A 72,089-nucleotide genomic window follows, 5' to 3' on the forward strand; every position below is an offset into this window, starting at 1 on the left:
ACTCACACCCAAGTCCTCTGACTCCAAGTCCTATGCCCTTTTACACTGCACCATGCAGGTAATGGAGGACAAAACCCAGGGGAAAGGTCCAAATGCAAGAAACTCCAAGGGATTCCATTACCAACTGTTTTCTTAGTCACATATTCTATATTACAAAGTATCGATGATATATCTAATTTTAGAGAGCAAGAGCATCAGGATCAATCCATATGTTGAATTAACCTTTTAGGATTTTTAATAGGAATATTTAAAGGTATTTAAAAGTAAATGCATACTTTATTGCATGGATATCTGACCATTCAATACCTTTATTAACCGAGCTATAGGGTCACATCGAAGCTTCTAGAGCTATATTTCAAACTTATTGTTAGCAATTATATTGCATGTATGACTGTATGTATTTGTTTGAGAGGTGTGTGTGTATATCTCTATATAACCTTTTATATAGTGATGATAAAAAGACAGGCTCTGCACAGCCCTTAGTCTACAGCTGTGTAGATCACAAATCAGACTTGATTTTATGTCACATTTCATAGTTTCAACTAGTTTTGAAAGTGAAACTACATCCTAATATTTGAACATTGCTTTCTTAGGCACCAGAGCAAACTGGCTCTATTTCCTTTGCACTTTTTACTTGTCAACATTTATTGACAGTTCTTAGCTTTTAAGTCTCTTCACCTCAGTAAATTAGGGATCAGATTGAAGCCTTCTTCTGCAGAGGAGCTGATGGATAAGCTCAAGTTCCAAGCATAGTAGATGCGTGTGCTAGACAAGCACAGAAGAGTTTAACCAGGACCAAGGGATTTCCTACCAGAATCCGCTTCCCTTAATCCCAGGAGAGATGGCCAAACTCATTTGGCGTTAAATGATGGACACAAAAGCTGCATTCAAGGAGGGTCTAATGGATGCTCTTTGGACTTCTGACCTATGCAGTATTCAACACTACAGCATGAAATGTAATGCACAGCCATGTTATCCACTTTGTCCTTCCATCCACCCTTTGGGCAATAAGGTTGATCATTGGTGGAGCAGAATTTCTTTAGGAAACAAAATTAGGGGATTTTCTAGGTGGAAAAAAGGCAGCTTCCAAAAGGGGATGCTACATCTTTGCTAATAGCTGGCTCAGTTACACACTTCAAATGCACACAAAGAGTGTGCACTTGACCTTAGGTAATTCTTAAATGCATTACTAAAGAAGGCAGGACTTTGTGTTGAGGGCACCATTTGCGCAACTTGTATCTTGCTCAGGGTGGGAACCTTTGTAGCTAAATGCCTCTAGAAGAGGTGTTTATTGTTTTTGGTTTTTTAACAGCTGCACTAAATGAACCCCTTTTTGAATCCATTGTATATTGCAACATTTTGAACCATGACCAGCTCAGTATTTCTTGAGCTGGAACTTGCTAATTTCTATGGTCGTTTTTTCATGAAAGTTGAGAAGGCCTGGTCTTGGCCTTTTGTTTCTTCATGAGAAGGTGTGACACTGCCTATAAATGTTTCTTACTGTGAAACACTCCGAATGTGAGACTGTAGTCAGGGTTGTTTCTGGTGGTTTGATAATGGCTTGCATGCTGCTTTCTGGCTTTGTGTCTCTGTCCTAGTTGATCAAAACTTCATCTCAGTGTTTCTCTTCAGTTAACCACAGTTCACATTCATCTCCTACCCTCTGATCTTTCTATCCCCCAGCATACTGAGATGTAAAATTATTTTCTGTCAGGTAGGTCCATAGAGAGTGACGTGCTTGCTATTTCACACAAACACCATTTTATACCTTCAGCTTCTTGGACCTTCTAAATCTGTCCCATGTCTAAATCAGGGTATTTGACAATCTTAGATGACTCTACTGCCTTTGTGCCAGTTAGTTCATCTTCCTACCAAAACCATCAATGACACCACTGTATCCACTAGCTGCACAACGTACAGGGAAGCACAAGATTAATCTTGTCAGCTGCAATTCATCTGGAACATGTTCATGTTTAGTACTCAAAAAAATTGTAAGCTCCTCCCAATACAGGAAATATTTTTAGGGCAGCGTATGTATTTCTTATTTCCAAAAACAATTGTCATTCTTCTCATAAAATGTGTATGAATCAAAGCGGCTAGGAGCAATGCCTCAAATAACCAGAAATGACCTTCTGTTGATACAAATTGTATCTCTTTTTTTCCTGATTGTATAGAAGCAAATGTACAAAACTCATCTTAAACTAGGTTTGGTATTGACTTTTCACTATGATGTTTGTGGCACTGTGTGTCACAAGGGAGTAGCCCAGGGGTCATGAGAGAGCTTTTATTTCCAAAGGGCAGCAGTTTATAGACAAAGACAATTTTTCAAGGCCTCTTTATTACTATGTCCAACAGCTACTGTGCATAGTTTCAAGCATTATATTGCATAAGTTTCTCTTTAGCCTGTTAAGTTTAATATATCCTTGCAAAAGAGACTTTGTGTAAAAAAGTGTCAGTGTTAGTGGTTCATCTGCAAGAATCTACAAATCAAGCTGGGAACTCCCCTGGTGGTCCAGGGGGTAAGACTCCACGCTCCCAATGCAGGGAGCCTGGGTTCAATCCCTGGTCAGGGAACTAGATCCCACATGCATGCCACAACTAAGAGTTCACATGCCACAACTAAGAAGTCCGCATGCCACAAATGAGTCTGCATGCCACAACTAAGAAGTCCATGTACCGCAACTAAAGATCCCGCATGCCACAATGAAGATCCTGTGTGCTGCAACTAAGACCCGGTGTAGCCAAAATAAATAAATAAATATTTTAAAAAATATATATAAATGGAGCTGTACAATTATGAATGCATTGAGGTCTGCACACTTCTTGACTTCCATTTTGTCTGCAATTATAAAACAGTAAATACAAAGAAAGCCTGGAACCCCTTTGGCTCCCTTGATAATAAAATCAAGCTTCCTTCCTAGGGCTAAGTGTGTGTCCTTCAGGATACTTACCTCCAAGCACTAAGCAGGGGCTACTGCACAGTTTTTTGTGTGGTTTTCAAGAAGTATATTTTGCAAGAGGTGCTTTGTAATTTTAATTCTTTCACTGAGTTTCTGAACTCATAGCAAGTCTGTGCTTGTTCAGGCCTTATATCTTGTAGATTTTGTGAATTTTTTTTCTTTTTGTGATTTTGTTGTTGTTATTTTTATTTTTATCTGAAGAAGTGTGACTCTGGAGTGGCATGGTCAATCCAGGGCACCATTTCTGTAAAACAACTCAAAGGAAAGTGAGCTTTTTCAAAGGTAACATATAGCCATTGCACTCTCTCTTAAGGTGCAAGAAATGGGAGGATGACAGATGCTTTATGGAAATGGTATATAAAACTTTTCTTCTATGTAATGAAATATACATCTATATATCTATATCTATATCTATATCATCTATATATCCTCTCTCTCTCTCTTTCTGCTAGTTTCCAGGAGAATACTTCTAAATCCATTTTTTCTATTTTAGAATAAATTATCTTTATACAGTAATTCAAACACTGATATCCATTAACCTTTGGCACTGGGTTTTTTTCTAATATAGAAGAGTTCATTTTGAGAGGCGCTCAGTTACTGTTCTATCTATGCTTTAAGTATGGGACTTTGTATAAACACCCTTTTTGAGGGCCAACAATTTCAATACACTTTAACTCTGTGAACTAGGTCTGGAACTGCACAGGGAAAGTAATGTCAAGCTGTCCAAAGAGCCCTGCTCAGGTGTCCTCCCAACCCTTCTCTGCCTTCCCCTAGTTTGCTTCTCCTCAGGTCTGACACTGAGGTGTGCATAATCTTCAACTGAAAAGGCACTACACTTAGTTCTCATTGGAAACCAAACTAGTATATTTTGGGAACCTGCTTATCTAAATAGCTGATGCCAAAAGACTCAGCATATTCCATATCTATCATAGTGTAGCTAGCTATATACATAGGCAGATTGACTAATTTTAGTCCTGGTTTGTGTATCACTGAGCTATAGTAGTTTGCTTTATCCATTTGTGGGGTTAAATGATACTGTATAATGGCTATAAACTTTTATAAAATCTCTTTGGGTTTTTTGTTTGACCCAAACATTATGTAAGTCTCAACGACAAAATACACAAAGCTAACCTGAGGTGAGTGAAAATATATCGTGTCCCCAGTTTTGTCTGCCCCTCTAATGCATGTGCAATGCTTTGCAATATGTTCTCACTAGCATGAATGTGCTACGACTACTTCATGAGGTTTTAATTTGTTTCACCTATCATCATGATGGAAAATGCTGTCATTGACAACAATGAACTGTAACCACACTTAATTACTGCATAAATGTTTTGTTTACTAACCACTAAGGGCTCTGTTTCTTTAAGAATATCACCAACAAAGCCATACCACACATATAAATACACACACTCAGCTCCTAAAAAATTAGACTTCTGTCCTTGGGATTTGCATCTTGAGATAAACTATAATGGGAGGGATCTCCCCAAATGAGTTCATCTGAATTTCATCACAGTAAACATATGCCCTCTAATTTTTGTATACTAACACATCTATAAGTGCTAATCAATCGGTGTTTCCCGCAGGGGTGGGCTGGACCAGGCCTTCACTGGTGGGTCAGAAACTGGTGGAGGGCTCAGGGCTCAGGCTTATTTCTGTAAAAGCCTACTGTTTCCCCCCTGAATAGCCTCAGGTCCACAGAGACATCATCTGCCGAGCCATAGCCAGAATATCAGAGCTAGAAGCAGCCTGGCACCCTACAGTTCACAGAGAAGTCACATGGGGAGTGCTCAGTTGCATGGACTCAATCAAGTTATAGGTATGAGAACTGAGGCTCCAAGAACTGAAGAGATTCAACCAAGGCTTAACAGGGAGTTGATGGCAAAGCCAGGACTGGAACCCCAGGCCTCATTGCTCTCAGGCCAGTGAGCCCTTTATCACAGTGGTGTCTGCTCTTCCCTTAGGTCTCTCTGAAGCCTCATCCTTACCCCTGCACTCCTCCTCCCCTCCCCGACACAACAGGCCAGTCTCATTCTAAAGGCAGAGGTGGACACAGTGGCTGCAGGGGACCCCAGGCTAGGAGACTTCAGAAGGGGCTAGTATTCGTGAATCTTTTTTTCGTTTATCATCCTTCTTGGGACTAAGTGTGCTCATCTCTCCCCGTCCTTTTCCTCTTCTGTCTGTTTACTCCTGCTGTCTCCTCTCACATTTCTCAGACATACATACAACAAATTCTTACTGAGTACCAAATAGGAGCTTGGCCTATACTGGACTAGGGAGAGACTGAAGAGGAGGAAACAGTTCCTGTCTTCTGGAACTTGCACTGCAGTGAGGGAATGAAACATGCTTAGAAAATAAATGAATTCCCTTTCTTAGAGGGCAGTGACAGTGTGAGGTTAGGGGAAGTGATAAGAATAATTAGAATTCTAAGAAGGGACAATTCAATGTCCAATGCTTCTCCCTAATCACAGGCAGAAAATCAATTAGTCTGACAATATCCCTCCCTAGCTTAACCTCTCTGGCCTCAGGACCTCCCATGTTCTTCGCTTAACCCATATTCCAATTATTCTGGACCCCTCACTGGTGCCCCAACATGCCATGGTCTTTCTTATAACCCTCCAGACTTTTACCTTCCTTCTACTGTTTTGACTAGTAAAGTCACCTCCTTATTAAGCTGTCCCACCTCCTTGTCCAGACATTGTTAGTCCTTTCCCCCGGGGGCCTTGCAGGCATCTTGAACAATACGTCTATTTTAGCACTTGCCACTCTGTTACAATCATGTTGGCATGCAGATCCCAAACAAAACATGAAACTCCTTAGGGGCAGGAACCATATTCTTCATTACTAATGAAATTAACTCCTATCAGAAGGGGTGTGTTGACTTAAAAAAAATACACAACCTGAGAGTTGCAAGTTAAGTTTTATCTGGGGCAAAATGAGGACTGAAGCCTGGGGAGACAGCCTTTCAGATAGCTCTGAGAAACTGCTCCGAGGAGGCAAGGGGAGGAGCCGGGATATAGGGGAGTTTGCAACAAAGGGCAGGTAGTCAGGAACATCAAAAGATTACTGTTAATTAAAGAAAACCAGATAGCTCAAATTAAGGAATTTAGCGCTTTTCTGTGTATGGGAAGATGCAAGAGTCTGGGCTTACTGAAATCATTCCTTTGATATGCACCTCAACCATCTGGGGCCAGTATCCTGTATTTTCACATCCTGAGTTTCCTCAGGGCTCACCGCAGGGAGTGGCTGCAGTCTGATGGCTGCTAGATGTCAGGTATTCTTTTCAGCCCTGAGTTTCCTCAGGGCTCACCAGCTCACGTTGGAGGGCTGCAATCGTTGATGACTGTGACATCCTTTGTTTATTGATAAGGCAGGAAATATTCCATTTATAAATATTCCATTCCACTTATATTCCATTTATCAGGTGACTCTCATTATTGTTGTTGACTAGCAATATAATCAGTGCTCCCTTCCCTTGACCCTGAACCCTGCTCCTCGGTTAAATGTGTGCAGTTCAAAGACTTTCTAATCAGTCTCTGGCCTCTAGTCAGAAGGAAAAGGTGCAAGGGCACTGGGCTAAGGTTGCTTCCTGGCCTGTCCTCCCCTATGCCCCCTCCCTCACTTCCTACCCCCAGCCCCCGCCATCTAAAGCAGCCCTTCCCAGGGACCTGGCTTCACAAATCCCAGGTTTCAGGAGGACTCCAGCCAACAATAACGCTTGGTTCTTACTCTCCCTGGACCTGGACTAAAAATGGCTCTGATAGCCTACTTCTCATCTTTAGGTCAGTTTTTGAGGGCCAGGGGAGAGGTCTTTGTCCTAGGTTATATGGAGACCCAAGTCCTGAGTTCAAGGCCTGTGAACCCTGGCATGAATCCACACCACTCACACATACAAAGCATGAAAAGCTTTAGAAAGCAATTGCACATCTATTATCTTATTTGATCCTTACAAGCCCATGAGGCAAATATCCTCCTTCTACAGATCAAGAAACTGTGACATGATTTACCCAAGGCTGTTCTCATTAAGTGGTGGAGCTTGCCTGGAATCTAGGTCTTTGGGTAGCTTTTTCCTCTATACCAGAGCATCTCAAACTTTAGTGTGCATCAGAATCATGTGAAGGGCTTGTTAAACCAGATTGCTGGCCGCCCTCAACATTTCTGATCCAGGCCAGGAGTGGGGTTCAATAATTTGCATGTCTAACAAGTACCCAGGTGATGCTGATATTACAAGAAACTCGTTCTACACCAAGCTGTTAACTTGTTCTGTGTCCTTAGGCAAATCCCTTCCCTTTTACTCTGCCTTAGTGTCTCAATGTATAAAATGAGGGGGCTAGACTAGAACTATGATTTCTAAACTATTTTTTTGGCAGCAAAGTCCACTTTGAAAAAAAAATCTTATATACAATACCAATACATACACAATAGATAAAAATCCAGGCTGCTTTAGAGAAGTGCTGGACAGAACCAAGAGCTTGCAGCACCTATCTCCCCACAGGGCAGATGCTGAGGCTATGTCCCAGAATACACATTTGCAAATCCCTTTAGATGTGGCCTAGATCCTCCTTGAGGGCTCCGTTAGATCTGACATTCCTGGATGCTAAGACTTAGCATTTGGCAGGAGAGGGAAGAGTTGGAGGGAACCTGACTTTGCATTAACCTGTGCAGGAGACTGCTTGGCCCATGACTGGTGCTTGGGTCCACACAGGATAGGAAATTGTAACCTTTTCAGCTGTTGGGCTCATGGACCACTTTGATAATCTGATTAAACCTGTGAACTAGTTCTAGAAAAATGATTACATACACATACCCACAAAGATATTCAGGATATCTTTTAAGAGGTGTTGGGGACTCCTTAGAGTCTTAACTAGTTTAAACCCTTGACTGGGCTCTGGCAGGACACTTACACTCAATTCCTCCTTGGCATTTTATAGCATATGCCCTCTCCTTCCTTTCACCATTCCTTGGCTCAGCCGCTTCTAGAGCCAGCTTCTTGGCTGGAATGTGGCCTGGTTCTGTCCCTTGTTTCACCTTATCTGGGCCCAAACGGGCCCCACAGATGCCCACTCTCTCACCCAGTTATCACTTCCCCAAGTTGGGGTGGGAGATACTGTAGCCAATCTTAACCTCAGTCAACCACCACCCTGGAAATATCATCCTGAGAAAAACAAACAACTTGTGTACACTGGGGCTTTCTTAAGACACTTAACAAAGGCATCAGGTTACCATAATTGGTGGACTTTGTCCTTTTTCACCCAGCAGAGGGCCCTGACCGGTGAGACATATTTTATTCATCCCTGTCTCTTGGCAGCTCAGGGCTGACAGGGTAAGTAAGGCACTCTGAGTGTCTGAAGGAGTTGGGTGACCACAGAAGAACTCTGGTTCAGTCCCTTAGACATTTCTCTGTTCCAGTGCATACCACAGGGAAGTCCACTTCATCTTTTCTAGGCAAAAAGGTGACAAAGAAAGGTTTCTCTTTGACTTTCAACTGCTGTTTGGTGCCCAGTGAGGGCAGGCAGGTAAATGAGTCAGAAGCCTGCTGAATAGCAACAGGAAGACCTGGGTCTTCCAGCTGTCAGGGAGGTTCTGAGCAGATTCCCCTGATGCTGGCTGGGCTTTATGGCCAACAATGCCTCTTCTGGGGCCTGATGCTTCCTAGTGAGCTGGCCTCACACTACATTCCAATGAGGGGAGTGAAAATGGTTTGAGTCAGAAAAAAAGGCAAAAAAGGGGCAGTGGACCCAGATCCTGCTCTGTTATGATCCCACCTTTTCCGGAGCCCCCAGAATAAAGGAAGAAGCACACAATCCCTCATCTCACAAACACCAAAACAGTTGCCTGTTTATTGTTTTTCAAAACAAAAAACAAAATGAAACAAAGCAAAACAAAATAAAACATATTCAAAATCCTACTGTGATTTTGAATCCTACTGTGACTTTGAAAGCTGAGCTGATATGGCTGATGCAGGCTGTCTCCCAGCTTGTTTTATGGAGCATTAGGTGCACTGGCAGAGTGGGGGAGAGTGGGCTATTGCCCCAGTAGCACTGGATGAACACCTGCACCAGGGCTGGCATCAGAAGAGCTGTAGGCCACTTTTGAGCCCATGCAGCTGGCCCTGGCTCCAGAGAAGGCCGTCCAAGTTGCCACTGTCATTGCTGCCGTTGCTGCAGTTGCCACTGCCAATGCTGCAGCTCAGGCCCAGGGTGCTGCAAAGAGAGGGGAGAGGGGAGGTCAGTCAGGGAAGGAGGCAGCTTTAGGCTCTAGAGGGGCTAAGGGTGCTTGATGTGTGTGTCTATGGGAAGGGCCCACCCTCTTGCCTGGCTTTACAAAGAGACTGGAACACATCTGAGAAACCACTTCAAGATGGGCCCCAGGGGTGGCTCTGCCCTGCCCTCAGTTGAGGGAGGAGGGAGAAAAGGAGTGGAATTTTTCAAATGAAACTTTATATAGAACCCCAGTACATAAACCAGATTAAAGCAGAGCTAATTGGGTTGAGGTAGGAAAGGAAGACCCGTACCACCCTACCCCCAGGAAGGCATTAAAAGTGGCTGCCTTAATAGGCTTTCTTCTAAGGCCCTAGATCTTGGGGGCCCAGAGGACCCTGGGCTGGATCCCTCCCACCCCAACAGCAGGTTAAGGGGCCCAAGGCCAGGCTTAGGCTGCAGGGCTAGGCCCAGCTCCCATCTCAGGATTGCAGAACTGACCTAGGGAGAAGACTGCCCTCCTCTTCCCTGGCCCTGCTCGGAACACTCTTGCTTCCCCTGCTTCCTGCAGGTCAAAAGTTCTTCCAGGTAGATGAGGGTGACAGCTGAGAGCAAAGCCATCATCTTTCCTCTCAGGGAGATCCACGGTTACACTAATGCAGCTGAAAAAACCCTTAGAGATGATCTAGCCCCATCCCCTCCCATCACTCACCATCTCACAGACAAGGGAACTGAGGCTCAGAGATGAAAAAGGACTTGCTCAAGGCCACACAGCCAAGTCGGGGTGGAGCTGAGACAAGGAGCAGGGGCAGGCACGCTGGCTCCAGCTGAGGAAGTCTCCCTACTACAGGGGGTGTGGGACTGGGCCTCCTTCTGGATAAAACAGCTCTACCTGCCCACAATTCACCCTTGATACCTTGATGTTCATCAAGACAGCCCTACCCAAGGGAGAGGAGGTCTCTCTCTCAGACATGTGGGCCCCACTCGCAACTACAGACAACCTGGCTTCCCCCACTGCCTCCTCTTCTCTCCAAGAGGCCTGCTGCCCCGGCTTACAGCAGAGAGTCCATGACACTGCCTTGGCCCTGGCCTGTTGCTGGGGTCCCTGGGTTCCATAGCCCTCTCTCTGAATGTCTAGAGGAAGAAGGGCTCATCTCCCATGAAGTGGGCAGGCAGCACAGGGACAGACTGTTTCAGGGGCCCACAGAGGTCTCTCTCTGGTACTCACAGGATTGTCCCAGTCACAATGGCCCCACATTCTGGAATGTACAGGCCCTCTGGACGGGCTCCTCTGTGTTACCAGCAGAGCCCCTCAGCAAGGGCTGCTTGGTTCCTGCCTTCCTGATGACCCAAGGGCTCCTACGCCTGTGATCCAGAGGTGAGTTTCGAGGGACAGCATGGACCCCTGCATAGGCCTTGCTACCAAGATGCCTGGACAGTGCAGGGAGGCCTACTGATTACTCTGTGCACCTTTGGACAAATCTCTTCCCCTTTCTGGGCCTCAGTTTTCTCCTCAGGAACATGAAGAAGTTAATTAGAGCACCCGTTCTTGACTTTTTAGGAGTGGTGGATCCTTTAGAGAATCTGTTGAAAGCTATGGACCTCTCCCTTCCCAATAAACACACACACACACACACACACACACACACACACACACACACACACATAAACACACACACACATGCATGCATGCACAAACCAGATGCAATCTGAGAGGGATGCCAAGCCAGTTCTGTGTGGCTGCCTCACTGGTCCCCCACACTAGGGGCTGGGACTCCTGGCAAGGGCCCAGCCAGGGACTGGAGCTTATATTTCACTCATTTTGGCCCTGACTGGGGACAGTTACCTCCCCCAACCACCCCACTCTATGTTCTTCCCTTCCTCCCTCCCTCCTGTGGGAGGCAGAGAAAGGGGTGAGAAATCCTGCTGCCATGGGCACTCACCCAGTCTTGCATGTTGGGGGTTCCAGCCGCTGGTCTAGCACAGGCTGGTCCAAAAGATACATGGTGTCATAATTCTCCAGCATAAGCTCTGATGGGTCTTCAGTCTGACCTGGCATTCGGCCTAAGGGGAAAGTGTCCCATCGTACATCTTCTGTGGAGCAAAGTGAGGAGGCAAGAGAGGGCTGATGAGCTAGTTCTCATATGGGTGCACAAGCCCACCTACTCTGTCCATCCACCCACCTTACTTAGCCTGCTCAGCACAGGCTGTGTATCTTCATCCTCACTCCTCTCTGCATCATTTCTCATCATTTCTCCTCTCCACCTTAGCATTCCCTGTCCCTTCCATACTCCCCCATACACTCTTCATGGTCCTCCTATGTGTTCACATGCAGCACCCCCACCACAGCCACCCCCAACCCCCGCATACCATGCACACAACTATCACAACTGTAGACATTTTTGTTCCTCTCCACTCTTCTTCTCCTACTTCCCCAAACATGTCCCTACACAGATACAGATGACACCTTCTTCAGACCTGGCTGTATCACTGCCTCAATCGCTCACCCCCACCCCTATTTTCACACACGCATATATATATATCCTGGAGAGTCTGGATGCCCCTGAATTCCCACCACACCTCCTCCCCAAACTGAAAGATACCTCTGCATATCTGAATGACCTAGATATCCTACACATCTATGCACAACCACCCCTCCCCCTCCCAACATGTTTGAGTGCCACATCATTTCTTAGTAGCCTTGCCTTGAGAGATATACATACAGGCCCACATACCACCTCAGGGGGAACACTCTCTCAGCAGTTATCATGCTCTCCCTGCCCCCTGCAAGGTCTTGTTGCCCCAGATGTGCACACAAAGAACATCCCTTCTCTAGGAAAGGACTGTCTCATTGCATATCCCACCCCCTATAGGTGCCTCAATATACATACATAAGCACACTGACCAAACCCTCCACTCAACAAATGTTTCCAGTTTTACTCCCTGCCTCTCATACTTCTCCTGCACAGGCACACAAACCAGAAATTTTAACATCCCTGCATCTCCACATATGTGTATACACATACAGAGGAAGTAACAACAAGGGGGAGAGGGAAAGATTTCAATGCCCTAGGCCTTTCCACATTCACAACCCCTCCCCGCCCCTGCCATACTCCACTTCGGAATGGACCATGTCAGGCACTCCCCACCCACTCTGTCCTATCACTTAAGTACCCTCCACACAGTATTATATTAAATCCCTTCCCCATCCTTACACTAGTGCATCCAGTGTTTTCAAGCGAAGCCTTCACTGGTGAGCTCCTCCAAGTAGATCCAGTTTCTGGCCTCCTGCATCTCCCTGGTACCCAAAGAATTCTCCCTGTCATTATGCCCCTGGCATTCTGGAAAGTATCAACCCTGGACTAGAGTTTTATGTTACCCAAAGAACTCCCGCAGGAAGGGCTGTACCTCTGCTTGCCCATCTCCCCATCCCTGGCTCTCTTACACGAAGGAAGTTGTGACTCTTAACACCCTGCATTGCCCTATGTATACAAAGACACCTTTGTACACAGGGACCATTCCCCCATGTCTGTCACTGACCTGACCATCCTCCCTACTCCCAACCCTGTCTACATCACTGCCCTTGGCTCTCTAGCCTGATACCTTTGTACATGTCCCCTCAGTGATAGCACAGACCACACAGGCCATCTCAACATGGCTGTTTCACTGCCTGTTTTCAGGCCTTTCCATATCCCCCCACCTCTTATTGTTTCCACTTCTCTCCCTCATACAGATGCCTCCTGGTCCTCATAGGTCTTAGCAACCCTGCCTCCTCTTCCAAAAACATATATGACCATGTGTGCATGTATGCACAGATGCACATACAGCCCACTTCACACTTTCTCTTTTCACAACCCCTACTCTCTCTCTCTCTCTCACACACACACACACACACACACACACACACACACACACACACACAAAATTCTGCCTGAGTCACTGCCCCTCCCTTTGAATATTTACAAACACAGCCCTCCTTGCTCTAAGAGATTTCTCTGTTGCTGTGCCTTGGTTTGTCCAGCACATGCAAGCAATACCCATTCACACACACACACACACACACACACACACACACACACACACACAAATATGTTCCCCCATCTGTAGCACTCAGGGCCTTTATGTCCCAGCCCTTCCACACACACGTCCATAAGGGCAAAGACTTCACTTTCCCCCTAAGCTCTTTCACTGCTTCCCCTTTCTCTCCCTATTGTTCCCCACCAAGCCTACCCCACAGCATACCCAGTCCCAGCCCCAGGCTCCATCACATGGGCTGTGCCCCATGTCTACCCCTGCCTCCAGCGTGTACACATACACACATGCCCATGTGCACACATCAGACTGTTCATTCCTGCGGAGTCCCCCTGCCTTAAGGTTCCTGCTCCCCAACCCAAATGAGGGCATTCAAAAAACCACCCTCAGGAGCTGACTCATGTTCCTCCACCTACCATTCAACCCCCTGCTCCCTCCTGGCTTTGTCTCACTAACTTGCATACTCACCAAAAAACTGCACTGCTCCTTATTCTCCCCCTTCTGATCTCATTTCCACTTCCACTGACTGAATACCCTTGGGTTCCTTCTTTCTCATACACACAGCAAAATCCTGTCCTATCACCAACCAGCCTCCACGTGTCCATACACATTCACATATACACAGAAAGCACTATTCTTTGGCTCCTTGCCCTGATCACTGCACATGAAAAACACACGCAGAATCATACACATATCAACCACCTAACTCTAGCTTTCTGTGTTTTGCTGCCCAGTGCCCACACCCACACCAACCTCTCTGAATATGCTCTCTGCATGAGGCAGCTGGCAGCATGACAGTGCTAAGGTCCCTGGCGCTCACATGCTCCATCTTAAGGGGGAGGGAAACCAGCTGTCATCCACACACCAGGCTGTCTCCCAGGCTTGCCTCATGCTGGCTACCTCCTGCTACTTTCCATCCTTTCTCTAGGGTGAAGGGAAGCCTCAAGAGCCAGCCAGAGAGGGAAGATAGATGTGGGGAGAAAGTGGATATCAGGCTTCTTACCTGAGCTAACTTGCCATGTAGAGCCCTCTAAAGCTCCTCTTTTCTGGGCCAGGAGCCTGGCATTCTCAGCAGTGGGGGACTCTTCCTCCATAGAGAAAGGCCCCACTTCCATCCTGTCTTCCTCCTCCTCATCTTCGCCGTCGTCGTCATCATCGTCGTCGTCATCATCGTCGTCGTCGTCGTCGTCATCATCATCACCTTCCTCCTCCTCCTCCCACTTCTGGTCATCATTTTCCTCTTCCTCCTCCTCTCCCTCCTCCTCTTCCATCTGGTCTTCCAAGGCCTCTTGCTTCTTCTTCTCATCTTCCTTGGCATCATTAAGGCTGCCCTGTTCCTCCTGTTGCTGGGCTTCTCCTTCAGGTCCAGAGCTCGAGCCAGCTGGTTTGAGGCTCCAGTACAGGCTGTCCAGTGTGTATGGAGACTTCCCAATGGGGGAAGCCTCTGAGCCCTCCTGCACCAGGTTGTTTTCTCCACTCTGGGTATAAATGGAACAGATGCGCAGCAGCTTCTCCTGCTCCTCGTCTGGCAGGACCTGCCCCATGGCTTTGAAGATGCTGAGCAGAGGGATGGAGTAAGAAAGATTCAAAATCTCAAGTCATTTTATATCCCAAAACTCCAGTTTCAATTTGGTCTCTGAGCTTCCAGACCTGCCTCTGAAAGGCAGTGCAGTAGAGCAGACAAAACACAGATACAGTAGGGCCATGGACCCTGAACGAGCTCCGTAATTCATCTCTGTGGCTCACTTCCACTCTCAGTAAAATGAGGACAATAATGGCACCTAACTTAGAGGGTTGTTGAAAGGAGTAAATAAGATAGCTCACACAGAATGCCTGGCACAGTGCCTGGCACATAGTAAGCAATCAATAAATGAGAGCTATTAATCTGTACTGAAATGCTATGTAAATACACAAACTAGCCAACAGGCCTGCAGGGCTGGACATGAGAATAGATCCCTCTCTTTAGCCGAGCAATGTATCCTGAGCTCTAAAGATATGCCTGGAAGTGTGCTGTGCTCCTTCTGCATGGAACACAAAGTGTGATCCCTTTTGGGAGACAACTACAGCCCAGCCTGGAATGGAGGAAAAGAAAAAAAAAAAGCAGCAGCTGACAAGACAAAGCAGAATGTGGGCGGGAGGCCAGATGAGCAATGCAGACCTGGGCACTACAGGAGCTGGGGGGAGGCAGAGAGCACAAGGAGGGCAGGAGAGATCAAGGGAAGGCTTTGTGCAGAGACAAGAGCGAGCACACCGGGCTGTGTGCATGCGGTGAGAGTAGCCTGGCTCGAGCGGAAGGGCTGTGCTGAGCAGCTGTGGGAGCAAGAGAAGCCTGCAAAGGTTAAGTGTGTGTGTGTTGGGTGGAGGGGGTCATCTGACGTGTGCTCAAGCACAGGTGAAGGCTGCATTTCTGAAGATCACCATGGTGACCATGTGGAGGATGGCCTGGGTGGGGCAGCCTGGAGTCAGGGAGAGTCGGTGAGGGCTGACCTAGGGCACTGGCAGCAGCGATGGGAGGGAGAGAAGCTATGAAGGACAGACAGAGAGCAGGGCTTGGTGATCAGATGGTAGGGGGGAAGGCAGAGGGGAGTTAAAGATGACAACATCGTGCATACAAAGGACGGCGCTAACAGCAAAACCACCAACAAACACAGAGCGGTTGGGAAGGAGAGCTCCTGGGGAGGAAGAGGGTGAGTACCCCTTGCAGAGCCTCACATAGAACTGGGCACCCAGCAGGCACCTGGTCACCGCTGGAGGCATGGTAGGATGGACAGATGGATAGTTTCCTTCTAAGTGTATTGAGTTTGAATTGTGGGTTGTTCACAGAAGGAAGGGCCATGTGCTCAGCGGGCTGTTTTCTCTCTGGGCCCCATAGGCAGACCAGACACATAGGTGTGGTTGCTGGTCACTGGCTGCTGGGGGTAGGGCTGGGAGCTAGTGACTCCACTGGGAGACCCTCTCTGCAGGGCTAATTTCACATTCCAAGATGGCACTGGCTCAAACTGACTTGATATTGGCTGGCTGGGGGAAGCTCTCAAAAAGCTTCCAGCCTTACTACTAAGAGGAAAAGCCAGAGAGAAACTCTCTTCCCTCTCACTGTGGTCCATTTGTAGGATTAATAATAAATATTCCCAGGCACTTTATATTGGCAAGATGCCATATTACCACTGTTTATTATTATTACACACCCACTCTCTCAAGCTGTCTTGTCTGACCACTGAGGTGCAGGGGTGATATGAATCTTAAAATCCATCTCCTTCCTCGGGTTTGCCTGGTCACAGCTAGGGACTGAGAAGGTCACAGGTCAGGCTGGTGGAAAGAAGGTGGACTTTGGACTCATAAGCCCTGGGCCCAAATCCCTGTCCCACCACCAACAAATTGCATGACTTTTGGATAAGTCACTTCACACTATTCAGAACCTTGGTGTCTTTCTTATCTGTCAAATAAAAGTATATAATATCTCCACCTCCAAAGACTGCTGTGTCAAGTTAAATGAAAATGCTTCTACAAACACAGCACCATGTCCGACACTTAATTGCCAGTGGTATCTTTTATTTTTCCTGTGGGGAAAAGAAAAGTCATGTTCTGTATGTGCAATCTAATGGAACACTGTAGAAAAAGCACAGGAGTAAGGACAGTATATCTGGAATCTGGTTTCTGGCCCCAGCTCTGACTTGCAGACTTGTTACTGACTTGCAGCCTAATACCTGGGGAAATCCCATTTCCCAATCTGTGTAACAGGATGATTAGGACTAGATTCACCGATTATCTGCGAAAGGCAGGATCTGTGCACAAGAAATCGTACCCAAGTGAGCCGCTGTTACTGCTGGCATGTGTCGCATCCCGCTGGTATGCTTGGGTTGGGAGAAGATCTCTGTGGTCCAGACTTCTCCAAGACCAGCAGCTTCCACTCTGTAGGCACTTAGGATTGGAAAGTACCTTGAAGGCCACTTATCCAACCTTTCCATGCTGCTCTTTTCATTCCCTCCCCCCATTACATACATATGCCATATTCCTTCAGAATTTTGAAATTTCCTTTATTCTTTCTCTTGCTGGAATTGCTCAAATGCCTCTAGGATTTTTTGGTTCTCCTCCCAGTTTCCCACCCATCCATATCACTTCCAGTCTAGAGCATACACATCTGGAGATTTGGCTGTTTGGTTCAGTCTCATCTCCTGGAGGTCTTGAACTGGCTGTCTTTTGTCAACAAGGCTACTTTTTTCTCTTATAAGTTACTTATAAGATACAACTGTGCCCCAAATGTCATTAGGGTTCAAGAAAGACTTTCTGACTCCATGGGAAAGATCAGGGGACTAAGACGGTCTTAGCATCCAGACTCCCACTTCATTTATTCCTCAAGCCTGGACTCAGCTCCCACCAAAGACAGCACTGCTGGCAATGAGACAGCAGAGTACAGTTCAGTTCAGCATTTACTGAGGTTTATTTGGGGCCTGGACTTGCATGGCGTGCTGGGGCACAGATGGCTAATGCAGAACCCTTGTCCTTGAAAAGCTTAGTCTGATAGAGGGAAGGAGACACTAGGGGAAATAGACACGAATCTCAGATTTGAGAAGTACTTGAGAGAATCAACATGACACAGTAGATAGTGCTGCCACCAAGTGAGATAGGGAGCAGAGGAAGAAGTTCACTTTGGGGCTGGGGTGGGGAGTAAGATGACCCATGCTCTTTTGGTCACAGTAAGGTGACTGGAGGCCATCTAAGGGGAGATATCTGGCATGCGGTCAAATACAGGAGGTTTAATCTTAGGGGAAAGGCCTGAGCTAGATAAAGAGATTTGAGCTTTGGCACTTTACTGGAACTAGTAAAAAAGCACAGGCATTTGAAGGAGGGAGTGGTAAACAGCATCAATGCGGCAGACAGGCAATGGACAAGGGCCCACTGGATTTGGTAATTAGGTCAAAGCAGCTCTGGGGATGAATGCCAAATTGCAGCAGCTTGAGGAGTAAGAAGGTAGTGAGGAAATTGAGACTGCTGAGTATAGACTACTCTTTTGAGATGTTTTGATAGGAAAGGAAGGAGTGATAAGCTAGTGATAACCCAACAGAGGGATGCAGGGTCAAAGGAGATTTTGCTTGTGTTGTTGTTGTTGTTGTTTGGTTTAAAGATAAGAAAAACTCAGGCACTGTTCACAGGTTGAAGAGTAAGAGCCAGTAGAGCAAAGGAGAGGCTGGGGTGAGGCCCCAGTGATGCTAGCAGAGAGCACAAGTGGAGGGAAGGCTTTGAGGTTGGGCAAGGCCACCTCATACTGAGACTGGCGACAACGTTGAGTGTAGCCGAAGATCAGTTCATGAGGGCTGGACCTCAGGTCAAGGGGGCCCTGCTGGAGGCCTCCATGTGCTTGAGGAAGCTAGGGTGAAATGGGAGGGGGGGATGGGGCTTGAGATGAGTGGTAAGGTTTTCAGAACAGTCAGGAAACAGGAGAGAAAGTGGGCAGAAAACAAGTAAAAGTTCAGACAAGCAGAACTGAGGCCTGGCTTGAGATTAAAAATCATACCTCTGCAGTGGCAGCAATCTGCAGGGCTATGTGGTTTTCTCCAGCAGAGCTCAGCTACCTGGGCTGAGGAGTGGGAGAAGCAGAGTGGGGAGGATCACTCCTAGCTTGGGGGTTTGCAAGTCAGACACACCAAGGGATGGGCAGAGCTGAGGATGCTGATGATGAGTGGTTGAAGTGATCAACCACAGATAGGATTGAGGGGAAGCAAAATTGAGGCGGGTAAGAAATGGAGGGATGGAGGTCTGGAGGCAGGCAAAGAGCAGATGTTGTGGGATACGAGGGTGAGAACTGGTAGGACAACAGGTGGTGGTCACCGAGTGGGATGCTGGGATGTAAGCTTTCAGAGGTGGAATAGCTCTGAGTGATGGAAGTGGGTTGCTGAGTGTAGTGGAGAATGAAGGTCACTGGAGGTGAGGAGCTGCAGTGTCAGATGGGTCACTCAAATGAAACAGATATCATTCCAGAAAGCAGGAAGAGAATTGGGTGCTAAAGCCTTCCATGAGTATGAGGGAAGTGGCTCAGGGTCAGGAAATGACAGAAAAAAAGTGAGACAACCACAGGTATTTACAGGAACCAGCACAATATTCAGTTTGACCACAGCGCCCAGAGTAGACTGGGTAAAGGGGAATCACAGGAGGTATGGTTGTCATGATAGGTTGGGGCAGAATCAGAAAGATCTTTGAATGTCAGGCTAAGAAGCCTAGACCTCATTAGGAAGGCAGTAAGGAGCCACTGAAGGTAGTTAAGCACCTATGAGAGGTATATTTTGGGAAGATAATAGAGACAGCACTGGGCGTAAAGTCAGAAGAATGGGTTCAATAATAAACAGCAGCTACCATTTATTGTGCACTTACTCTGTACAGGCCACTGTGCTAACCACTCTAGGGGGGTTGCCTTGTCCATTTTCATACTGGACTCAGTTCAGCCATGTCTTAAGCTCTGTGATCTTAGGCAAGAATACCCTACCCTCTCTGGGACTCAATTCTCTCATCTGTTAGTAGGACGGCGACAGGACTAGATGTCCTTGCAAGGGCTCGTCCAACTGTGCCATTCTAGGGCTGTGTGGCCCTGAGGCCTGCAGGGTCTCACCCTCTTACCGAATGGAATTCAAGAGACTTACAGCTGAAGGAGTTGGGGGCTGGCCCAGCAAGGTGAACCCAAGCAGGACTCAACCACCTGGGGCCAGTCAAGGGAGGCAGAGCAGTTGAATAGCCTCCAGTTCTTCCTCGCTTCCCACTGGCTTGCAGAAAACCGGCGGGCGTTCCGTCCTGAGAGAGAAGAGAGGGCCTGAGGAGAAGGAACTAGAAATCCCCCCCACCCAATCTTGCACCTTGAAAAGCTTGGCTCTGCCCATCCCTGTCTCCCCAGACTCCGACTCCCCATTCTATACCTCCCAATTGCTCAAAGTATTCAGGACCCTTTGCCCCAGTCCAGTTTACTTGGTTCTGAGAAGAAAAATGTGAAGGGAGATTTGTCCACTGCTGCTGTGGGGCCCTCTTGGGCAGACCTAAACCTTTCACAAGGGATGTGTCCTCCTGGTGCTATTCAGTCGAGAGCTGAGCACAGTGGCAGATGCTCTTGCCTGGGCTGCATTAGGCCCTGGGGCTAGGGCTAGTCTCCCTCACCAGTTTTGGTGTTAGCCACGATCAGTTCAATGGTCCATCTGAGGATGTAGGTGGGCCGGATCCCAGTGTCCCCCAGGGCTGGCAGCTCAGAGAGCATCCTTTCCAGCAGGGCCTGTGTGAAGGTCTGGGAGTGGAGGCCCCTGAGCAGGGGCTGCCAGAATTGAGAGAACGGCCTTGGCACCAGGACGTCATTCAAGTCCACGTTTTCTGGTTTGTGAGAAACACCCATTGACAGGAAAAGGGGAGGCAGAGAGGGAGAGAGAAGGAAGGAGGGAGGGAAGAAGGCGAGAAAGGGAAAGAGGGAGAGAGAGAAGGAAGAGAGGAAGAGGAGGAGAGAGAGGGAGAAGAAGAGGGGGCCCCACCAACAATAACAGAGTTGCCACCGCAGAACAGGAGGAAAGAGGAAAGTAGAAGAGCGGGGAGAGAAACCAGTTAGTATCTGGTAAACAACAACTGACTCAAAATAGAATATAAAAGAAAAAGAGTTCTGGTTCTAGCTTCGGCTTTGTCAATAACTCACTGTGTGACTTTGGGTCAGTACTTTCCCCTCTCTGGACCTCAGTCTGCCCATCTGTAACATGAGGATGTTGGACTAGATGACCTCACAAGGCCCTTCCAGTTCTGCTGTTCTAGCTCTCTACCAAGTGGCTAGATCACAATTAACATAGCACAATAATGGCATTAAGACCCCCACCCCCACCCCAGCCCACCCCAGCCCACCTCACCCCACCCAATTCCAGGCCACCTAAGGATAGCCCAATAACTACTTATCAGTGGGGCTACATGTTCTGCTCAGCCAAGAGGGCTTCCAGTAGCTATGGAACAGCAGTAAACAGCCCTTACCTCCCAGTCCAGGGCCACCCAGCCCACCCCTGGTGTTCTTGCCCAGGATACACAGTACCCTAAGGCTGCATCGAGCCTCCAGGACCCTACCTTCATAGTCTAACTGCAAAGCCGCCAACTGTTCAAATGTGGGGATGAGAAAGCCGTCATCCAGAAAAGCATCTAGCAGAGCCTCCCTGGAGCAAGAGGACACTAAATTAAGTAAAATGAAACAGGCAGAAGACCCTCTTCTACTCCCCTACCCACTCCCAAGGCAGCTAATGCCTTTGACTCAAATGGCCAAACCAGCATGGGGGAAAAGGCAGGCAGATGACAGTTGGTTCTCAGGCCTCAGCCTCCCTGAGTCAGGGGCTGAGCCAAAGACTGGGATCTGTGGGTTTTGAACAAGCATTTACCTAGCACAGGCAAATCTAAGGCCCATAACAAGGGCAGTAGTGGCTTAACAAGTCTGAAAGCACAGATGAAGAAAAGTCCCAGGCCCACAAAGGAGTTAAATGCCTGAGGTTATAGGGTCAAGGGCTTTTAGACTTTAGTTCCTGCTTAGTCTTTGTTTCCCTTGACAGTCCTCCAGTCTCCTACCGCTTCCCTTCTCCCTGGTTACCCTCTTTCAGATCTTACAAGCAGAAACTTTGGGGACTCAATTGCTGGGCCAAATATTATATTATCCTCATTCCTAAGGACCCCAAGAACCCAGAACTAAGATACAGAGGTTAAAAGTATAAGCTATAGGGGTAATCTCTCATCCCCATCTAGCTTAAACCAAAACCAGCAACATCCAGCTGTCTCCTCCAGAGCTAGCAGTTCCCTAAGAGAGGCTCTCCTAGCTGATTGGGCTGAGGGGGAACAAGAGCTCCCAAGGTGTCTCAATGTCTGGAGGGTTGTCATGCTCAGATCCCTCCCTCTACCAGGCTCAAGGAGGAAAGAGTTGTCCTTCCATCCATCTCCCATCTCCTCAGGTCATTATGCAGGAAGAGCACTTAAAACAGTCAGCCAGTTGCCTGCTCAGCATGACCAGGCAGACGCTACTGTATAGCACAAGGATAGTTTTCCAAGCTACGGAGGGGGCCACCACTCACCCCTTTACTGAAGGGTACAGCTAAGAAGCCTAGGCTGGGCAGACACTGATAAAACACCTTTGGAACTACTGGTATCCTGGGAATAAAGAAGACGCCAGGGACAATCCTAACCTGCACTGCAGGCTCCCCACCCAGGCCCACTCTGCCACATACACCACCTTCCTATACTCTCCGCTCCATCCCAGATTCTTTCCAACCTCTTCCCAAAGCCCTTTCCAGCTGAATGTAGGTAGCAAGCCCCAAAGAGCCAGGGAGGAAAGGAATGGATAGACACTGTCTGCTCTGACTGAACTGAGTACTACTTTGAGGGGAAAATAAGGCTCATGGCCATACTGGGTGGGTCAGTGGGGACTTAGTCTTTGGAGGATCCAGGCCCTGGGAAGGCCCCTCCTCTCTCTCCTCAACCACAATTATCCAGGGGATGTTGATCCTCTCTAATAGCAGTTCAAAAGAGACCAGCAGTGCCTACCATATATCTTTTACCTCAAACTCGGACAAGAGATCGGCAGTGAAAAAGCAAAAGGTTAACGGCTTTTCCTAGTTGCCAAGAGCTCCACATACCACTGGACAAACAGGAACAAAGCTGGCCAGGGGATGGATGACGGTAGACATTCCTGCCTCTGGCCATTTCAGTTACTCAGAGTAGACAAACCCCACCTGGTAGCTGGCAGGGTTTGGGGAAGAGGATCATGTGAAATGCAAGGTCACCCGTGGTGGGTCAAGATTATCCCTGGGATTTCCTACAGCAGAGGTTGGCAAGCTGGGATATGAAAACCAATTTCAGTGAGGCTGCTACGCTCTACCCTAGAGAGTAGGCAGCCCCTGATTACCTAGTTACACACCTGTTCTCCCATGTAATGCCCTTGAGCTCTGCCAGGATGCATTCTACAGGTGGGGACAGGTTATTCCACGCCTTAATGGCCTGAGGTAAATACCTAAATTTCTCCAGCACCTGCCAGCAAAGAGGGTCCCATCAGAAGGCTGGTTCAGCCAGGTAACACCCCCCCATCCCTCCAGGATTCCTTCTCATAGGACCTCTCAGCATGTCCCTTCAGGGGATACGGCAGGGTATGCAGAGGTGAGCCCACAATGTCCCTATTGGTCCTGCAACTAAAAATATCCTGACTCTCAAACTCCAGACTTTCTCTTCTTCCTCCCTCCCCACCCTCCAAATTCCCTTGTTACTGTGGCTGTCAATAACCAGATAATCCAATACATAGATATCCAATGGGGGCATTTGGTTGGAGTTGGGCAGAGACCCTTGGACCAAGGGGTGAAAGGAAGCAATGGGTTATGGAAGAAAGTGAATCAGGAGACTCAGGTTCTTGTCCTGGTTCTATCACTAACTGCATATGTGACATTGGGCCAGTCATTTCACTCATCCATGGCTTCAATTTCTTCATCTGTGAAAAGGAAGGGTTGAGGTGAATGGTTTCTAAGCTTACCTCCCTTCCTGCTAAAACAGCACCCCTCAAGCTCACCTGATCTAGGAAGGTTCCTGGACGCCATCTGCTGATCAGCTGCAGTACCGCAGGTCTAAGCAACCACCTAAACCCTGTTGTTCCCTACCACCCAGTGGGACCGATTATCCACAAACTTCCAGTGATGTGCAGGATCGGCCAACTGGACTCTGCTCCTCTTGTCTCCTTCCTACTTCCCCTCTCTCTCTTTCCAAGAAGAGTTTTGGAAGAGCTTTCCAAGCTTTGCCACTTTTCTTTAAATTTCATTCTCAAGACTTCTCTCAGGTAGCTGGCAAGGGGGAAGAAATGGCTGGGGCAGATGAAAACAGGCCAAGTCAAGGGCACTTTCTTACCTTAAACTGCTCCTCTTCATAGGATACCAGCAGTTCTCGGGCTCTTTCTGAAAACAGAATAGGGAAACAGATAGAGCAGCCAGCCCTGTGCCTTGCTCCTGATGGAATTTTGAGCCCTCTCACCTCATTTCTTGAGTTGTAAATTGGGAACTAGAATTCTTGGCTCTCCTGCCTCATGGAGCTCAAGGAAGATGATTTGTGACAGTAATTTTTTTAAGCTAAGCCTCACCACAACCCCAGAGGAAATACTGAGCCAGGGAAATAACCAGAGTCAACCTAAGTCCGAGTCTTCCAAGCTCATGGGCCCCTTTCTGTATCAAGGACACCTACCATACAACTCTTTATGTCTCACAGCCTTTTGCCAATGTGGATCAACCTCTTTGTTGCCTTCGCTGTCTCCATCAGCCTTAACATCCAGCTCTGCACCTTTCTCCTCATCCTTAGGCTCTGGTTTCTGTTCTGTGATGTCATCAACGACAATGTTCTTATCTTCCTCTTGGTCTTCTTCATCTGTCTCTTCCCTGTCCTCCTCCAACTCCCAGGTCTCTCTTAGGCTGTTCTCCAGTTGGCGGCACCAGTAGGTCTTCTGGAGCCAATCCAGGACAAAGTAACAGCCTAAAGGAGGGGAGGAAGGAAGGCAGCGCCATAGTAACAGCCCAGGCAAGCAGCTCCTAGCAGGCCTCCAGCCTCATCTTGCTAACATTATGGGGAGGCCCCAGGTAAGAGGCTTGGCTCCAAGGAGGCACAAATCTCAAATATCTAGAAGCAGCCCCTCTTGCTCTGGGTTATCCCCGAGTTCTTTGCTTCCTCCCACTCACCAGCACATTTCCTAGAAAAAACCTATACCAGACTTGAAGATGGGATGCCAAAAACGGCACGGGGCTAGCAAGTGGGAGAACAGAGACTCCTTAAAGTTTGTGTCCAAGGCAAATGCCTCACTCACCTCACCCTAGTCTCAGCTCTGACCCCAAGTGAAGACCCTCCTCCCTCTCTCTCCCCCCACAGTGCCACGTAGCCCAGGCCTCTGGGCTAAACTGTGATAGGTATACTCCCTGGGGACTCACCCCTGCGGCAGTCATTTATATGGGGCATTTTCTTGTGGGTCAACTCATGGCGAAGTTCAACAATCCAATCCGGAATGTTCACCTGATTATGGGGGAGGGTGTGAGTGCAGAAATTAGAAAATATTAAAGCAGAAAGGGCCACAGAGATGAACTAACCTGGCTTCTCCCCATTTTACAGATAGAGAAACTGAGCTCCTGAGAGGAGGTTCCATTCTTAGTGGCAGAGCCAAGATTAGGAACCAAGTCTCCTGATTCTCTTTACGCTCTGTGGAAGTGATCTTGAAAATCAGAAGACACTCGCCTCCCCCAACCACCAACTACCCTCCTCCAATGAAGAGATTCCTGTGAATGAGCATTAACAATCACCTTCTTCAGCCTCCCTCTGCCCTTGTCTGTACCAGTTGCTCTCCCAGGGTACCCTTTACTCTCCCCTCTCTTCCTCCCTTCCTCCTTCTCTCCCAGACCTCCTCCAGGAAGCTTCTCTTGATGGCTGAGAACCTGTCTGCCATCTGGGTCTCTACACACCTCCCATACTCACTCAAGGCGGGAATGTCTTGCATTTTCACCCTGCTTGGCTGAGTTTGTCTCCTCCTTCAGACTGTCAACAACCAGAGGGCAGGCACTTTAACTGCCACCTCTTTCCTGTCCCCACTCAGGGGTGCATTGGGGTGCTTCAGCTTCACCTGGGCCACTCCCAGCAAGCTGGGCAGGCCAAGCCCACTGAAGATAGCAGCCATGAGCAAGGGAGCAGGTCTGCTTCTTTCAAGCTAGAAGTTGAGGCTCTGGGGTTCTTGCTGGGCTTGGCTGACAGTGATGGGATGAGCTAGTCTGACTGTATCCATATCACCCCATGCCCCATTAGTGAGTCCTCCTGAGAAGAGAGAATTTAGCAAGTCCACTTTATCATACACACCTCCTGAGCCAGGAACTTGAGAGGGAGCTTGGCAAACTTTGTCTTCCTCTCCGAGATAAGGTTCACAAACCTGAGTTTGGGGGAGAAATAAGTGGCATAGCCCAAGTAACTGTTTTATTCAAACCAGTGGGGCTTTAAAACACCTTGCTGAGTTACTGTCAACTTGCATTTCCACAACCTTTCCAATGACTGTTCTGTCCTGTTCTTATGGTTGGTGTCAACCAGAGCAGGAATGGTTCCATCCAGTCTAACATTTACTGAGACTCTGCCCTGTACTGAAGCCATACAAATGAATAAGACACTGCTCTGGCCTTGAAGAGTTCAGTCTAGGATAAATAATCATGACATAATGTAATATATTATGCTAGAACATAATATGTTATAAATGCTACAACAAAGGACTACATCAAATGATATGGGGAGCACAGCTAAACAATGGAGAAGGTAAGAAGAGCTAGGGAGGACCTCAAGGCAGACAAGGCAAACAGTATGAGCTAAGCAAAGACTCTGACAGATGAGAAAACTCAGAGGCAACCTTTTTCCTGATGTACATGATACAGCTAGAACCACTCTGAGTCGCTTTGTAAATCAGGAACTCCTGGCCCATGTCTCCATTTCCACAACTCAGTAACCTTTCAGTGTTCGTGGAGAGAATGGAAAAAAGGTGTAGGTAGGGGTAGGATTAGAAAATCCACATTAAATCATGGGCAAGGGCATTGAACCATGTAGAAAAGTTCCTCTGGGTGAAAGAGTAAAAGGGGGAAAGTAAATCAAACTGTCAAGGCTGGAAGAGACCCATAGAGACCACTTGGTCTGAACCACCCCCACCCAACATTCCAAAGAGAGGGAAAGAAAAACGGAAGAGAGAAGGCTCTCAGGAAAAAAGAGGAATGTGTGTTAACAGGGGGTACCAAAAGCTGTCACATTAAGCAATCATAAGGTGACCCATACACAGGGACACACAAGGCTTTTTGCTTCAGGTAGAACCCAAAGCCAAACTTTGCTTATCATGTGCTAAGCCCACGCCCCCCCCCCCCAAAAAAACCACCCCCCCACACCCCTACCCATGTAGGTCTTACCTGACCAATGCCATGCCATAGAGCAGTCTAAGTTCATCAGTGCCCAAGCCACCAGTTACATCCATGAGCTTACAGCGTACCAGGTCTGCAGTAGAAGCCACTGCCAGGGGGAGTTCGTTGCCTAACCTAAAGGGCCACAGTCCAGCACCATCATAAAGGTCCTTTACACAGGCCCACCCTCCATCTCAGAACCTAGGTTGTAGGTTATTGCAATTATATACTGGCTCAAGAGTGTGTGGATAGACACAAATCAAGAAGCTGGGAAGAGGGAGGGTAATGTCCCTGGGATCCAATAGTACACAGGACATGAGAGGCTGGTTTAGGACATACAAAGGATATCTAACTGCTACACAGCCAATCAACAATTAAGTGTGGACACACTCCTTTCTTTCACCGTGAAACCCTCAACTCTTTCACCCAGAGAAGACCTTATTCTTGGAGGCATTAGCCCCTTGTCTGCTCCCAACTAAATCTTACCAACTGGACTGAAGCGCTCCATTCAAACATGCTTTTGCAGGCAAGCTCCCCCCACCCCCTTTCTATTTCGAATCAGAAATCCACCCTAGAGTGCTACTCCTTAAGACAAGGCTGGCTCAGCCACAGCGGTGCCCTCTCATCGGCACCCACCCCAAGATGAGAGAAGGTAAGGATCAAAGCTCACAGACTTGACAAAAGGGCTGTTGAGGCACACCCCGTTTCTTTCCGCAAAAGGGATTAGTGCACGAGCTTGGCTGCGACCTTCCCCCGGGCACTTGGGAGACAAGCAATGCCCAAACTACGCGTAGCGGGGGGCCATTAGGCATTTAGGAGAAAACTGGGTAATAAGGCCTTATGGAAATTCTACAAAGGAAGAGGTGAAGTGCCACCAGCACGCAGGCAGGAGGGCTAAGCCTGCCGCCTTACCTGCTCCTCCACACGGTGATGCGGTTCAGCGCGTACCGCTGCAATTTATGGTCGTCAGAGAACAGATACACTGTCACCTGATCCCACTCGGCCCTACTGAGCCAGGCGACCACGATGCGCTGGGCCCAGAGTGGCGGCGACCCTTTCTCTTTGACGCACTTCCCGCACCACGCACTCCACACGCGATCCATCCCCCGGGGACTCAGGCCTGGCTCAATCCCGGATTACCACCAGACACCGGGCTCGTTGCCAGGCTTTGGGCCGCCGCACTCCGCACAGCCTCCAGCTCAACGTGCTACCCTCACTCCAAACCGCCGCCGCAACAGCAACCAATGGGAGAGTGTGACCCCGACGCAAGCCCGCCTCCCACCGTTAGCGCGGCAAATCGAAACGCGAGAGCTAGAGGCTGACCAAACCACAAGTTGCGGGAACGGCCTCTCCGACCGGAAGTGTTCTTTCCTCAAAGCAACCGTACCAGCTGCAAGCATTCAGCCTCAAGGTTCCGCTAATTTCCTGGTTGCTAACGGAATTCTGTCCCAGACCCGGAGGGACACTTCTGGGCTGCAGGAGGAATTTTAGTTTGCGCTCCCTGGCGGGCCGGGGAGGGATTGTGGGCGTCCAGTGTACTGGAAAAACGCTTAATGTTTTCATTGCCATGAATCAATACCTGATCCAGTAAAACACTATGGACTCTCAAGCAAGACTGCAGAACAAATATCTAGTACCTAAATATCTAAAGTTGGGTTAAAAAAACTCTGCTGGGTTTCACATCTGTACAGTGAGGAGCTTAGACTGGGTGATCTCTAGGTTCTTTTCCATAGCTGAAAATTGTAGGATTTTACTCTGCCAGCATTCCACTGCTATGTTGGTTTCAACATCCACAAAGGTATACTTAGTTTTTCTGCACAATTTCTTGGGATTCTGGAGTTCTGGAGGGGAAAGCAATATTATGAAACCCTTCTGATTTTATGGGTTGGCTAAAATATGTTCAAGACTCTGTCCCAATCTTTCTCACAGAAGTTATTTTCCAATCTAACACATGAGAGAGAACTGTTGCTAACACTCTAACAGCATTGCTGGGAGTAACTCTTTTGCACTTTACATCAATAAATTCCAATCCATTCTCTATATGTGCTTCTTTCTCCAGCCATCTTCTCCTAAGATCTAGTCTGCCCATGGTTCTTGAATGATAGTTACTCTGTCCTGAGTAGCCATGCCAAACAGTAGGCGAGATGTCTTCCAGAAACCAGATACCCTCTCCATGCTCAGGCTCTTAGCTGTGTGCAGGCAAAGACAGGGAGATGGCTTATATGACCCCTTAAGATTCAATCCAGTCAGAGAAGTTGCCAGGTCTGCAGGAATCATTCATGAACATTTTGGTTTAGAGGTTATTTTTGGATAGTACTTTTCAGGTAAAGGGCCCTATCCTTCCCCATTCCTTCCCTATGAATTTGAGGGTCTCCCTATTCCATGTGTTCCAAGAAAACTTGACAAAGCACATAACAAGAGTACCATGTCTAATATGTGGCAAATGAGGCCTGACACCTATTGAGAATTAGGAATTACTGGATCAAGTCTGTTAAGTAGTGATAGCTTTGAGGAGGCCCTGCATTAATTTCCTGTGGATGCTATAACAAATTTCCACAAACTTGGTGGCTTAAAACAACAGAAATTATCTCACAGTTCTGGAAGTCAGAAGTCTAAAATCAGTACAGTTTGGCTGAAATCAAGGTGCTGGCAGGGCCAGAGTCCTGCTGGCTATTCTAGGGGGAAATCCATTCCTTGTCTTTTCCAGCTTCTGGAGGCTACTGGCATTCCTTGGCTTATAGCCACATCACTTCAATCTTCAAAACCAGCATCTTCAAATGTCTCTCTGCTTTGTCTTCACTTCACCTTTTCTTGGTGTGTGTAAGATCTCCCTCTGCGTCCCTCTACTACATGTGATTGTATTTAGGGCCCATCTGGATAATGCAGGGTAATATCCCCATTTTAAGAACTTTAATTTAATTATATCTGCAATTAAATTTATTTTTAAAATTAATTTTACTGTATAAAATAGCATTCTTTTATTTATTTATTTTACCATATAAAGTAATGTTCACAGGTACCAGGGGTTAGGATGTGGATGTTCTGCCAGTGGGGGGGGGGGGGGGGCGTTGCAATTCAGCCTACCACAGGCACTATGGAATCTATCCTAGCACATGCTCAAGAATCCTAGGAATCCCTAGACATTTGATGCTGCAGGACACCTCTAGATGTGCCAGTGGGCTTGAATTAAATGAGCACTCTCCAAGTCTAAGGCATTGCTTGTAAAATCTTAAAGTGGATCAAATTTGTCTTCAAGCTACTGCTTCCCCTTATATGTTTCAGCATTTCCCTCCCTCTACCCACCCCCAATTTGTGCATCCCATTCACCTAAGGCAGTCCTAAGGCCCCTTCTGAGCACCTGCCTATAAGTAGATGCCCTTCAAATCTCCAGCTCTGATCCTAATCTTTCTCTGGAGCTCCAGACCCATTTAATAATTGCACTCAATATCAACCTGTCCAAAACTAAAATATTTTCCCCATAAGTCTGCCCCCATCCAATAGCCTTCAATCCTAGTAAATGGCAACACTATTCACATAGTCATCCAAAGTTCAGTCTCTGCACTCAGACAACTTGGGCTTGAATTCTAGCTTCACCACCTACTATCTGTAAAAACTTGAGCAAGTTATTTAACTTCTGTATGCCTCATTTTCTTCATTTAAAAATGGAGAAAAAAGAGCACTTACTTCATAGGACTCTTATGTGGGTTAAAAGAGATAAGTGTAGAGCCCTTAGAACTGTGCTCAGCACATTGTAAGTACTTGAAATATTAGCCTATACTGCTTTTAACAGTATCATTGTCCACTATTCCACTTCCTCCCTCACCTCCATGCTGACCTTCCCCACAACTACATAATCTGTCTAGTAAATTCTACTTACTATTTTTTAAATTCAGTCCTCTCCTTGACATCCTCATGGCCATTGCTCTAGTTCAGGCCTTGATCCTCTCTGGATCATGTACTACTTTGCTAACCGATCTCCCTGCCTCCATTCCTTACACAGCAGGGAAGGGGTTCTCATAAACTGGAATCTAATCTTGTCAGAATCGTAAATTCCTGGACTATTTTCCTGAAACAGCAGGCATTAAATGGCTTTTGAAGCATTTTTACAATTTGGCTCTAACCTACCTTATGTCTAGTTACTCCTTGTAGCACATTTAAGTTACAGCTAGTCTCTGAACATGCAAATCTCCTGTAAGCCGCTATGCCTTTATCTCTTACATTAGCACTATCAATAATGTTCTTTCCTCCCTCTTTTTGGCAAAAAATTATTCATCCTTTAAGATTCAACATCCTTTGTCAAATCTAGTTCTCTCATGCAGAGTAAATCTGTCAGGCCTTTCTCACCACAGGTTTCTCACCACACCACTATCCACATCTTTCTATTGGAGGAAGAGAAGGAAAGAAACATTTGCTGAATGCCTACCATGGGCCAGGCCCCATGCTAAGTGCTTGATAACATTAAACTTTACCTGAGCCCTGGGCTCCAAGAAAGCAGCCACAGTTGAAAAACTCCCTCACCCTTTCTTGTTCTAAAAAAGATGCTAATTGTATAGTAACACATTGCCCTGGCATATTCCGAGATCAGACCCTCTCCATACTTCCTCATGACTCCCATAGACTTGTGATGACTCTTTTGTTTACCTATGTCTATAAAACTCTAAATTTACTTTCTTTTCTTTGAGCCTTCTCCCTATGGCTATAACCTGAATAAAATCATCTCCTTAATTGCCCTGTGCATTTTATCTTTCACGTGGTGCTCACAATTCTATGAAGTTGGTTTTATTCTCATCAGTCTACAGATGAGAAAACCAAAGCTCAGCTGCATGGCTTTAAATGGTGCCATTAAGAAAGGAGGGAAATGCAATTCCCTCCCAGGTATATAAGGCTCTGAAGTCCAGGCTTTCCGTAACCTCAGACATAGGCTATGATTTACCTGTTTACAGATCTGCTTCAGACCATGAAAGCTTCAAAAGTGGGGAAATCCAGGGCTTCAATCAGCCTTATCCTTGCTTGCTGAATGAATTCCTGAATAAACCACATCAACTCCTACTAAGGTAGTATTGCAGTTTTTCTCAAACTTTGTTTTTAATCCAGGCCTCTTTTTGATAACTAGGAAAAACAAATTGAAAGGCTAAACTTCTGAGACAAAGGAGAATTTACATTTTAAATGGAGAAGATAGTGCCTTATCCATAGGAATGGAACCTTCTGAGGAATTTCAGGGCAGGTTGTGGGGGGCGGCTAATGTCCCTTCCAAAATCACCAGCCTTCTAAAGCCATAAAGTGGCAGAATTTCCTCAGAGAAGTAGATAACCCATTTGAGAATGGAAGCCACTGTGTCACATTTATTGTTCTATCCAACAATACTCAGAATCAGCTCTGGGAGGTAATAGCCAGAGAACACATCTCAGGTTAACTGCCTGCTTCTATTGTAAGATTCTCTCTAGAATCATAAAAACTTCCCAATGAAGGGGACTCCATAGTTCATCTTATCCAGTGCCCTGAATAAATAGGTTGTATCTCAGTCAAAAGGGAACTTTTATCTGCTTAAGGATTGGTTGTAGACACTAATAATGCTCACATTAGGGAGTTGTTATTTGTGTCTAGCCTCCATCTTTTGTTCTGAAGTAACAGTTACGACTTGGCTTCTTTCAGCTCTCTGCCAAAATTGCGGACAGCCTTATAGATCCAAAGTTCCCACTTAACCCTTAATCTACCTGGACAGGGCTTCTGTTCCAATTCTTAGATTATGTGTTTCTCCTTAATAAAGCTAGATGCTCCTCTACTATTAGCATGAAAGTTTAGATTGGAGCAATGTAAACTGGCTGAGAGAGGGGATCATCCCTTTTAGGGGTCTGTCAGCATTTTTTTAGGCATTAGTTTTCTAATATTTCTGGATCCAGACCTATTGTAAGAGACACATTTCACTTCATGACTCATTTCACACATACACATGTATACCTGAAACAAAATTTCCACAAAACGATTCTCATCCTTACTAGATACAATTCAACTGTAATTTATTTAGTTCATTTTTTGAAAAATGCTGGTCATCACTGCCATGTAAGGGGGTCATGGACATACACCACAACACCTGAGAACCAAAACCTTCTATTCCCAAACTTAGTCTGTACATTGAGAACTGAAACCACACCTTACTGTCTACACTAACACTATTTTTATTCTACTCTTCATTAGCATGACTTTACTTTTCCAGGACTCCCCTCTGCCTCAGCAAATGGTTCATTACAGGAACATCCCGAAAATCCCAACAACTAACTCCCCAATGGAAAACAACAACAGGTTTTGAACTGCCATAAGATTTTTAAATCCCTCATCTCAAAAATCCTTGTCTTGGGCTTCCCTGGTGGCGCAGTGGTTGAGAGTCCGACTGCCGATGCAGGGGACACGGGTTTGGGACACGGTTCGTGCCCCAGTCCGGGAAGATCCCACATGCCGCGGAGCAGCTGGGTCCATGAGCCATGGCCGCTGAGCCTGTGCTCCGCAACGGGAGAGGCCACAACAGTGAGAGGTCTGCGTAACGCAAAAAAAAAAAAAAAAAAAAAAAATCCTTGTCTTGCTGTTTCCACGAATCCTAGATTATTATATTATAATCCTTACCTAATTCTAATCAAATCCCTGCATTGAAAGACCTATGTCAAACTAAACTTCCAATTCTTTAGTTCTAACCTTGCCTTCCCTCCCTCTGAGGCACCTCCACTGAAGCTTTGCAGAATTGGAGTCATCCTTCACCCCTGTAAGCAATAAACTCAGTTTGGTCTTATCAATAGGCTGTGTAGGTAATATTTGGGGAACCAGCTTTTGATATGCTGCAGGGTACAGATCAGCATGGGGTTTATTGGGGGAAAACTTACAAGCAAGCCAAGAAGTAGTAGGACACACAATCTCCCGAACTCTCCTTGTTCCATGGCGTAGGCCAGTCATGGATCTTCTGAGTGCACCAAGGCCAAAGTCCCAGCAAAGAGGGGTCTGCTTGGACTGTATACTGAATGTGCCACTGTGAGCAGTCCAAATGAACACAAGCTCTACCTCCACACTGGGAAAAAGGGCTAAGGTGACACCTAGTTTCTCAAAGTAACAAGAAATGTATCAACAATCTCCTAGATTGGGAACAATGCTAGGGAGTGTGCATGCCCAGGGCCAAGGTCAGCATACTGAGGGCCTCCTTGGAAGAGCCTAGTCTGCCAGGAATGCTGACATCAGCCAAAGGCCTTGTCTTTCTGCAACTGGCTCAGTACAGCACAGCCAGCTCTCAGCTAAGCTACTGATAAGGGGAAGGAAATGAGGCTGCAGGGCTATCCAGAATTGTCTCTCATTAATCATCCCAGAAGTGATTCCACAAATGTCTATTGGGTTGCAACCTGCAGTTAAAAAAAACACTGTTTTAACTTTTGGGGTGATTAACATGTTCATTATACTGATGGTTTCATAAGTGTATACATTTACCAAAACTCATCAAATTTTACAATTTAAATATATGCAGTTTATTGTATGAAAATTATACCCCATTAAAGCTGTGAAAGAATTATAAAACAGGTAGGTACGAATAGAGGGTATAAATGCAACAAGATTGGTTTTTCGTTGATAATTGTTAAAGCTACTTTTGTCTGCCTTTGAAATTTTCTTAAGTAATTTTTAAATGAATTTTACCACACAGATATGAAAAAAAAACAACATAAAGAACCTATTCTAAGGGTCTGAACCATGGCTTCACAGTTATTATAAGGAGAATAACGAGTGAAAGTTGCTCCAAAGCTCCAGACACAAGTTTCTTTAGAGCCTTTTGTTACCCTGGTAGAAGAATTTCTAATATCCTAAGGGCATAGAAGAAATATGAGGAGAGTGGTATTCATGCATTCAATAATTCATTGAAGAAATATTAGTTGAGTACTCATACATACCAGGTACTGTTCTGGACACTGGGGATGAAGCAGTGAACAGAATAAAGTCCTGGCCCTCATGAAGCCTACATTCTAGTGAAAGGAGAGAGACAACCTAGGAGAAAACAAATATTGTGTGATATAATTTCGGGTAATGATAAGAGCTATGAAAAAAAGAAATAGGTACAGGAATAAGCGAATAATAAGGAGTTCAGAGAAGGCCTCTGAAGAATGGATTTGATCTAGAATTTAGAATGAAACATTGGTAATGGAGACAAGGGAAGGAACAGGAGGAGGGGATTAAATACTAGAAATGAATATTATTTACCAGATATTGGAGGAAAAGTGCTAAAGGTAAGGGAGATATTGCTCAAGTGAAGTGTGTCAAAACCCCTGCATTTACCCTTACTAATAGAAGGGAATAAATACAGGGTTTGTGGGGGGCTAAATTCTAAAGGACTGGAGCTCAGGAGTCTAGTCCTGGCACAAGCTCAGGTACCATTAAGAAGCACCCAGCTTTCCCTGTCTGGGCTGGTGCTGTTAGAATCAAAATAGAATTGCTGATTTCTAGTTCATCACCTTTCTGTGTTTTATATTCCATCTATTAAATGACCCACTGGTGCCCTATTTTGCTCAGTAGTTGAACTATATATTAGGTTGGAAAGCCAGAGGTTGGGGATTGGGCATCAAGCAGCTAAGAATTGTTAAATCCTGATCCTCTACTGACCAGGGTTAAGTGACTGCTCCACTTGGGGGAATGTGACACGAGATGGATCCTTTATACTATGCCATGCCTACTATCACCTCACCACCTTCCAATTTTATATTGTTTTAATTATATTCTTCCAAACAGGTTTACATTTATGGAATATGTAAATAGTCATTAGCTATGTAAATCTGACCATATAAATATTGGGGATATTTGGAACAGTTTTTTTTGTGGAAATCCTCCTTCTTATCATTCCCATAATCCATGTTGATATGCTATTATATGTATTTCCCTTCACATAATCAAATATTCCTATGCATAGATACACATATCATTTGTTTTCCAAAATAGGACTATATCATAAAGACTTTTCTACATATTGCCTTCAACAATACCTCATTAAAGCCCCTTCAAGTCATCTGGTACACCTACAATTATGTCTTTTAATGGTTGCATAATATTCCCTGTCAGGAATGTATTGTAATTTCTTCAACCATTACCTATTGCTGGGCATTCACTTTGTTACCAATATTTTTCAGCTAAGAATACAATAACATTTTTGTATAGATTTGCAGCTAAGAAATATGATACAGTAATATTCTTGTATAGATTTGCTAAAGAGGCAGTGTTGTAGTACATAACTCACACAGCTATACCCAGAAGTCCTGCTAGGAAAAGTAAATAGGATCTTAAAAAAATTTTTAAACCCTGAATTGTACTGTTTGCTGATTTCTGTGGTTTAAATACTGTCATCATAGTCGATTTCAAGCTACCAGTGTGAAATCACTGAGCGCAGACTTGGAAAGAGATGCACACAATTGGCTCTAACCTGTATGAACCAGCTTTAGGACATCACCGTGACGACTAATAGATGTAATGTTCTGTTCTTGTTTTTTATTTGTTAACTTCTTTTAGTGGCAGGAAGAGGAATAACATCCTTACTAACAGGTCTGCACTGCACATCTCTGTATGGCACCATTCACATTTACATGAAGGGTAGCCTCTGGAGTTGTGCAAAGCATAATTGAGTTCAGTGGCCCTACTTCCTAGTACCCCTAAAACGATACCACTCTACTTCTTTGTAAGGCTAACCTAAGGGCACAGGGCAGAACTTCTCGAAGTTCAGCATGTAGCAGAATCACCTGGGCTGCTGGTTAAAACCAAGATTATTGGGCTTCACCCTCAGAGTCTCTGACTCCGTAGATCTGGTGGGGGCAATACTTTTCATTTCTAACTAGATAGTGGTGCCATTGTTGATTTAAAGACCAACTTTCGAGCACTACTGGTTAGAGTAAACTAGGTGTTTTCTCTGTGAGCAAGAAATACATGGCTGGAATACTCAATTCGACTGCCTGCCTTAGGTAATAAAGGCTCAGGGTAGAGTGGAGTCCCAAATTCAGATGTCTGTTGGGGCTTTGCTGGTAATAGAAGTATGTGTAGTGGCTAGCTGGGGTGTAGAAAATGTTATATTTAAGGTTAATTCTTTGCTTTGAGATTTAGGAGCTTTAGAAAGGACAAATTGACCAAGGTTTAGGGCATTGGGGGAATGGGAGCTAGGCAGTGAGGACAGGAGATGGGATTGAAATGAGAGAGAGTCAGCAGTCCAGGACCACAGTGTAAAAGAAATGTCAAAAGCGGGAGGGGAAGGGTTTATAGCCCCCTTCCTTTCTAATATTTCTCCATCTCCACACCCTAACATCTGCCTCAGGATCCTCAAATTCCAGTTTATTAAGAGAGCCTGCTGGGTGAGAATTGAGGATACAGAGGTGTGTGGAGGTGTATTGACCTGCATTCAGCAGTAATGTAGAAGGGCCTCCTTGGCCTGCAAGCCTGATTCCAGAGGATGCAGTGACATGAGCTCTGCACTAGGTGGCAGGACATCTTAGTATTCCTGTCCGTCTTCACCTTCAAAACAGTGAGCCAGACCTTTCTCTGGACTTCATTTTTTTCTATCTGTAAAATGAGAGTTTGGGGCTAGATTATATCAACAGGCCACCTCTATAAGTTCTATAGTGCAAGATGTGGCCCTTCTTGGGAACTAGTTTTGGAATCAGGGGCTGGAGACATTCCTGAGGACGCTAAGAGGCTGAAGGGATGGGCTTGCTGCTTCCCAATAACTGACTACTATCTTGGCAGGGGTGGACTTTTCACTCTTCCCTCTGTACCACCACCCTGGTCCCCAGCTGTCACTCACCTCCAGGCCTCTCAGGGGTTCCAGCCAATGACCAAATCCTCACTGCCATCATATCCTATGCCTTGTGGGGTGTGTGTGTGTGTGTGTGTGTGGCAAGGGTAGGCTGTAGGGTACAAGATAAAATTGACTGAGAAGCTAAAAACCTGAGTTTTGGAGGCTCCATCTTCCCATCTCTAACAAACGCTATGTCTTATCATGCCAGGGACACAATAAACCCAAATGGGGTGAGAAACAAAACATTTCTCAGGGGCATTGCAATATTGTAAGATAAGAGCTGGATCCAGAGTCGACCAGTCTGGGTTTGAATCCTATATTTGTCAATTTCCAGCATTTTGACCTTGAGCTACTTCTCTCACTCAGCCTCAGAGTCTTCATTTGTAACACTATTGAGCTATAGATAATATATCCACTAGACTAGACTTTCTCAACCTTAGCACTATTGACATTTTGACCCAAATAATTTATTGTTGAAGTTGCCTTGTACATTGTGGGATGTTTAGCAGCATCCCTGTCCCTCACCTACTAGATGCCAGTGGCATTCTTCTCCCCTCAGGTTGTGACAACAAAAAATGCCTGCAGACATGCCAAATATCCCCTGTGGGTAAAATCACTTCAGTTGAGAAGCACTGTCCTAGAACACAGAGTTATTAGGAGGAATGGACATTAGAAGCACATTGCAATTTGTTGAATCTATGTATTTTTTTTACAAATTTTTAGAATTTTGATTAGAGAAATACAGAAGTAGATTGGTTTGTGAGTCAAACAAATAAGAATGTTGGATGGTTAGACTGTGCCTTCATTTGGAGAGTTGAGAAGAGAGGATTGAAAATAGGGTGAACTGCTAACATATATATATGGAATCTTAAAAAAAAATGGTTCTGAAGAACCTAGGGGCAGAACAGGAATAAAGATGCAGATGTAGAGAATGGACTTGAGGACATGGGGAGGGGGAAGGGTAAACTGGGATGAAGTGAGGGAGTGTCATGGACATATATACACTACCAAATGTAAAACAGATAGCTAGTGGGAAGCAGGCGCATAGCACAGGGAGATCAGCTCGGTGCTTTGTGACCACCTAGAGGGGTAGGATAGGGAAGGTAGGAGGGAGACGCCAGAGGAAGGAGATATGGGGATATATGTATATGTATAGCTGATTCACTTAGTTATAAAGCAGAAATTAACACACCATTGTAAAGCAATTATACTCCAATAAAGATGTTTAAAAAAAAAAGAAAAGAAAATAGGGTGACCAACGATCCTGTTCTGCCAGAACTCAGGGAGTTCCCCACAACGTGAGACTTTCAGTGCTAAAACCAGGAAAGTCTTGGGCAAACCAGGATGTCACTCTAGTTAAAAAAGGCACCGCCAGTATGTATTGTACTACATTGTCAGGCATCGTGTTGGGCACTTTACACATATTGCTCAATCCTGGCAGGCAGGCCTGTGACAAAAGTATTGATCCAAAACAAATATACTGCTAGTTATTTCTCCAGCAAAAAAAAAAAAGGAACTTATTCCAGATCAGCAAAGAATTGCTATTTGGGGTCTGCAGCCATGGTGAGCCACATGCAATTCTCCAGCAAAAATGGCGAGGAAAACTCTTTTACGGAGGGAGAAAGGAAATTGGGAGGGCTGTAGTAAATGAACAGTTCATGACTTTTCATTGGTTGAGTTGTGACTGGCTCTCATTGGCTGAGCTCTTCCCAGGCAAGAAAAGGGAGTCTTTCTTCTTCCTGTTGGACTCTGCTATGTCATAGGGTGTGAAAACTCCCCGTTCTGGTCTCCTGACTCCATTTAATTGAGGTTTCTGTTTATTACATTGGGTTAGCCAAAACATTCATTCAGAATTTTCCGTAAGAGGTTATAGAAAAACCCGAATGAACTTTGTGGCCAGCCCAATATTTTTTACAAAAGTGATATATTTATTTCCTTGGATAGGTAACCAAGACTCAGTGCAGGAGGATAGTCTAGACACAGACATTTGGGCAAATTCACTCAAAGGAGGTGAAATGGTTTCAGGCCTTCCAAAAACCCAGTGGGATGATCCAGATTCCATTCCACCCCACTCTGGGGTCTTCTTCCCTTTAAGTCCTGGCCCAAGATGCAGCCAGTAACTTGATAATGAGAGTATGGACATATGATTCTGAACATACCATGCCCAAAGCCTTCGGCATGAAGTGGACTGGAATGAGCCTCCTCAAAATATACTCTACATCAGCAAAATCATCTCCAAGGGTAAAGAGATGGTAATAAGGAATGGGGGAACCCCAGGAAGAGGCATCTATAAGATCATCTGGGCTCCTTTGGGGGTATTACCCTTGAATAGGAGGAGGTGGGGTAGGAGAGGTGAGTGGAGTAACTTGGGGCAGAAAAGAGACAGTAAATCCAACGTGCCATTCTGGAGCTTACATTTCCTCAGTGCACCATCATTTCCCAGGAATCCTCAACACTCTGCCCAAACCCCTACCGGAAAAAAAACAAACAAAAAACAAACAAAAAAACTTTTGCCCTGGAAAGGTCTGCTTAGTTGTCTGGCATCACAAGCTCTTGCCAGGCTTTTTGGAAGGAAGCTTTCTTTTCTGGGATGAGGAATTTTCTTTAGGGAAGTCTGGGGCTTTCTCTGCTAATTGCTGGAAAATATGCTGTCTATCTGTCTCTTCTGCCTGCATTTTGATGTCCTAAACAGCTATCCTCACTCTAGCCTTAGCAACTTGAAAACAGACTTGCATTTTCTCCTAGTACCCACAGTAGAATCTGAGCTGCTCACTTCTTTCCATGAGTATCTTTTGATCAAAGGCCAGGATTTATTAGTGCTGCTGTTTGCCTAATAGGAACTGCCCACTCTATCGCAGTTTTACTTTTCCTTTCTGAAGTCCACGGCTGCCATAGAATTATGTTCCCCTTCCTACTTCTACTTTCTGGTCTCTGGCTAGCCAGAGAGACTTCAAAAAGGATGAGGAAGCATGCTCACATAGATTCACTCTCATACTTAAAAACTTCTGAGGTAAACTCTCCTAGAAGCGTGAACTGTTGGAGTTGGAAGGACCTTCAGAAGATCAGCCAGTTTAACTCCCTAAGCTTAGAGAAGGGGAGGCAGTGATGACCAGAAAGGCCAATGGCCTAGCACAAGATCACTCAGCAAGTTGTGGACTGAATCTGGCACTAGAATCCACAGCTGCTGGAATCTAAATTATCATTCAGAAGACTTTTTACTTTCTGAACACTACCCTAGCCCTGGTGCAGACAAAGGGACTGAAAGTTCTAGCTAGGAGTCTGGCTATGTGATACCTTGAGCTGAAGACCAGTCTGCTGATTCCTTGCTCCTTGGAAAGGTCAGTGTCTTCACTGAAGTGCTCAGCACCAGCAGGACAGCCTTGGAGTGGGGACAGAGGAGGCCAGATCATCAGAGGGATTGGTGAGGTGACCAATGTCTCAGTGGCTTTCACTGCCAGGTGTGATCCTGAATGTAATTCATTTGCCTAGGTTGGCATAATTAAGTTAAATAATTGACTTTTCTTTATGTTTTTTTAATTACATAAATCTCTATTAAACTACTGCCACAGGTCAGCAACATGTGTTTAAGATGAAAGACCCGAGCAGCTTTTCTCGTTTTGTTTTGTTTTCTTTTTCCTGGACATGTGTGCTGTGGGTTGTGATTTTAGACACATATGTATTATATGTTGTCTGCTGGGAAATTGTTTTGTGGTTGTCATGAAAGAATGAAGTAAAGAGCAGGAACTTTAGAGACCAACATACGAGAATTCTAGCCCCAGTTTTTTTTTAACATCTTTATTAGAGTATAATTGCTTTACAATGGTGTGTCAGTTTCTGCTTTATAACAAAGTGAATCAGCTATACATATACATATATCCCCATATCTCCTCCCTCTTGCGTCTCCATCCCACCCTCCCTATCCCACGCCTCTAGGTGGCCACAAAGCACCGAGCTGATCTCCCTGTGCTATGCGGCTGCTTCCCACTAGCTATCTATTTTGTCCTGCCCCTAGGTTCTTCAGAACCATGGTTTTTTTTAGATTTGATATATATGTGTTAGCATACAGTATTTATTTTTCTCTTTCTGACTTACTTAACTCTGTATGACAGACTCTAGGTCCATCCACCTCACTACAAATAACTCAATTTCATTTCTTTTTCATGGCTGAGTAGTATTCCATTGTATATATGTGCCACATCTTCTTTATCCATTCATCTGTCGATGGACACTTAGGTTGCTTCCATGTCCTGGCTATTGTAAATAGTGCTGTAATGAACATTGTGGTACATGACTCTTTTTGAATTATGGTTTTCTTAGTGTATATGCCCAGGAGTGGGGCTGCTGGATCATATGGTAGTTCTATTTTTAGTTTTTTAAGGAACCTCCATACTGTTCTCCATAGTGGCTGTATCAATTTACATTCTGACCAACAGTGCAAGAGGGTTCCCTTTTCTCCACACCCTCTCCAGCATTTATTGTTTGTAGTTTTTTTTCTGTTTTTTTTTTTTTTTTTTTTTTGCGGTACGCGGGCCTCTCACTGTTGTGGCCTCTCCCGTTGTGGAGCACAGGCTCCGGACGCGCAGGCTCAGAGACCATGGCTCACGGGCCTAGCTGCTCCGCGGCATGTGGGATCTTCCTGGACCGGGGCACGAACCCGTGTCCCCTGCATCGGCAGGCGGACTCTCAACCACTGTGCCACCAGGGAAGCCCTGCTTGCAGATTTTTTGATGATGGCCATTCTGACTGGTATGAGATGATATCTCATTGTAGTTTTGATTTGCATTTCTCTAATGATTAATGATGTTGAGCATTCTTTCATGTGTTTGTTGGCAATCTGTATATCTTCTTTGGAGAAATGTCTGCTTAGGTCTTCTGCTCATTTTTTGATTGGGTTGTTTGTTTTTCTGATATTGAGCTGCATGAGCTGCTTGTAAATTTTTGAGATTAATCATTTGTCAGTTGCTTCTTTTGCAAATATTTTCTCCCATTCCAAGGGTTGTCTTTTCATCTTGTTTATGTTTTCCTTTGCTGTTCTAGCCCCAGTTTGAATTAACTCTCTAAACTGGGGTGAGTTGCTTAATCTTTCTGAGCTTTAATTACTCTAGCTGCAAATTGAGGCTATCATACTCACTTCAGTGGACTCTTGGTATGATGATATGAGATAATGTGAGTAAAGTGCTTAGCTTAGTGCCTGGCACATACACTGAATTTGTGCTCAGCCAACAGGATCTATTAACATTGTTGTTATGTCCCATGATGTTCTAAGAGTTTTGGGACCTCTAGGCATTTTGTAGCCACTCATCTGGGAAGCAGTAAACCATCCCCATAAGCCACGACCCAGCTACCCAACTCCTATCCTCTTCTGTGCTCCAAAACCAATTTTGGAGTGTGGCTAGGCTAAAGGGAATTTCCCCCTCCTCTCTACTAGCCTGGGTACTTTGCTAATATCATGGGTATATATCTTTACCTCTGCCTTTTTGCATTGTTTTATAATTATCTGTTTATATCGCTGTGTCTGTCCAGCTACATTTTTTTTCTTTCAGTTTTATTGAGATATAATTGACATATAGCACTGTGTAAATTTAATATGTACAGCATAATGATTTGACTTACATACTTCATGAAAAAATGATCACAATAAGTTTAATGAACATCCATCACTTCATATAGAGACAAAATTAAAGAAATAGAAAAAAATGTTTTCTCGTGATGAGAACTCTTAGGATTTACTCTCTTAACAACTTCCATACATAAGTAGTGTTAATTATATTTATAATGTTGTATATTACATTCCTAGTACTTTTTAATCTTATAACTGGTAGTTTATACCTTTTGATCTCTTTTATCCAATTCCCCCTCCCCCCATTACCCACCTCTGGTCACTACAAATCTGATCTCTTTTTCTATGAGTTTGTTTGTTTTTGAAGAATAATTGACCTACACCACTTTGTTAGTTCCTGTTACACAACAAAGTGATTTGGTATTTTTATATACTTCAAAATGACAACCAAGATAAGTCTAGCTGTCATCTGCCACCATACAAGAATATTGCATAGCTATTGACTATATTCCCCACACTGTTCATAACAATATATATGTGAATATTTTAAGTTGCTGATCTTTCAAGTTCAAACACATTTAACAAGACTGCAATTTTACTCCCCCCACCTCATGGTTACTGTTTTTGACATCATATTTTACATCTTTTTGTTTTGTGTAGCCCTTAACTACTTATTGTCGATATAGACGGTTTTACTACTTTTGTCTTTTAAACTTCCTACTAGCTTTATACATGGCTGATTTACTACCTTTACTGTATATTTCTCTTTACCAATGAGATTTTTCCTTGTGTGATTTTTCTGTTTCTTTTCTTTCTTTTCTTTTTTTTTTTTGGCCATACCTCATGGCTTGTGGGATCTTAGCTCCCTTATCTGGGATTGAACCTGTGCCTTTGGCAGCGAAGGCATGGAGTCCTAACTACTGGACCACTAGGGAATTCCCTAATTTTCCTGTTTTTAGTTGTGGCCTTTTCTTTTCTGCTTAGAGAAATATCTTTAACATTTCTTGTAAAGCTGGTTTGGTTAACTCTTCTAGCTTTTGCTTTGACCTTTGACCTCTCCATCAAATCTGAATGAAAGCTTTGCCATGTAGGGTATTCTTGGCTGTAGAATTTTCCCCTTTGATCACTTTATATATATATATATATATATATATATATATATATATATATATATATATATATATATATATATATATCTTGCCACTCCCTTCTGGTCTGCAGAGTTTCTGCTGAAAAGTCAGCTGATAGCCTTATGGGATTTCCTTTGTATATAACTTGTTGCTTTTCCCTTGCTGCTTTTACTATTCTGTCTTTAATTTTTGCCATTTTAATTACAATGTGTCTTGGTGTGGTCCTCTTTGGGTTGATCCTGTTTGGGACTCTCTGTTCTTCCTGGACCTGGATGTGTTTCCTTTCCCAGATTGGGTAAGTTTTCAGCTATTATATCTTCAAATATGTTCTCTGCCCATTTCTCTTTCTCTTCTCCTTCTGGCACCCCTATAATGGGAATATTAGTATGATTGATATTGTCCCAGAGGTCTCTTAAACTGTCCTCATTTCATTCTTTTTCCTTTTTTCTGTTCAGCTTCAGTGATTTCCACTACTCTGTCTTCCAGCTTGCTAACCCATTCCTCTGTATTATTTAATTTACTGTTGATTCCTTCTAGTGTATTTTTCATTTCCATTATTGTATTCTTCATCTTTCTTTGGTTCTTCTTTATATTTTCTAACTCTTTGTTAAAAAATTTCTGACTTCTCTCTCTGTTCATCCAATCTTCTCCTGAGTTCTTTGAACATCTTTATTATCATTACCTTGAACTATTTTTGGGTAGATTGCCTATCTCCACTTCACTTAATTCTTCTTCTGGGGTTTTATCTTGTTCCTTCATCTTGAGCATATTCCTCAGTCAATTCTTTTTGCTTAATTTGCTCTTTTTATTTCTATGTATCTGGTAAGTTGGTTATGTTTCTTGACCTTGGAGAAGTGGCCTTCTGTAGGAGACATCCTATGCAACCCAGCAGCACACTGCCCCCTGGTCACCAGAGATATATGCTCTAGGTGTGCTCTCAACTTGGGTTGAGTGGGTACTTCTGTTGTGGTGGGCTGACTACTGTGGGTGGTCTGACAGGCATGGCTGGCCCCCAGTCTGGTTAGTTGCCAGGCTCTGCCTTGTGTGGAGGTGGCCAGCCACTGGTGGGCAGGGTCTGGTCATGAGGCTGCTGGCTGTGGGGCTCTGGGGGTATCACTGGGGTAGTGCTGGCTCTTTAGTGGGCAGAGTCAGGTTCTGAAGTGGGTGCTTTCAGGGCAGGGGTTCCCAGATCTAGTGTTGGCTTACTGGTGGGCAGGATCAGTTCCAGACATGGCTGGCTGCAGAGTCTATGGTGTCTCAAAGTTGCTGTTGGCTCACTGTTGGGTGGGACTGGATCCTGGTGCTGCTTTCTGAGGGCCCAATATGTCCCAGAGCTGGAGTTGGTCTGCTGGTGGGCAGTGCTGGGACCCAAGTGTCCTGGGGCTGGTGCTGGCCTGCTAGTGGGTGGGCTACGTCTTAGTATAGCAGGCTGCAGGGCTGTGGTGGTCCTGGGGACCCTGGGGCTGGTTCCCTACCACCAGTGGGTAAGGCTGGCTCCTGAGGCTATTGTCAGCCCACTGTTGGCCATAGCTGGATCCTGGGGTCTCTGTCTGCAGGTTCCTGGTGGTCCTGGTTCTAGTACCAGTGCGCTGGTGTGTAGGGCCAAGTCCTGGGTCCTCTGGTGAACAGGGCCGGCTCCTAGGGTGGCTTTGGGCTCAGGGGGTCTTAACATAGCAAGCCTGGTGGTGGGTGAGGCTGTGTCTCTGCCTGGCTAGTTGTTTGGCCTGAGGTGTCCCAGTACTGGTGCAGAAAGGTTGGTGAGTGGGGTTGGGTCCCTGTGCTAATAAGCTAGAAGGAAGTTTCCAAAATGGCACTTGCCAGCTCCAGTGCCCACATGGTGGAATGTGCTCCCCCAAATGGCTGCCACCACTGTCCATGTCCCCAGGGTGAGCTGCAGTTGCTTCCTGCCTCACTCAGAGGCTCTCCAAGATCAGCAAGTAGGTCTGACCCAGGCTCCTTCCAAATTACTGCTTCTGCCCTGAGACCTAAAGCATGTAAAATTTTTTTGTGTGCCCTTTAAGAAGTGGAATCTCTATTTGCCATGGCCATCTGGCTCTCCCCAGAGTAAGTCTCTCTGGGGTTCAAAGCCAAATGTTCTGGGGGCTTGTCTTCCTGTTGCAGGACCCCCAGGCTGGGGAGCCTGATGTGGGGCTCTGACCCTTTGCTCCTTGGGGAGAAACTCTGCAGTTGTAATTATCCTCCCATTTGTGAGTTGCCCACCCTTGGGTATGGCTCTTGACTATATTATGTCTTTGAGAGTTGTCTTTATATCTTTAGTTGTAGGAGGTCTTTTCTGCTAGTCTTCCAGTTTTTCTCATCAATAGTTGCTCTCCAAATGGTTGCAATTTTGCTGTGCCCATGGGAGGAGGTGAGCTCAGGATCTCCCTACTCTGCCATCTTTACCTCTCCTCCTCCAGCTAGACTTTAAATAAGATCAGAAACTGTCTTAATCCTTTTTGATCTCCCCCACAGCATTAAACCCATAGCAGAGCACGTGCTTAGGGTGTATTTAAATGTTAACAATTGAATGAGCCCCCAGATGCTAAGGACTAAGCCCTCAAACTCTTTCTGATTGTTAAGGACCTATCTCTCTCCTTAGATTACCATCAGTATGCTCAAAGAGTCCTAGTTGTTTCCAGTAAAAGGGTTGGTTCCAAGCTGTTTTGAGATTTTTTTCCTTTCCTTTTCTTTTTCCTTTTTTTTTGGCCACAGTCATCCCATTTGAGTTTACTTCTTGTTCCTCTTTATGTGCACAGAAATTTGCACTTTTTTTCCTGGAACTTAACATAGTCAGTCTTAGAGTACAGTGTGTTGTATATTTCACTTACCCCGTAAGAGTGGTTACTCCTGGAGGGTGGGTTTGGCTTTGGAGCACCAGCTTTGGAGTCTGACAGGTCTGGCTGGAATGCAACTCTGGCTCTACCATTCATTTATTGGCTGTATGACCTTCAACAAGTGGCTTAACCTCTTGAGTCCAGTATCTGTATTTGTAAAATGATGTAAAAAGTTTGTAAAAATCTTATTTAATCTTTGTGACAATCCTATCAGGGATTTGAGTTGTCACAAGGGTCAAATAAGATAATGTGTGGGATGTGCCCAACATAGTCTTGGCACATAGTGGATATTTAACCAATATTAGCTTATCATTTGTTTATTAAAATAACCGTATTATAGAAAAAAATGTAGAAAATAGAGAAAAGAAGGAAAAAAATATCCATAGTTCCAGTACCTTATCATAATGTTTGGCCTTTGGGTATCTTCAGGGATCCTGCCTTATTCATCTTTGTAGTTCCTACAGTGCCTGGCACTTAGTGCACACTCAATCAATGTGTTCTATTCAACTGACTTAGAAGGGAGAAGTAAATAAATGCCAAACATATGTAGAGACCTTGACAGTTTACAAAATCCATGTCTATTACACCTTTGTTTCTCACACCAACACTTCTTTTTTTGAAATTAATTAATTAATTTATTTATTTATTTTTGGGTGTGTTGGGTCTTCGTTTCTGCGCGAGGGCTTTCTCTAGTTGCAGCGAGAGGGGGCCACCCTTCATCGCGGTGCGCAGGCCTCTCACTGTCGTGGCCTCTCTTGTTGTGGAGCATAGGCTCCAGACGCGCAGGCTCAGTAGTTGTGGCTCACAGGCCTAGTTGCTCCACGGCATGTGGGATCTTCCCAGACCAGGGCTCGAACCCATGTCCCCTGCATTGGCAGGCAGATTCTCAACCACTGTGCCACCAAGGAAGCCCTCACACCAACACTTTTAAGCTAGTAGATTGTCATTCCTCCCATTTTACTGAGGAAGAAATTGAGACTCAGAGAGGTACAAAGTGATTTGCCCAAGTCTACATAGCTAATAAGTAAATGGCAGGACCTGGCCTCTGGTCCAGGGTTTCTAACTCCACTGTCTACCCCTCACTCCCTGAGCCCAGTCCTCCCCTAGAAAGCCTAAATTGCGGGAGGTTCCCTGGCAGTCCAGTGGTTAGGCTCTTTCACTGCCATGACCCCAGGTTAAATCCCTGCTCAGGGAACTAAGATCCTGCAAGCTGTGCAGCATGGCCAAAAAGAAAAAAAAAAAAAAAAAAAGAAAGAAAGAAATAGAAAAGAAAAATAAAAAGACAGTTAAAAAAAAAGCCTAAATTGCCATCCTTCCTCTTCCTAAAAGTGTAATGTTCCCAGGCAAACTGCCCAGCTATGCCCCCTCTTTACTCTTGGCCCTTGGGACTTAGGTTGGGGAGTGGGGATGGTGGTGGACAGGGAGCTGAGACACGGAGGGCATTGGATCTGCCAGCCCAGAGAGAGTGGAGGGAGAAAAAGCATGCCCAGAGGTGCCTGGGGCCACTTCCATTGAGGGTCTGGGGAGAGGAATTCACTTTAGAGAAGGTTCAGCTTGCCCTGGACCAGTAAACTTTGGGAGAAAGAGAGCTCCCTCTGAAGTCTCTGTCCAGGAAATTGGGAAGGGATTCTGGGCCACTTCAGTTTATCTCCGTCTCCTGTGCCTGGGGCAGGCTTATGTTCCTGAGACAACCAAAACTCTACTCTGCCTCTGCCCTTAGCTACCCACTCCTGGTATTTCAATCCCCACTCTAAAATGAGGGCTTTTGAAACTGCTCCCAGGTGAGCTAAGCTAGGACTCCAAGTAAGCCTCCTCCCCATCATACATCAGCCCCAGGTTCCATCCCTACACTCTACAGCAGGAAGCTGACTTACACACCTGTGAGGCCCTCTCTAGACTGCCTTGATTCCTGAGATCTAAGCATGTTTTCTCAGATTGATGAAATGTCCTTGCAGATACTCGTGGAGAAAATCCAGATGACAGAACTCCAGCAGGGGTTCAACAAATTGAATACAGTGGAGAAGGGTAATATAGGGGAGCAGGGAGAATGGGATGGATTTGGGGTAGGGGTTGGGGAGGCATGGCCATACTCATCTGCCTCCAGTCTGCTGGGTAGGCTTTACCTCCCTGGGCCTCAAATGCCACCCGAGTTTGAGGAAATGATTTCCAGAATGTTAAAACTGAGATGGACTTCAGGGGTCTTATCCCACCTGAGACCCTGAGACTTGTGCAAGGTAAGTGGCTGGAACTCGAATACAAGGAAAAATGCCTAGACAGTACCCAGCACACAGTAGGGACTCGAATGTTCATCTCCTTTCTTCTTCCTGACCTTCTGGCCAGGGTTCTTTTTAGGGTGACCAACTTGTCCTGGTTTCCCTAGGATTTTCCCAGTTTTAGCATTGAAAATCCTGGTCCTGGGCAGACCAGAACAGTTGGTCACCCTAGTTCTCTTATTGCTGTCCTCTCACCACCCTGCTTCCCATTGGGAAATTCAAGCTTGCAGGCAGAGTTGATATTACTTCTTGAGGAAGCAGACGCTGCATTTTTTTTTAAACCTGAGACTGGCATGTTTCAGCAGCATTGTGTCTTTGGATTTATAGATCATTTTACAATTTTTAAAGGCTTTTGTAGTCATTATATGGTTTAATCCTCCCTCTAGCCCTAGGAGGAAGATAATCATCAGCCTATTTTACAGATAAGGTATCCAGGACTCAGGTAGGTTAGATAGCTTGCCTTAAGTCCATGTGTGTCCATGGTGCAGGGGTCAGGGATGGACAAGCAAAGCCAGGGCTTATGAAACTAGGTTCAATGTGTTTCCCATGGTACTCCCCATTGCCCCTCAAAATTGGACCTGTGACTGGACTCATAAATCTTTGGGGCTTCTCTTCTAAGGACTGAGACCAGGGTTGTGCATCCAGTAAATCCTCAGTCAGAGTACTGCCTGTCCACATGGTGTTTTTGTGTGTGGTAGTCAGATGAGCAATTGAAGAGGGCTGGCATCTTGCTGGTTCTGGGAACTTGTTTGTAGAGTGACTCATTCTACAAGTTTCTGGGAGCCTTGAGATCCCTTTCTGTCTGCTGGTAGCCTGCCCCTCCCTCCTCCTTCTCCCCCACCCCGCAGGCTCACGTTACATTTCTGGTATCTTTTTAAGATAGACTTTGCATATACTATGGGATTGTCATGACTGTGTCAGAAAACATCCACCTAGTATAGGAGCACGTCAGCAGCCTACTGAAGATGTGTCCCCAGTAGGCATGCCAGTGGGAAGTGAGTACTAGGGGAGTGGGGGACCCCAGCCTGCTGCACCTTCTGGAACACCTCTGTACCTTCACTTTATACTCTATCAATGGTTTCTGGGCTTGAGGTTTGGGGAAAGAGGCCTGAGAGGGTACAAAGAACATGGGTTTGGGAGTCAACAGAACAGGGTTGGACCCTAGCTCTGCCCTTAATTGCTGCATGTCTTTGGGCAAGCCACTCTGCCTTCCTGGGGCTCAATTTCCTCCTCTGTACAATGGAAGGACCGCCCCACAAGATCCCTGAGGGGCATGAAAATTTTGTCACTGTTCTAGTCTCTGATTTTAGCTCCTCTGGGATTCTGGGCTTTCAGAAATGATTATGACAGTTAAGAGAAATAATAATATCATTTATTGAACACTGGACATTCACCAAACAAGCAGAGCAGATGAGAGCTTGGGCTCTGGAACCAGGTGGTCTGGATTGGAGTCCAGCTCTGCCACTTGCTAGTTGTGTGACCTTGGGCAAGTGACTCAATCTCTCTGTGCTTCAATTTCTTTCATTTGTAACTCGAGAAAAATAAGAAGTGCTGAGCACAGTGCCTGGCACTTAAGAAGTTAGATATTATTATATAAACCACCATTTATTTCTCATAACAACCCTATGAGATAGGGACTATACTTACAACCATTTTACAAATGGAAGAAATGAGGCTCAAAGCAGATAGACCACTTTCCCAAGATGACAGAGTTAGCAAGTGTCAGTGATGAGCTTCAAACCAAGCAGTCTGACTCCAGAGCCTACTCTCTTAACTCCTGTGCTATGCAGTTCAAAGTCACCTAGAAAGGCAGTGGGTCAGTGGCAGGCCCAAGCAAGAGACCTTGGGAAGGTGGCTAAGTCCAGGAGGCCAGGAAATGAAGAAGAACTGCTTCCTGAGCAAAGGTCTCCTGCAGAGTCAGTCCTGGCCCCCTCTTGGGACCTGGGAGGGGAAGGGGCAAGGCTAAGGAGCCCCACAGGATACAGGAGCCTAGGAGTGTCAGGGGGCCTAGTCCCTGTCTATTGCAGCATGGAGGGTCCCCAAGCCAGCTCTCTTCAATCCCAGAAACACAGTTTGACCAAAGTTTCCTTCCTCTCCTCCCTACTTGACCCAGCCTGGCCCTAGAGCAAGGAGAGCCTCCCTTATATGGATCCCTTACTCCCATGGAAAAGCCCCGTGCTAGGCTTGATACAGCCAGGTCTTCAGACAGCTCCACTTGCCCTCTTTGTACAATAACAATAAACCTATGGGTTTATAAGCAAATCATAATTTTCATATGTGTACACTACTTTAGCTGTTTACAAAGTATTTTCTCACATACCTCTTTATCTTCACAACTACCTTAGGCAGAGGAACTTCTCTCCTATTTTATTGCTGAGGAAACAGAGACTCCTAGTCAAAATGATTTGCCAAAGTCAAACCATTGAGTGTACGTGGGTTCCAAACACAAGCTGGTTGTCTCTTGCCTCTTGTTCTACCATGAGAGGCATGGAGGGAGAGGGAACCAGAAGTTAACTCTTGCCCATGCCCCCATTTGGTTCCCTTCCCTCTCTGCCATCCAGGGCATTGTCCTTACTGTAGGATTGGCAGGTTCTTGATGTCTGGATCTGACCTATGTTCTGCTAGAAGAATTTGGCAATGACATTCTAAACTAGGTGACCTAAGTGGATTCACAGTGTGCATTATTCCCAGGGAGAGGAGAGTTTGTGGATGACTGACCTCTGGGGACAAGACCCTGTCCTTCTTCCAGTCCCCACCTCCCATCTTCACTCAGGCCTGTCCTGGAGCTATTCCCAAAGAGGTCTGCCATTAGGTTAGTTGGAGGTGGGGAGGGCTTGAGTTCTCCCTACCCACCATCTAGTTCTATCCTAATAAAAGGGTCTTTGCCATGGCCTCCTTGCTGCTCATGAGGGAAAGAGAGTTTGCTGTGCAGCCATAGCTCTCACTTAGAAGGGAAAGGCAGCTGAGCAGGTAGTGGGTTCTGGGACATGCTTAGGAGCTGCACAGTTTCTGTGCCTCTGTGAATTGCCTGCTCTTAGGGACAGGCATGTAGGTCTGAGGCCCTTGACCTTCTTCATGACTGAGGAAATGTCTTCTAAAAACTCATAGAAACTGAACTCTCACTTACTAACTCATACTTGTGACCCAAATTTCCTTTCAGTGTGAGCTCTGCAGCACTCTTGGACAGGTTTATGGCAAAAATTTGAGAGGAGGGGCAGTAGGAGAGGGAGTATTGGCCCTCTTGCCATCCAGCATACCAGCTCCTATGGCCATGAGCCTAAGAGTGGGCATTGTTCCCTTCACTAGGGCCTGTCGCCGCAGAGCCCCAGAAGGGCTGCACCCTGCTGCTCTGCTATGGCCTCATGGCTTCACACTCCCAGGACATCCTCTCAGCACTGGCTGACCACCTCGTCTCCTGCACTGTGTTTTACTTTCAGAACAGCCACTGAGTACCTTGTTCTTTTTCCCCTTTCCCTTCCCCACGGTACCTCTTCCCATTCCTCTGGCTTGAAGGAGATTGAAGAGCCAGAAATCCTGGGTTTTGACCTGTTTCCTTGCTCTAGGACTCAATTTTCTGTCTAAAGTGCATTCATCCCAACCTAGCCTCACTCTGAATCAGCGGCTCTATTCCTTCTACTGGCGTTGTTTACATAGTAGAGGTCCCCTGTACCTCTTAGTAGGTTTTATAGTCCCAGACCAGGACTGCAAAACTGAAGCAATAATATTCATTTATTTAAAAAATTGTTCAACAAACATTTATTGAGTCTTATCAAATGCTAAGTGCAACGCCAGACCCTGGGGACACAGGAATGAATCACACACAATCCTTGACTTCAGAGAGTTCACATGGTCATAGTTATGTAGACAAACAGGGAACTTCACTGCAATGTGATTAAATGGTGTGATCATGGGAAATACAGGGGCCTGTGGAAGCACCAGGAAGGACCAATAACTCACTGGGCGTGGAACAAAGGCTGATTACAATGGTTTCTCAGATAAGAGGGTGAGGAGGGGCAATCAAGTCTGAGAGAAAAGCTGGTGCCAAGGTTCCGAGGCCTGGGTGGCATGCGTTCCTGGGGAATATAGAGTGGCTTGTTTCACCTGAAGCCTCATGCCTGGTAGCTGGAGGACAGGAGTGGTAGGAGTTGAGGTTAGTCAGGTAATTCTAGGCTAGGCTCGTGTGAATTTGACATCCTCTGAGTGAGGAGCCATTGATAGTTTTTAAGTAAAAGTTGTTACATGATCAAATAAAAGGTTCCCCAAAAGGAAGTCTGGTAGCAGTAAAGGAAGGTGCACTAGAAAGAGAGAGGAGGAAGAAAAATGGATTAGGAGGTGAAAATTGCCTGGCCCAGTGCATTGTGAGTAGGGACAGAGAAGAGGGGAGAGGATGGAAAGATAAGAAAGGTATTCAGAAAGCAAAATATATGAAACTACCAAAGCATTAGTTTCTTATTGCTGCTTGCAATTACTACAAACTTAGTTGTTCTGTATGGGAGGAAATATAATTTTCCTTCTATCCTCCTAGGTTCCCACTGAGAATCCCCCTGTGATAAAAAGACAGATTAACAGAAGAAAAATAAATTTAATTTCCTACTTATGTATGGAAGCCCCACAAAAATATGAGATTCAAAGGTAGTCAGGCAATTAAGGCTTATTTACCATCCTGAGCTAAAGAAAGGGATAGGGTGACCATATGTGCATGGGTTTATCTCTGGGATTTTTATCCTATTCCATTGATCTACCTTTCTGTTTTTGCACCAGTACCATACTGTCTTGATTACTGTAGCTTTGTAGTATAGTCTGAAGTCAGGGAGCCTCATTCCTCCAGCTCCGTTTTTCTTTCTCAAGATTGCTTTGGCTATTCGGGGTCTTTTGTGTTTCCATACAAATTGTGAATTTTTTTGTTTTAGTTCTGTGAAAAATACCAGTGGTAGTTTGATAGGGATTGCATTGAATCTGTAGACTGCTTTGGGTAGTAGAGTCATTTTCACAATGTTGATTCTTCCAATCCAAGTACATGGTATATGGTATATCTCTCCATCTATTTGTATCATGTTTAATTTCTTTCATCAGTGTCTTATAATTTTCTGCATACAGGCCTTTTGTCTCCTTAGGTAGGTTTATTCCTAGATATTTTATTCTTTTTGTTGCAGTGGTAAATGGGAGTGTTTTCCTTCTTTTTTTCTTTAACATCTTTATTGTGGTATAATTGTTTTACAATGGTGTGTTAGTTTCTGCTTTATAACAAAGTGAATCAGTTATACATATACATATGTTCCCATATGTCTTCCCTCTTGCGTCTCCCTCCTTCCCACCCTCCCTATCCCACCCCTCCAGGCTGTCACAATGCACAGAGCCAAAATCCCTGTGCCATGCGGCTGCTTCCCACTAGCTATCTACCTTACTAGGTTTATTAGTGTGTATATGTCCATGACTCTCTCTCGCCCTGACACAGCTCACCCTTCCCCCTCCCCATAACCTCTAGTCCGTTCTCTAGTAGGTCTGTGTCTTTATTCCTGCCTTACCCCTAGGTTCTTCATGACATTTTTTTTTTAACATCTTTATTGGGGTATAATTGCTTTACAATGGTGTGTTAGTTTCTGCTTTATAGCAAAGTGAATCAGTCATACATAAACACATGTTCCCATATGTCTTCCCTCTTGCGTCTCTCTCCCTCCCACCCTCCCTATCCCACCCTTCCAGGTGGTCACAAAGCACCGAGCCAATATCCCTGTGCCATGCGGCTGCTTCCAACTAGCTATCTACCTTACTACGTTTGTTAGTGTGTATATGCCCATGACTCTCTCTCGCCCTGTCACAGCTCACCCTTGCCCCTCCCCATAACCTCAAGTCCGTTCTCTAGGAGGTCTGCGTCTTTATTCCTGCCTTACCCCTAGGTTCTTCATGACATTTTTTCCCTTAAATTCCATATATATGTGTTAGCATACAGTATTTGTCTTTTTCTTTCTGACTTACTTCACTCTGTATGACAGACTCTAGGTCTATCCACTTCATGACAAATAGCTCAATTTCGTTTCTTTTTATGGCTGAGTAATACTCCATTGTATATATGTGCCACATCTTCTTTATTCATTCATCCGATGATGGGCACTTAGGTTGTTTCCATCTCCGGGCTATTGTAAATAGAGCTGCAATGAACATTTTGGTACATGACTCTTTTTGAATTTTGGTTTTCTCAGGGTATATGCCCAGTAGTGGGATTGCTGGGTTATATGGTAGTTCTATTTGTAGTTTTTTAAGGAGCCTCCATACTGTTCTCCATAGTGGCTGAACCAATTCACATTCCCACCAGCAGTGCAAGAGTGTTCCCTTTTCTCCACACCCTCTCCAGCATTTATTGTTTCTAGATTTTTTGATGATGGCCATTCTGACTGGTGTGAGATGATATCTCATTGTAGTTTTGATTTGCATTTCTCTAATGATTAATGATGTTGAGCATTCTTTCATGTGTTTGTTGGCAGTCTGTATATCTTCTTTGGAGAAATGCCTGTTTAGGTCTTCTGCCCATTTTTGGATTGGGTTGTTTGTTTTTTTGTTATTGAGCTGCATGAGCTGCTTGTAAATTTTGGAGATTAATCCTTTGTCTGTTTCTTCATTTGCAAATATTTTCTCCCATTCTGAGGGTTGTCTTTTGGTCTTGTTTATGGTTTCCTTTGCTGTGCAAAAGCTTTGAAGTTTCATTAGGTCCCATTTGTTTATTTTTGTTTTTATTTCCATTCCTCTAGGAGGTAGGTCAGAAAGGATCTTGCTGTGATTTATGTCATAGAGTGTTCTGCCTATGTTTTCCTCTAAGAGTTTGATAGTTTCTGGCCTTACATTTAGGTCTTTAATCCATTTTGAGCTTATTTTTGTGTATGGTGTTAGGGAGTGATCTAATCTCATACTTTTACATGTACCTGTCCAGTTTTCCCAGCACCACTTATTGAAGAGGCTGTCCTTTCTCCACTGTACATTCCTGCCACCTTTATCAAAGATAAGGTGTCCATATGTGCGTGGGTTTATCTCTGGGCTTTCTATCCTGTTCCATTGATCTATCTTTCTGTTTTTGTGCCAGTACCATACTGTCTTGATTACTGTAGCTTTGTAGTATGGTCTGAAGTCAGGGAGCCTGAATCCTCCAGCTCCTTTTTTTGTTCTCAAGATTGCTTTGGCTATCCGGGGTCTTTTGTTTTTCCATACAAATTGCGAAATTTTTTGTTCTAGTTCTGTGAAAAATGCCAGTGGTAGTTTGATAGGGATTGCATTGAATCTATAGATTGCTTTGGGTAGTAGAGTCATTTTCACAATGTTGATTCTTCCAATCCAAGAACATGGTATATCTCTACATCTATTTGTATCATCTTTAATTTGTTTCATCAGTGTCTTATAATTTTCTGCATACAGGTCTTTTGTCTCCTTAGGTAGGTTTATTCCTAGATATTTTATTCTTTTTGTTGCAATGGTAAATGGGAGTGTTTTCTTGATTTCACTTTCAGATTTTTCATCATTAGTGTATAGGAATGCCAGAGATTTCTGTGCATTAATTTTGTATCCTGCTACTTTACCAAATTCCTTGATTAGCTCTAGTAGTTTTCTGGTAGCATCTTTAGGGTTCTCTATGTATAGTATCATGTGATCTGCAAACAGTGACAGCTTTACTTCTTCTTTTCAGATTTGGATTCCTTTTATTTCTTTTTCTTCTCTGATTGCTGTGGCTAAAACTTCCAAAACTATGTTGAATAATAGTGGTGAGAGTGGGCAACTTTGTCTTGTTCCTGATCTTAGTGGAAATGGTTACAGTTTTTCACCATTGAGGATGATGTTGGCTGTGGGTTTGTTATATATGGCCTTTACTATGATGAGGGAAGTTCCGTCTATTCCTACTTTCTGCAGGGTTTTTATTACAAATGGGTGTTGAATTTTGTCTAAAGTTTTGATAAAGGAGGCAAGAATATGCAGTGGAGAAAAGACAGCCTCTTCAATAAGTGGTGCTGGGAAAACTGGACAGGTACATATAAAAGATTGAAATTAGAACACTCCCTAACACCATACACAAAAATAAACTCAAAATGGATTAAAGACCTAAATGTAAGCCAGACACTATCAAACTCTTAGAGGAAAACATAGGCAGAACACTCTATGACATAAATCAAAGCAAGATCCTTTATGACTCACCTCCTAGAGAAATGGAAATAAAAACAAAAATAAACAAGTGGGACCTAATGAAACTTAAAAGCTTTTGCACAGCAAAGGAAACCATAAACAAGACCAAAAGACAACCCTCGGAATGGATGAAAATATTTGCAAATGCAGCCACTGACAAAGGATTAATCTCCAAAATTTACAAGCAGCTCATGCAGCTCAATATCAAACAACCCAATCCAAAAATGGGCAGAAGACCTAAACAGACATTTCTCCATAGAAGATATACAGATTGCCAACAAACACATGAAAGAATGTTCAACATCATTAATTATTAGAGAAATGCAACTCAAAACTACAGTGAGATATCACCTCACACCAGTCAGAATGGCCGTCATCAAAAAATCTGTAAACAATAAATGCTGGAGAGGGTGTGGAGAAAAGGGAACCCTCTTGCACTGTTGGTGGGAATGTAAATTGATACAGCCACTATGGAGAACAGTATGGAGGTTCCTTAAAAAACTAAAATTAGAATTACCATACGACCCAGCAGCCCCACAACTGGGCATATACCCTCAGAAAACCATAATTCAAAAAGAGTCATGTACCGAAATGTTCATTGCAGTTCTATTTACAATAGCCAGGACATGGACGCAACCTAAGTGTCCATCAACAGATGAATGAATAAAGAAGATGTGGCACATTTATACAACGGAATATTGCTCAGCCATAAGAAGAAACGAAATGCAGTTATTTGTAGTGATGTGGATGGATCTTGAGTCTGTCATACAGAATGAAGTAGTCAGAAAGAGAAAAACAAATACCGTATGCTAACAAATATATATGGAGTCTAAGAAAAAAAAAGGTCATGAAGAACCTAGGGGCAAGATGGGAATAAAGACACAGACCTACTAGAGAATGGACTTGAGGATATGGAGAGGGGGAAGGGTAGGCTGTGACAAAGTGAGAGAGTGGCATGGACATTATACACTACCAAATGTAAAATAGATAGCTAGTGGGAAGCAGCTGCATAGCACAGGGAGATCAGCTTGGTGCTTTGTGACCACCTAGAGGGGTGGGATAGGGAAGGTCCGAGAGAGGGAGATGCAAGAGGGAAGAGGTATGGGAACATATGTATAAGTATAACTGATTCACTTTGTTATAAAGAAGAAACTAACACACCATTGTATAGCAATTATACTCCAATAAAGATGTTAAAAAAAAATAAAAAAAGAAAGAAAGGGATAGGGACCTGGTGCTTCAAAGGGGAGGAAGGCAGTTCACAGGAAAATGAGAGGAGGAAATGTGTGGTAAACGAAGGTTGCCCTGCTACGTAAGTCTCTCAGATGAAAAAGTTATCACTGGTAACAGCTTTCTTCCTGGTGCAGGCCCCCTTTCTAACGTTCCCTTACAAAAGGGTAACTTCTACTCTGTTTTTAGAGCTTCCCCTGTATCTGCATTTTCTCAAAATAATTCTTATGCCAAAGAGGCATATTTTGGGGTGATGTATTGAAAGTGCTACCCTTCAATGAATTGGAATATACTGTTCAAATAACTGACTGGTGCTGACCTGTTAAAGCCTGACTCATTAGGCCTGATTCACCCATAAACCAAGAAATCAACATTGGCTATTTCACTAATCACTTAACAACCTCTCCAAACAAAACAACTTTCTAATTAGCTGACTGACCTGACCTCAGGTAGGAATGACTGATTAAAACTTGCTGTATAATTAAAGAAGTGAGACAGAATTCAGAAAGATTGATTGGGTGAATGGCTGCCCAGCTCTTTCTAAGACTCAGACCCCTCTGGAGTTTGGGCCTTGCCCTGGCTGCCTATGTAATACATTCACAGAGATAGAGACAGATTCTTCCATTCTCCATGACTGAGGCTCTACAAGGCCCAGTTTCATGGAAATGTAACTTTGGAAGTTCCTGAGGTCTTTTCTGATGGTGAGTGAGGTAGAAGAGGAAATGAAGAGGATTCTAAGGGATGTTTCTGTCAACCTAAATAAGGAGGTAAACAGAGGCAAGCTCGAATTACCTGAAATTGAGTTTATTCAGGAATAGCAGAGGAACTGCAATTTGAGAAACGCATGCTGTAGCAAGCTACAGGTGAGTCCATTGAGGGTTTGGACTGGGCTGCATTTACGGGCAAGGATTGCAAAGAGAGAGAAGTCCAGCCAGAATCAAAGCAGTTAAGTTCATTGATTTGAGGATAGGGAGAGATTCTTGATAGATGTTCATTAGTCAGTAGATTAGATTCAGTTTTCTGTAAATCATGCATTTATGGGAAATCAATCTCTCCATTCTTAAATTCTGTTCTTCTCAGTGCACATGCATGAGATTCTCCATTTCATATCCTCTGGTTCCATTTTAAATTGAAATCCTTTCACACTTCAGTCCTGTGCTCAAGTATAGGTTTGATGAGCCCTGTGTGGTACTTTTCTCCTTTGTGCCTGGGGCAGGGAGGGGCAAGAGGATAAGGGGGAGTACCTGGTGCTAGGATTCTAGCAAGAGATTCAGGGAAACAGGTAGCCTTAGTTTAACACTTGGTGGAGACACTTCATTCAGGACTGAGGTAGAATGATCCAATTATCAGATTCTCTGCTTGGCAGGAGGTGACTTGTCAGGTAGGAGTGCAGGATAATAATAATAAATGTGCAGAATAAATGCAAATATCTATTGACACTGTGAGGGGTGGAGCATGTAAGTAGGAGTGGTGAGTATATAAGTAGGTATGTATATTTATATAAGTATTAACACGTGTGTAAATACTGTGTGTACAGTGTCTGAATGTGTATATTTCTGTATATGTATTATATATGTAGCCTGAATGAAGCCACATAACATGTTGTGTGAATGCTGTCCCAAGTCATTTCTGGATTGAGGGAGGTTAGGAAGAAAGGAAGAGCAAGAAAGAAATATTTTCATATATATATATAAATAACCAGGCCTTACAACTTGATAGAACTTCACAGATTACAAAGGACTTTGACATCTGTTATTCTACAGCCCCCTTGTGAAGCAAGCAGACTAAGTTTTATTGTCTCCATTTTCTAGATAAGGATTTCTAGATAAGCTCAAGAAAGTTATGTGATTTTTCCCAAGGTCATACTGTAAGTAACAAAGCAGGGACAGAGACCCAAATCTCCAGATTTCCATCTCACATTTCTCTTTTCACTATGCTATGCTGGAAGCAGCAGGGTATATATATTTGTATCTCATGTGATTCTTTGAACATATGGAAATGTATCTGTGGGCGCTACACTGGGAACTCCTGGAGAGCAGGGGTTATGAGCTGCTTGATCTCCAGAATTCTTATAGCAGGCTCAGCCATAGCAAGAAATGAATGTATATAAACTAACACAATATTGTAAAACAACTATACTCCAATAAAAAAAAATAAAATTTAAAAAGAAATGAATGTAAATGTAAAGTAAGAGAGGAAAGAAGACAGATGGAAGAATGGAAGGTGGACAAGAGAAAACAAGTAGATGGAAAAATTGAAAGTTTGGAAAAAATAAAGAGAAAAAAAGAAAAAGAATGAGTATACATTGGCTTGTGAACTGATTAAAGAGAGATTCTCTGTGATATGAAAGTCCTTTCAGAGACAGCAAATATACTGGCAAGAACATGAACTTGGAACTCAGAGAAACTTGGGTTTAGAATTCACTTCCCATTTAAGTGCTCTATTACCTTGGCTGAAATTACTTTCCCTTCTAAGTTCTCAGTTTCTTTTTCTTTAAAATGGGGTTAATACATGCTCTTAGGGTGGTTTGTGGGGAAAACTTGAAAATGGAAAATGTGTGTATGGAATCTGACAAGAACTCAATAACTTAATATTCCCTTCCCTTTTCTTTCTGTGCTATCATCCCATCCCACACCTAGGGTCATTCCACTGGGATCCTGGGGTCCCAGCCATTCCCTGGCTCATTCATTTTATTCCCTGTCACATTCTCAATGAGTAGATGATGCAGGCCCTGGTCAGGCGCTCCAAGGCTTCTTCTCTGAGAACCCTGGTGCAGGTTCAGACCTGGAAAATATTCCCTGACCCAGGAGGTGTCACAGTTAGACTCCCAGGGGATGTTGGCTGCCCAGCAGAGATGATAGGAGGAGGAAAGAGGTGGTGTGTAGAAGGGTTAAAACTAGGTTTGAATTAAAAACAAACAGCAAAAAGCCTTCTGGAGTAATCCACTGGTTATTATCACAAGGATAATTGAGAATTGACCATGTCCTCTGAGCCTCTCAAGCCTTTTATTATTTGGGTTAAACGTCCTCTGGGCCCTTGCTAGCTACCCCTTGGCTCCAGCTACTGCAGGGTACCAGACAGGCCTGAGTTGCTTGCATTGGACTGACCAGGGCCTAAGATGCTGGGAAGTTCAGGTCTTTGTTCTCTCCCTGATTCTCTTTCCCCTCACTTTCAGCAATTGATATGTTGGGTGAGTTCTGCACTCCCCTGAGTGCCAGCAGGTGCCTGGGCTGGTGCCCTCCTTTTCAAGCCTGTCATGGAGCACTTCAGCTATAATGTGAATCTGGCTGAGCCTTTGCCCTTCCCTGCTTTTGATCTCCCTTTCCCTATCCTGGCCTGTTTCTGGGCTCCCTGGACAGGTCTGTCTTTGCATTTCAGGCTTCTTTCTGCTTTTTCATCATTCTCAGACCCTTCTGGGCCCTCTACTTCTTTCAAAATCTCCATTTTGCTTTACTACCTCCTTCTCCTTAACTTGCTAAATTTTATTATGATGGGGATGCCTTGATATGGTCTGGTTCATGATCCTTTACAAAGTGTCCTTCTGTCTGCCAGTTTTCTCCCTGGAGCTTCACATAATGTTAGAGAAGCAGACAGGTCAGACAACTAGCACCTAATGTCAAGCTAAGCCCAGAAACAAGTAAGCTTTTCCTCTTTTTCTCCTCTTCTCTCCCTCTTTCCTTTTCATTCAGTCAACAAGCATATGCTGAGCCCCTTCTATGCACCAAATTTTGTGCTGGGCATTAAGGAAACAAATGGGTCAGATGGAGTCCCTGCCCTCAATGAGATAAGTACCTCTCCCACCTAGGTCTTTGCCTCTTAGCAATGTGTTCTTGGGAAGTCATTTAACATTTCTGGGCCTTGCTTCATACATAACTAGAATTCAAGACAGAATATAAGTGCTATAAGAGAGGCCAAAGGAACACAAAAAATGGAAAGATTAGTTCTGTCTCTGAAAGTCAGAGAAGGTTTCATGAAAGAAGTGGTATTTAAGGTGGACCTTAAAGAATGGGTAGAATTGAGATTTAAATTCCACTCATTGAAGAATAGGTAGTGGAAAAACATGGTGAAGCATGAGAAGTAGATAGAGAATTGGGGTCATAGGATCAGGGAGTTTGAGATTGATCTTGGGGACAATGATTCCTGCCCTGCCTGTCTCCAGGGGGTGTTGTTAGGATCAAGTGAGATAAGAAATACGAGGGATATAGACTTGGGTTTTTTTGTATACAGATTTTTAAATCTAGGGGGCGCCAGATCTTAGAGGTCCTGAAATGCTACACTAGGAGTTTAGATTATTTTGAGTTACTTTGAACATTTCATGTATATTTTTTAGAATGGATAAATACTATATTTGAAATTAAAAATTCACTGGATGAGCATAAAAATGAAATGATGGCAATGACTGAGGAAAGAGACAGAGAATTCTTGTCTAGTAGAGTCAGGAATCTATTATCCAACGTAAAGAACAGAGAAAATAGAAAGAAAATAAACAGATAATATAACGCAGTCCCAGAAGGAGAAGAACAATAAGGGGGCAAAAAATATTTAAAGACTAAATAGTAGCTGAAACTTTCATATGTTGCTGGTGGTATGCAAAATGGTGCATCTACTTTGGAAAGCAGTTTAGTGCTTTCTTATGACAATAAACATATACATGCCAGGATCTCTATTAGGACCCAGCAATTCTACTTATAAGTATTTACCACAAGAAATGAACATATAGGTCTACACAAAGATTTGTATGCAAATTTTCATAGTAACAGTTTTTTATAATGGCCCCAATCTGGAAACATGTCATTAAATGTTCATTAACTGGTAAATGGATAAACAAATTGTATTACACCCCTACTTTGGGGTACTACTCAGCAACAACAAAAATAACATAACAAATCTCAAAAACATGCTAAGTGAAAGAAATCCAACACAAAACACTGTTTGCTTCATGATTCCACTGACATGATGAACATTTCATATATTTTTAATTGTAAAAGAAATACATGCTCATTGGAAAAAATCAAATAATAGGGAAAAGATTAAAGTAAATATAGAACATCCACCCACTCCCTACACCCACTTCCCATGGGTGTCCATGGCAAATGGTTTGACATTCAGCCTTCCAGACCATTTTCTATGTATGTACAAATATCCATATGTAGGTATGTGAGAGAGTGTGTGTGTGTATGTGAACAAAGGGAAGGCATGTGACAATATGAGAGTTGGTAGTGGATATGTTTGTGTGTGGAATATACGTGAATGGATGGAGAGTGTGGTGTCTTGGAGAAAGCATTTGCATTGGATTGTGGGGAGCAAGACTATGGTGGAATATGTGTTGAAGAGTGAGCCGGATGTGCCTATACTCACGCATGCTTTGAGTATATCTGTATATGAGTGAGAGTGCATGTGAGAGTTTAAGGTGAGCATGTGCAGAGATAGGGTGAAGGGAGGACATGTGTTGGTAAGTGTGAGTGTGTGGGTATGGAGAGTGAATTAGTGGGAGGTTACTTGGGCAGCCCTAGTTATACCCCTTAGTTTATACTGCTCAATGAAAGCCTTCCACTGAATTCCTTTCAGCACCAGTCTTTGGGATGTGGACACTCTAGGTTTAAGAAAACTGTTATTTCTCCCCTCAGGCCCTGTGCCAAAGGGTACCCTCATTTAGCTTCATGCACATTCCATGAATACTTACTGTGGCACAAGGCACTGCTCTTATATTGCTCCTGGCAGATAAGAATAACTTCTGAGGAGTCATATCTCTTGACACTGTCCCAAATCCCTTTCTCTCATTGGATTCTCTTAAGAGCTTATTCTCTTCATTGTATGAGCAGAGGAAGCAAGAGCTGCTCAGAACTTGGGCCTGGGGGAGGGGGGGAGTGGTAAATTCCTGGCTCTGCTATTTCCTAGCTGTATTAGTTTGCTAGGGTTGCCGTAACAAAACACCACAGGCTGGGTGGCTTAAAGAACAGACATTTGTTTTCTCACAGTTCTGCAGGGTACAAGTCCAAGATCAAAGTGTTGTCAGGTTTAGTTTCTTCTGAGACCTCTCTCTTTGGCTTGCAGATGGCCACATTCTCTTTCTGTCCTCACATGGTCTTTTCTCTGTGCATGTGCATCCCAGGTGTCTCTGTGTCCAAATTTCTTCTTATAAGGACACCATCCAGATCAGACTAGGGCCCACCCTAAAGGCCTCATTTTAACTTAATCACCTCTCCAAATACTCTCACATTCTGAGGTACTGGAGGTTAAAGTTTCACATATGAATTTTGGGGGAATGCAATTCAGCCCATAACACTAGCTGTGTGACCTTGGCCATGTCATTTCACCCTCTGAACCTCAGTTTTTCCCCAGAACAAATGGAGATAATCAGAGATGATATTTAAAATATTTAACACCTGGCAGGGACTCTGACCAGGCTCAAACTTCAGTGACTTTAGTACTACAGCAGAGTCCTAGAGGCCCTTTGCTAGGCCAGGCATTAACCCTTTGGTTGCTGGATTGTATCAGGAGGTCTGAGGGAGGAGGTGTCCCAAGGGAGGGTTCAGGGTGGCAGTGGTGGGAGAGAAGGGTGATACCAATCAATACAGAGATTTTTCAATATCTTAACAACCTGTACAGCTCTATCTGTGCATACCACCCAAATATCAGTCCCAAATATATAATGCCTACATGCATAGTCTAATTCCACACGCACTGGAATGCTGACCTCCTCCCTAAACACTCAACTTGGTTTCTCTAAGGAAATTCCCCAGGGCTCAATTGTAGGGTCTCAAAAACCCTGCCACCTTAAGACTGAAGAGATCCTCTCCCCTCTTTAGTATACTATGGTGTTCACCAAAGTAAACCTGGTGGCTGCTTGGGGCATGCTCTCTGGCGATTCTGAGGAAGAAACACATCTACATGCCTTGGAATGAGTATTTTATGTTTACACCATTATGGTGCAGCAGAAGGGTCAGATTCCAGTCTGGGCTTAGCTACCTTCTCACCCTTGGTGGGCTTCACTCTTCCCTCTGTCATACAAGGAGTTGGATAGTTCAGTGTTCTGTGAAAATCTTTGCTGGGAAGCAGAAAGGAACTTGAACAGTAGTTGTTGAGTTAGAGGACACATACATCTCCCTCGTAGCAGACTATCTTGACCCTGGGATCTGTTCTTTCTCACCTCCTTTTATTTCTCCGGGTCCGGACGTGACTCATCTTTGAGCAAGGAAGCCAGAGCAGGCTGCCTCTTGTTACTTGACTGAGGGCCACAGCTCCTTATCTCCAGACCCGTGTCTCACCTAATCTCTGACTGGGTGGTATGGTCAAGGGGAGATGGAGGCAGAACCTTTCCTTGGGGTGGGGGCTCCTTAATGGGAACTCAGGCCAAGAGAGGGTAATGGGAGATTTCAGGGCAAGCTGTTGATCCCAAGCCTCAGGGTTTAGCAGGACCTGAGTGAAGGGTGAAGTCAGCTTCAGAATCTCAGCCCTCCTGGGGCTATTTAGCAGGGCTCTTCTGGAAAGCTGAGGCCAAACGGAGAGAGAGAGAGACAGAGACAAAGACAGAGACAGAGGAAAAAGCCTCATCATAGTGGTAGCCAGTCAGAGGTGGTTTTAGCTCTGTGCATTTTTGTCACCAATGGTGAGAGTCCAGAAAAACAGGACTTTCTTGCCTTTTAGAATGTATTCATAAAGGATACTAGGTGCAGTGCTCTACCTCCAGCCCCTGCTAAATTACATTGGTTGACCCTGGCAAGAAAATCTCCTGTTTGGGTTTGACCAAGGTATGTTCACACTTAGACTTTAGCCCGACCCATCTCCCAGTGGAAGTGTCAAAAACTATCTCTGAAACACTTTGGCATGACTGTACTCACCTTAAAAAAATTTTTGCAGTAGGTAAAAGTTATTTTTAAATTAACTAGTTTTTTTTAATTTAAAAGCAGTATGTTCACAAAGTAAAGCATTTAATCAGTGCAAACAGCCAGACTGCCAAAGTTCACTACCCAGGTGTACGCACTGGTAACAGTTTATCGTGTGTTTCTTCCAGAAAATGTTAATGGTTTATACAGAGGAACATTTTTTTACATAAATGAACTCATACCATACCTTTCTTTGTTTACTTAACTGTATTTGGACAGCTTTCCATATCTCTACAAACATATTTACTTCATTCTTTTTAATGAAGGTATAGTTGGAGGTAGAGTTTATACCTTAATTTAATTGACCAGTTCCCAAATGATGAATATTCAGGGATTTTCCCCATTTATAGGGGAAAACTAGAAACAACACTGTACTGATTATCTCTGTACACTTGTCCATGCACAGGTGTGATACATCTGCAGGCTAATCCCTAGGCATATAATTGTTGGGTCAAAGGGTATACACACCAGAATTTTTGATAGATATTGATGAACTGCCCCTGAGAGAGATTGTCCAATTTACACTTCTACTAGCTATGTACAAGAGTGATTGTTTCTTCATACTGTCACCCACACTGAATACTATCAAACTTCTTAACCTTTGTCAGCCTAATAGGTGAAAAATATCTCACTTTAAATTGAATATTTTTCATTATGATTGAAGATGAGCATTTTTCATTGATATTTCTCTTTCTGTACACTCCCTCTTCATGCTCTTTTCCCATTTTGTACTATTATTCACCTTATTCTTATTGATTTATAAGATCTCTGTTATTGAGGAAAGTAGTTCCTTCCTTCCCTGTTTTATGTAAATATACATTCCTAGTTTGCTGCTTGTGTTTTCATTTTATATCCTATGTATTTGTGTGGTGCAGAAGTTGTAAATGTTATGTAGTAAAATGTATCAATCTTTTCTTTTATGGCTTTTGAATTTTGTATGGTGTTTGTTTAGAAAAGGTTTCTTCACTTAGAGGTTATAGAAATTTTGCCTGGTTTTCTTCTTGTACTTTAAATTCTCTTTCTTTTTCTTTCTTAACATTTAAATCTTAGAATCTGGAAATGTCCTAATTTTGTACTTAACTTTCCAAACTTAGCACCTCTAAATCTGTTTATTTCCCTCAAGCTAGTACTTTTCAAACATTCCCACAAAACATCTCAGAGGAGAGGGAAATGTCCTTGAGCCCCTGGGGATCTGGGGAGGAAATTTGGTGCCAACTGAGGGTCAACATTTTTTTGAAGCCTCATGTTTTATTGTAAATAGCCATGCCAGTTTTGCATTATATGTCATGCTATATCCATGTTTCCTTTAGTATAAAAATAGAGATTTAAATTATTTATCCACTGAGTGAAACCAGTGCCTTAAGAAGATGGGTTGTGCCATATTTAGTCTGTGATTTCATTGCCCTGCTCTAGCCTGCTATGCACACACAGTGCTGCTGTGTTCTCCGGGACGTTTGTTGGCTACACTTTGGAGAAGCAAAGCCTCAGGCTGTTGGTCTGCAGTCAGGGTATACCACCATCAGAGGAGCATATGCAACCAGTAATGTCTGTGTTATTTTGCTAGGGCTGCCATAATCAAGTACCACAAACTGAGTGGCTTAAGACAACAGAAATTTATTCTCTCACAGTTCTGGAGGTTAGAAATCTGAAATCAAGGTGAGGGTTCCTTCTTGGGGGCTTAGAGGGAGAATCTGTTCCATGCCTCTCTCCTAGCTTCTGGTGGTTGCTGGTAGTCCTTGGCATTCCTTGGTTTGTGGTGGCATAAATCCATTTGATGTCTCTGTCTTCATATACATATGGCATTCTCCCTATGTGTCTCTGTGAGTCTTTTCTTTTCTGCTTAATGACACCAGTCATATTGGATTAAGGGCCTCCCTTACTCCAGTATGACCTTATCTTAAATAATTACATCTGCAATGATGCTATTTCCAAACAAGGTCACATTCAGAGATTCTGGGATGTATATGAATTTGGGGGGACACTATCAAATCCAGCACAAGGACTGAGTTAGAAGAGACTGGTTCAAAGAAGAGGGTGACCCTTGGTTATGCCTGCCATATCTTTCTACCCATTTATTATATTTTTTAACAAAAACCTCTTTAAAATTTTTAAAATATTTATTTATTTATTTATTTTGGCTGTGCTGGGTCTTAGTTGTGGCATGCGGGCTCTTTGTTGCAGCATGTGGGCTTCTTAGTTGAGGTATGCATGTAGGATCTACTTCCCTGACCAGGAATCGAAACCAGGCCCCCTGCAATGGGAACATGATGTCTTACCCACTGGATCACAGGGCATGTCCCCTCTTTTAAAATTTTTATTTAAAACATTTTATTGTAGAAAATTTTAATGTATACAAAAATAAAGAGAATACTGTAATGAACTTCATATATCCATTACCCAGTTTCAAAATTATCTACTAACAACTTTTGTTTTTGTAATATCTTTATTGGAGTATAACTGCTTTACAATGGTGTGTCAGTTTCTGCTTTATAACAAAATGAATCAGCTATACATATACATATATATATATATATATATATATATATATATATATATATATCCCCATAACTCCTCCCTCTTGCGTCTCCCTCTCACCATCCCTATCCCATCCCTCTAGGTGGTCAAAAAGCACCGAGCTGATCTCCCTGTGCTATGCAGCTCCTTCCTACTAGCTATCTATTTTACATTTGGTAGTATATATAGTCCATGCCACACTCTCGCTTCATCCCAGCTTACCCTTCCCTCTCCCCATGTCCTCAAGTCCATTCTCTACATCTACGTCTTTATTCTTGTCCTGCCCCTAGGTTCTTCAGAAACTCTTTATTTTTTTTAGATTCCATATATATGTGTTAGCATACAGTATTTATTTTTCTCTTTATGACTTACTTCACTCTGTATGACAGTCTCTAGGTCTATCCACCTCACTACAAATAACTCAATTACCTTTATCTTTATGACTGACTAATATTCCATTGTATGTATATGTCACACCTTTTTTATCCATTCATCTGTTGATGGAAACTTAGGTTGCTTCCATGTCCTGACTATTGTAAACAGAGCTGCAATGAACATTGTGATACATGAATCTTTTTGAACTATAGTTTTCTCAGGATATATGCCCAGTAGTGGGATTGCTGGGTCATATGGTAGTTCTATCTTTAGTTTTTTAAGGAACCTCCATACTGTTCTCCATAGTGGCTGTATCAATTTACATTCCCACCAACAGTGCAAGAGGGTTCCCTTTTCTCCACACCCTCTCCAGCATTTATTGATTGTAGATTTTTTGATGATGGCCATTCTGAGTGGTGTGAGGTGATAGCTTATTGTAGTTTTGATTTGCATTTCTCTAGATGTTGAACATGTTTTCATGTGTTTGTTGGCAATCTGTAAATCTTCTTTGGAGAATTGTCTATTTGGGTCTTCTGCCCATTTGTGGATTGGGTTGTTTGGTTTTTTGATATTAAGCTGCATGAGCTGCTTCTAAATTTTGGAGATTAATTCTTTGTCAGGTGCCTCATTTGCAAATATTTTCTCCCATTCTGAGGGTTGTCTTTTTTTCTTTTTAACATCTTAATTGGGGTATAATTGCTTTACAATGGTGTGTTAGCTTCTGCTTTATAACAAAGTGAATCAGTTATACATATACATATGTTCCCATATTTCTTCCCTCTTGCGTCTCCCTCCCTCCCACCCTCCCTATCCCACCCTTCCAGGTGGTCAAAAAGCACCGAGCCAATATCCCTGTGCCATGCGGCTGCTTCCCACTAGCTATCTACCTTATGTTTGTTAGTGTATATACGTCCATGACTCTCTCTCGCCCTGTCACAGCTCACCCTTCCCCCTCCTCATATCCTCAAGTCCGTTCTCCAGTAGGTCTGTGTCTTTATTCCTGTCTTACCCCTAGGTTCTTCATGACATTTTGTTTTCTTTTTTTTTTTTTTTAACATCTTTATTGGGGTATAATTGCTTTACAATGGTGTGTTAGTTTCTGCTTTATAACAAAGTGAATCAGTCATACATAAACATATGTTCCCATATGTCTTCCCTCCTGCATCTCCCTCCCTCCCACCCTCCCTATCCCACCCCTCCAGGCTGTCACAAAGCACCGAGCCAATATCCCTGTGCCATGCGGCTGCTTCCCACTAGCTATCTACCTTACTACGTTTGTTAGTGTGTATATGTCCATGACTCTCTCTCACCCTGTCACAGCTCACCCTTCCCCCTCCCCATAACCTCAAGTCCGTTCTCTAGGAGGTCTGCGTCTTTATTCCTGCTTTACCCCTAGGTTCTTCATGACATTTTTTTTCTTAAATTCCATATATATGTGTTAGCATACGGTATTTGTCTTTTTCTTTCTGACTTACTTCACTCTGTATGACAGACTCTAGGTCTGTCCACCTCATTACAAACAGCTCAATTTCGTTTCTTTTTATGGCTGAGTAATATTCCATTGTATACATGTGCCACATCTTCTTTATCCATTCATCCGATGATGGACACTTAGGTTGTTTCCATCTTCGGGCTATTGTAAATAGAGCTGCAATGAACATTTTGGTACATGACTCTTTTTGAATTTTGGTTTTCTCAGGGTATATGCCCAGTCGTGGGATTGCTGGGTCATACGGTAGTTCTATTTGTAGTTTTATAAGGAACCTCCATACTGTTCTCCATAGTGGCTGAACCAATTCACATTCCCACCAGCAGTACAAGAGTGTTCCCTTTTCTCCACACCCTCTCCAGCATTTATTGTTTCTAGATTTTTTGATGATGGCCATTCTGACCAGTGTGAGATGATATCTCATTGTAGTTTTGATTTGCATTTCTCTAATGATTAATGATGTTGAGCATTCTTTCATGTGTTTGTTGGCAGTCTGTATATCTTCTTTGGAGAAATGTCTATTTAGGTATTCTGCCCATTTTTGGATTGGGTTGTTTGTTTTTTTGTTATTGAGCTGCATGAGCTGCTTGTAAATTTTGGAGATTAATTCTTTGTCAGTTGCTTCATTTGAAAATATTTTCTCCCATTCTGAGGGTTGTCTTTTGGTCTTGTTTATGGTTTCCTTTGCTGTGCAAAAGCTTTGAAGTTTCATTAGGTCCCACTTGTTTATT

At 44.2% G+C, this 72,089-nt stretch overlaps 1 protein-coding gene across 6 annotated transcripts; it reads right to left on the bottom strand.

Annotated features, from left to right (window-relative positions):
* Positions 1 to 8,771: 8,771 nt before the first annotated feature.
* On the bottom strand, positions 8,772 to 33,612 carry LAS1L (LAS1 like ribosome biogenesis factor). Of its 6 annotated transcripts, XM_079911499.1 has the most exons (15): positions 28,021 to 33,612; positions 27,118 to 27,243; positions 26,039 to 26,108; positions 25,126 to 25,207; positions 24,392 to 24,676; positions 24,062 to 24,108; positions 23,091 to 23,200; positions 21,263 to 21,348; positions 20,850 to 20,900; positions 20,330 to 20,536; positions 19,825 to 19,972; positions 14,196 to 14,749; positions 11,104 to 11,254; positions 9,662 to 9,765; positions 8,772 to 9,163 (listed from the first exon to the last, which is right to left on the bottom strand). In XM_079911499.1, exons 1-15 carry the CDS (start codon positions 28,209 to 28,211, stop codon positions 9,150 to 9,152), a joined length of 2,226 nt encoding a protein of 741 aa, XP_079767625.1. In that variant the 5' UTR covers positions 28,212 to 33,612; the 3' UTR covers positions 8,772 to 9,149. The 6 variants fall into 6 exon arrangements, with proteins under 6 accessions (XP_079767625.1, XP_079767621.1, XP_079767622.1 ...); XM_079911495.1 differs by lacking the exon at positions 9,662 to 9,765; XM_079911498.1 differs by lacking the exons at positions 8,772 to 9,163; positions 9,662 to 9,765 and adding an exon at positions 9,811 to 10,591.
* Positions 33,613 to 72,089: the final 38,477 nt, after the last annotated feature.

This window comes from Stenella coeruleoalba, assembly GCF_951394435.1.
Source record: "Stenella coeruleoalba genome assembly, chromosome: X".
Classification (NCBI taxonomy): domain Eukaryota; kingdom Metazoa; phylum Chordata; class Mammalia; order Artiodactyla; family Delphinidae; genus Stenella; species Stenella coeruleoalba.

What these genes read in the sequence shown, in the direction of transcription:
- LAS1L (XM_079911498.1), bottom strand. Translation starts at nt 28,211, where the DNA reads ATGGATCGCGTGTGGAGTGCGTGGTGCGGGAAGTGCGTCAAAGAGAAA. An exon ending in TCAAGTTCCTGGCTCAGGAG is followed by an intron (nt 25,208 to 26,038) that starts GTGTGTATGATA and finishes CCCCATAATCAG; the next exon opens with GTGAACATTCCGGATTGGAT. An exon ending in GAGACATAAAGAGTTGTATG is followed by an intron (nt 24,109 to 24,391) that starts GTAGGTGTCCTT and finishes TTCTGTTTTCAG; the next exon opens with AAAGAGCCCGAGAACTGCTG.